The 72089-nt window shown below is 42.6% G+C and overlaps 1 protein-coding gene and 1 non-coding gene across 2 annotated transcripts; one reads left to right on the top strand and one right to left on the bottom strand.

Annotated features, from left to right (window-relative positions):
- The first annotated feature begins 13257 nt into the window (after positions 1 to 13257).
- LOC121999433 (vesicle-associated membrane protein 727-like) lies at positions 13258 to 57320 on the top strand. The gene is made up of 4 exons (XM_042554118.1): positions 13258 to 13500; positions 13575 to 13770; positions 13966 to 14086; positions 57213 to 57320. The coding sequence occupies exons 1-4, from the start codon at positions 13311 to 13313 to the stop codon at positions 57318 to 57320; spliced, it is 615 nt and encodes a 204-aa protein (XP_042410052.1). The 5' UTR covers positions 13258 to 13310.
- On the bottom strand, positions 21814 to 21919 carry LOC122003189. The gene has a single exon (XR_006117851.1). It is a non-coding gene; the product is annotated as a small nucleolar RNA R71 (small nucleolar RNA).
- Positions 57321 to 72089: the final 14769 nt, after the last annotated feature.

Below are 72089 nucleotides of genomic sequence, written 5' to 3' on the forward strand. Positions count from 1 at the left end.
GCGGCGTCGCGGAAGAAGGAAGAAGAACAGTGCTGGAAATCATGAACGTCGAGCTCGAGCTTGCACTGTAGCTTCTCAAAGCCTTTATACCCCTTTCAAATTTGATCGGACGGTCCAGATTAATTCGGGCTTGATCAACGGTGGAGATGTCTCAGATCGGAATAGAAAGCTCTAGATCTTCATCAATGGCTGAGATGTGCTTCTCATTAGGTTGGATTGACCAGATCTTCAACGGATGGCCCAGATATGCTTGATCTTCAATGGATGGTCCAAAACACTCCAAGGCTTGATCGCTTCGTTTAGCCCTAGATTTGAGCCCAAGTGTGGTCCAATCTGATCGAGTCCATAACCCTTTTGATGCCTATAAAATCATAATCAAATATCAAATACCATGAAAATAGGTTAATTTGCAATTAGGTCCAAGATAGAATGAAATTATTAAATATAGAGTAAATATGACTTTAGGCTATGAAAATATCATTAAAAACATGCATTTTGAATCAAGATAATATAGTCAAAATCATGATTATCATGGAGCTAGCTCTGCAGTCTCCACTTGGTGAACTGGAGGCATTCTCGACTCCTAATGGGGAGTCAGTTCTCTTGCCACTAGGAACCAAGGACGGAGCAATTGGTATCCTCCCCTTGGGTACCATCTCCTCCAAAGTCAATTCAATGATCTCTGTGCTATGCACCTCCAATTCAGCTTCGGTCATCTTGATCGCTTTGTTTATCAAAGCCTTTAGTAAGGTGATAGCTGCACATATTGATAAGCATTTAGTTAGATATCAAAGCTGGAACAAGTGAAAAGGCTTACTGAATGAAGCAATCAGTGAGGTCGGAACAAGGGACTCAACCCGAATTTGTGAAGTAACCCCTCCTCGAGTAAAAGGTTGTTGTCGAAGTTCAAATCTTAAAGCTTCTCCGATGCACTAAAGTAGGCCTACTCCAAATGATAATTTTTCAAGGTGGGAGCTGCAGGAAACTTGAGTTGCCATTAAATCGGTCAAGACACGTATTTCAGGGGTTTCATAGAAAAATTGGGTGTCCACCCCTTGGGTGAAAATGATAAGTTTTTAAGGAGACTGAGTCTGACTCTAGATGAAAAGAAGAATATCCCATCTTCCATTTTCTTTAGATAAAAGAAAAAATTAAAGATTTGGGGGATAGGAGAATTTGATACAGTCGAAAAAGGATAACTATACCAATCAGGATCTGGAATGAATTTAGAATAATTTGAAACAAAGGAATGTGAAAGTATCATAACACATTGGCGAAGAAGACCGAAATGGAAAAGCAAACCCCACTCAATAGATGACTCCTGAAAATGATCATGAAACCATGGAGGATGATCTGGGAGGTCGTTACCATTCAGAAGTATTATTCAATGATCTGTCGAGATTCCATAAGTGGCCTTATTCAACAAAGGCTCCGCTAGTGAAACTTAACTCGATAGACCTATACCATAAAGCAGAAGAAGACTTCCTAACCATTAAGATAGCCACTATAAGACTATATCAGCTATAACCGAAGGGTTGGTGATCACTAGGTGACCACAATAGAAGATGAGGATGACGAGTAGGGCAACTTATGACAAGTTGGGAACCGAAGTGTTGGTGCAATATCCCCTGAGTCAAGTTGACCAGGTTGACTAAGCTTGATTCGGCTCAAACTTGAGTCTTGATGTTTGAGTTTCAATATTTGACAATATATGGAGATTGCAGGTGCAATCGTTCGATTGAGAGATTGTTGGAGTAATTTTTCTCTAGTCAAGGTTTGACCAAGTTGATGTGAAGAAGAGTCAAATAGGTCAAGGTTGACCGGATACTTGATTGGGAAGTCTTAGTGAGTGAAGCCAAGCAGACTAGAAGTCCTAATGAGTGAAGCCAGACAGGTGGAAAATCCTAGTGAGTGAAGCCAGGTGAAAGTCTTGATGAGTGAAGCTAGATAGATGGAAAGTCCTAATGAGTGAAGCTAGACAGTTGAAAATCCTGGTGAGTGAAGCCAGGTGAAAGACCTAGTGAGTGAAGCTAGGCAGTTGGAAAATCTTGGTGAGTGAAGCCAGGTGAAAGACCTAGTAAGTGAAGCTAGATAGTTGAAAAATCTTGGTGAGTGAAGCCAAGTGAAAGTCCTGGTGAGTGAAGCCAGGAAGGTGAAATTCCTAGTGAGTGAAGCTAGGCAGGTGAAAGTCCCGATGAGTGAAGTCGGACAGTGGAAAGACCTGGTGAGTAAAACCAGGCACGTGGAAATCCAGGTGGGTCAAGGTTGACCGAACACCTAGTGTTGGAAAGTCCATATAAGTCAAAGGGTTGATCAGATACTTGGCATGAAGAAATCAAGGTGGGTCAAGGTTGATTGGACACCTGGTGTTGAAGTCCAAGTAGGTCAAAGGAGTAACAGGACACTTGGCACGAGAAGAAAAGTCCAAGTGGGTCAAAGGGTTGACCGGACACTTGATGAAGAAGCCCCAGCAGGTCAAGGTTGACTGGATGCTAGGCATGAGGAGTTTCAACAGGTCATGGTTGACCGGATATTGGAATTGGGGACCCTTGAGCTTGGGTTGAGCAAGTCAAGGGTGGTGAATCGATCAGCCGATCGATTGAACCGAATCTCAATCAATCATCCAATCCATTGAATGTGTGCTGCGAGTGAAGGTTGGCCCAATCGATCAGTCGATCAATTAGGAAGTAAAATCGTGAGCACAGAATGCTCCCCAATTGATCAATCGATCTATTGGGCACCTCCAATCGATCGGGCGATTGATTAGGGGCTGGAAATCATGTGTGACACGAGAGAGCTGAATCGATTGGCTGATTGATTCATGCCATTTTCCAAAGAGCACAAAAGAAGACTGAATCGATCAGTCGATTGATTCAGCCTCCCTAATCGATCAGCCGATCGATTGGAAGACAATCGTTGCGCAAGATAAAGCCGTTGGCGAGTGTCTTCCACTGCAGTCCTTCCTCTCCACTTCTTGAGATCTCTCTCACAGATTCACACCAGTTCTTGAAGCTTTCTTGGAGGAAAATGTTGTTGCACTTCTAAGGTCAAGAGGCGTTCCATAAGAAGAAGAAGCAAATTAGGGTTTCATATTGTAAATCTTGTAAGATTTCACTTGTATTTTGCTTTCCTTTCTTCTTATTGTATTGAAAGTTTGTACAAGGCTTCTCCACCTTCAGTAGTTACTGAGAAGGAGTGATGTTCATAGTGGAGAGTGGTCATGTGTGGATCCCTGGATTAGTCACCTCTTCTTAAGATGGATACCAAGTAAATCCTTTTGTTAGCGTTGTGAGTGTTTGCTTCGAGCCCTTTTCCACTGCACATCATCACAAAGCATCAAGACAACGAACGCGATGAGCTATTCATCCTTCCCCCCCCCCCCCCTCTAGCACCAATCGACCCTAACAAGTGGTATCAGAGTGAGGTCTCTCTTCACCGGAATCATCACCGGAAAGGGCAACGAGCTAGAGGGAGAAGAAGTTGAAGCAAAGTTCAACAAAGTCAAAGACTTCAAAAGAGTTCAACTTCAAGATGGAATTCCGAGATGTACTCAGATTAGACACAAGGGGTGTCTCTGCCATTCACATCAATGACAAGATTCGATTCTTGGAAATCAAGAATTGAAAATTTCTTCATGATGGAGATAGAGCAATTGTTTGCTCTAATGAAAGGCTTCAAAGCTCCAAGAGATTCAAAAGGCAAAATTCTCAAGAAAAGCAAATAGAGCCAAAAGCAAATTCAAAGAAGTGAGACCAATGATAAAGTGACCAAAGTATTGGTCAACATATTTCCGAGCAACATTTTGAAGCAAATAGGAGAATTTGAAAATGTCAAGGAGTTTTGGAGCAAATTAGTGAAGATTCATGAGGTCCCCTCCACTGCACCAAACCAAGAAGAATCCAAAGAGGGTCACTCATTGGAGAAAGAACAAGAGGAAGAGAACTCAGAAATTGAGAGATGCTCAACATCCGAAGAAGAATTCCAAGAAGCTTCATCTTCAAAAGAATGCAACGAAAAAGGCAAAGAGGGAGCATATTCTTTGTTCCATGTACAAGATGAAGATGAAGAAGTCTCCACCTCTAGGATTGAGGGGGAGCAACATTCATTGACATCGGATCAAGAAGAAGGAGAAGCTTCTACTTCCGGGTCAAGTGAAGAAGAAGAGGATGAGGCAACCTCCACAAGTCAAGCAAAATCAATTGGAGGATTGAGTGGCATCTCTACACATGAAGGTATAATTAGTTCAATTAAAAATAAAAATCATATTATATGTTTTGAGTGTAGGGAACATGAGCACTACAAGAGTAAGTGTCCTAAATTGGCCAAGAAGAAGGGTTAAGTGGGGCTAAAGGGCAAGGAGAAGCCCAAGGAGACCGCCCCCATAATAAAGAAGAGCAAGGAGTACATTGTGTGCTTTTCTTGCAACCAAAAAGGACATTACCGGAGCCAATGTGCAAAGAGGAAGAAATTGGTCAAGCCTAAAGGAGGAAGCTCAAGTCAAGGGAGAACTTGTAAGAGCAAACCTAAGGTATCATTTATTGAACCAACAACTTTAAGTAATGGTAACAAGCATGCTAGTTCTAACTTATATCATTTTAATGTTATTTACCATAAAAATAGAAAACACGATAGAATTAAAGAAAAATATGTAGCTCTTCATGCCAAGACTACCTCATCTAGGATTAGTAATGTAGATAATCATCTGGGTAAAAACACTAAGGACCATAGATATAAGCCCAAAAATAGAAATGCTCAAGGATTTAAAAAAAAAATCCAAAACTATGGATTTAATGATGGAAAATCAAGTCTTGAGGTCAAGACTTGATAAAATAGAAAAGACCCTAAAGAGAATGAAAAATATTATTAAGGGTCAAAATGAGCATAACCTATGGATAGGAGCACAAAGGTCATCCAATGATAGGAAGGGTTTGGGATACAAATCTCAAGCCAAGAAGGATGTTCATTCTTATCATAGGGTTCCATATAGCTATGGAACCAACCCTAGGTCTAGTGGTCAAGTCAAAAATACAAGGGAAGTTATCCCTAGAAGTGATTTTGCAAAGACAAATGTGGCTAAGACTTCTAAGAAGTCTAAGAAAGTTACTAAGGAGGTAACAAGGGATACTATCCCTAGAGTTGACCTAGAGAAAGTAACCAAGACTTCTAAGAAGCCTAGAAAGGTCATTAGGAAGGTATCTAGAGAAGTTATCCCTAGTGAATACCTTGAACATCCAAGGAGCACCAATAGATGTTGGGTTCCTAGGAGCATATTCTCTACGCCCTAGAGGGTTAGAGAGTGTCAAATCAAATTAAAAGGTGGTTAACCCAACCTTAATGAAGTTGGCACTTGGAGAGCATTTTCAAGATTAGTATTAACCTTTGAAAATGTGTTGGATAAAATGTTTAGCCTTTGGAAGAGTAAAATGTGCCAAAATTTGAGAAATTTAACTTAATTTAAATTGGCATACTTGGGAAAAGTATAAGAAATGACAAGTTAGGATTTTGGTATTTTCTTAAGGAGTTAAGGACAAATTTAAGTCTTAATTTAAGTAATTATTCATTGAAAGAGTAAAATGTGTCAAACCTTGAGAAATTACATATAATTTAAATTAGCACAATTAAGGAAAGGCAAAAGAAATGCCAAGTCGGATTTTGACATTTTCTTAAAGAAAAGTGGGCAATCTAGGATCAATCTTAGGTGTCACGCCCCAGAGGAGTCCCTACCGATAAAATTTCGACAACATCTCCCCTGTACCAGTGACAATATGAATCACATATACATACACAGCTATATACATCAACATATAAACATATTCAACAGCCCACAAGGCTGGATATAAGCACAACCACACAATTTATAAGTAGCCCACACGGCTGAAAGTAAACACAACGAAAATCACAAAGAAAATATACAAATGTAAAACCGACAACAATTACCCAAAATACCTGTAATCACCGGACTAGACTCCAAAATCTACATCAACTAGTTACAACGCAAACTCGCGAAAGCCCTATACCACTTAAACAGAAAATAAGACCGAAAAGAAAAACTATCCTCGAATGTGACACGGGACTAGCAGCCAGGACTCTCCCAAGCATCCTTGATTCATCTACCTGCTACTTGGCGAAAGAAAAATCATTTTGTGGGGTGGTGAGTGCTGGGACTCAACAGGTAAAGGAAAGATAGTGCATGAATATAATATACAAATAGAGAGTGAGCCAACAGTATACAGTCTCATAAGGGAAATAGCAGATACTACCGTAAAATCACAATAAATGTCCGTACCTGTAACCATATCCTAGGCTAGGTAATAGAAGATCAGGAGTAATACCAATAGACTATTGAACTGTTCATCACTACGAAAGTATCATATAAGGTAAAGACATTCTATCAATAAGTAAACCAGTGTCTAAACACATACAACAGATATATATATCTCAACATATGCAAGCATATCAGCATAAGTAAGCAATCGCAGCATAAGTAAGCAACAACATCAACAGATATAACAATAACAGCGTATGCACTGATGGTCACTCCCGCCCACCTCTGCACCATGACCCTTGTATAGTCAAGAGGTCGGGTCAGTGACAAATTGTACAACACTCCAGCTACCACTCTCTCGAGTGGTCGAGTGGATAGTTGCATAGTATCTAACTAGTTATATCTACGACGGGGATCCCTGCTGCTCGCAACTCTAGCTTCCTCTACTCATGAGTAAGCGAGTGCGGGAATAACAGGACAAGCGACATCTGCTCTAGCTACCACTCTCTTGAGTGGTCGAGCATACGGCCCTGGTTAACGACTCTCTTGACCACAAAGGAGAATTTGTTGTTAACACGCATGCAATGATATGATGTACAAAATACCACAATCATCATATACATATAAACAGGAATCAGGTATTCTACATGAAGCCAGCATGCTCAATACGGTACATAAATAAACAACAAATCAAAGCATACAAGGTTGGTATCTAATATCTACTAAATATCATAGATGACAACAAGAGCCTGTATAGATATATAAATGAATATCTCAAAGGTTTGAGTGGAAGTATCAAGCATAATAAAAATACGAGTGGAGTCAAGATAAACATAGAAACTATCTTGATAAATAGCTCATGCACTAAGATCAATATACTAAAGAGACAAAGCAGGAAGTACCTGCCTTTAATAGAAGATCGAATCAAAAATCCTACATTGAGATGCTCATCTCAAATCAAAGTCTTGCATAAATCAATATATATTTTATTTAGCTAAATTCATATGAATTTAAATAGCTAAATAAAATCCCCAAAAATAGTTAGGGAAAACTCTAATCAATATGATCATTAACCCTAACTACATATAACTCATTAGTCAACTAGGGTTAGTTTCCTTAACCCTAGACAACCCACTACACAATTTTGATTAAAGTCTAAACCTAACTCAATTCTAGAACAATTCATTCCTAACCTCCCCTAGCTTCAAATCCGAGTGCAAGCTACAACGAAAGAAACCAAATTCTCTACACCTTACCTAAATCCACAACCAGGGAGGGTGTTGCCGGGAGGAGTAGCTGGTGCTGCTGGATACACCTCTCTAATCGAATCAAGAAGAAGATCAAGAAATCAACACGCCAATCAATTAACAACCTAAACCAGAAACAATTTGTGCACTTTGCCTCTTCCTCTCCAACCGCCAGTAATGCTCACAACCAAAATCAGACCAGAACAAAGCACAAGATTAAGAACTAAGCCCTCACCTTTCAGTCACACCGCCAGATCCCTACTGCTCTGAGGAGGATATAGGGCATGGCAGAGATCAGCAAAAGATGGAATTCGAGGAGGAGCTCAAGCAACCTACCTCTATTGCCTTCTCACGTTTTTGACTTCTGGCGATCTAGGGCAGAGGGTCAGCGCTCCGGTGGATCTCGTCCGCCATCATCGGGGCATGGCGTCTGAGGGTCAGGCGACATTGAGGGTTGGCAATCAGGAGAAAGAGAAGGGGGGGTGGTGGTCGTCTTTGGCTTTTTGTGTAGATGAAATCTCGTGAGAAAGAGCACTGCAACCAACGTCGGTTAGAAATCACCGACAACTGCAGGGAAGGATGGCACCGGCTGTGGCCTCATAGATGGCTGGCATGGTAGAGGCACCGGAGCAAAAACGCGAGGGAGAGGGCACGGTACCGAGGCGACAATCGGCAGTTGGTGATTGGTGGCGCGGCGTGGCTTGGTCAGGTGACGGCGCAAGAGAGGAAGGCGGAGGTGTGCGGCGGAAAAAGAGGGGGAAATCGGGAGAGGGGAATTAGGGATCGGCGAATTAAACTTAGGTGTATATTTATAACCTTAGATTAATTAATCTCAATCATAGGTTAATTAAAATAAGCAAACTCCCAACTAAATGGGTATTCCAAACATGCTTCTTCTAAGATCAATTGATTTATCCCCTTAAAATATGTCATATGACTTTCGTTTAATTCTAGAAAAATTTTTAAAAATTTCTAAAAATTTTGATAAGACTATTTCTCAAATAACCTTATTATTTAATTATTATTTTGTTATCGTATTTTGCATTAGGTTTAGCATGTATTTAAGGAAACTTAGATAGATAATCTAGGTATATCATTTATGCTAAAACTTATCATGATTGATTGTTCATCATATGTCATGACATCATATTTTACACTCATGCTTATTATGAAAAAACACAACAAAAACATCATGTCATGTCATACATACATCATGTAATTATAGGATATTTTCTTTTGAAAATAACTCATCTTGATGTATACCATACAAAATCATGCATTATTTTAAATTCCTTGCAATTAAGGACAATGACATTTACTAATAAGTGACATCCTAGGTGGATGTTCACAATTCACAAATATGCCTAGATAGATATGCATGAACCCTTAGTTAGGGCAAAAACCAAACTCTACATCTCACAAAGACTATAAGATGACTTGCATATATTTTAGTATATATTAGATACAAGTGAGATGTTAGGATGATGAACAAGACTCAAGATATTAATTTAGTGCATCTTATTGAGTTTTGAATTCATCAAAACACATAGTTATATGACCTCCAATCATTAGGAAAGCTAATGTACAAATCATGTACATTGAGCCCAAAGAACATGGTTGGAAATTAGTTTTGAAAAACATTTTAAACATACTTTGGAAAACTTTGGTGAAGGCTATCTTTTGATAGCAATCATCATTGAAAAGTTAGACACAAACTTGGAAGAAACATTGAAGTTTTTATAAGTTTTCAAGTTTGTGTTAATCTTTGAAAATAATATGTATTTTATTAGAAAACTATTTTTTTTTTTTTGATAGTATATACCATAAACAATGTCTACAAGAAGTTTCATGATTTTTAAAATTTTATAGAATTTTTAGGGTATTTCTGAATTTCGCTAAAACTGAATTTCAAGAAATCAGATCTCCAATCGATCAGCTGATTGATTGGAGTGTTTCAATTGATCGGGCGATCAATTGAGATGGGGTTTAACACGAGCAGAAGCTCGCTAAATTAATCATCTGATCGATTCAACCATGCCTGGATCGATCAGTGGATTGATTCAAAGGCATTTCCCGCGAATAGAAGCTCGCGGAATCGATCAGTGGATCGATTGAATGATTTCAATCGATTGAGTCCCAACTTCAATCGATTGAGAAGGTTGTTTTCAACTGTAAATGTCTGATTTCAACACTTTAAATCATTTTTAGTCTAGGTAACTATTCCTAACCCCTTGAAACACATTTGTATATATTTAGGGGGAGTTTTCATGATGAAAATAATGATGGATTGGTTAAGGAACACTAAATTAAAGTTTAGGTTGAGGTTTAGTTTCAATATTGGATTTTTGAACCTCAAAATTTATAATTTTGGGTTTTCTAAAGTTTTAGGGATTCCAAGTCATTGTTGGTGCAATGACAGAAGTTTGAAGTATGTTTTTCGGGGGAGCTACTCTTTAAAAACATGGAAACATTTTTCTGAAACCATTGAAGGTAGTAAATCCTTTGTTTGGAAAAATGCTCAAGGTTGAGCATTGGGGAAGAATGGAAAGATTGGATATCTTCATTATAGAAAAGGAGTATGCTCAAGGATGAGCATTAGATACAATGAAGGGTATGAGACCTTCATTGGGATTGTAAAGTTGTTAATGCTCAAGTGTGAGCAAAGAAGACAATGAAGGGTATGAGACTTTCATTGTAGTGTTGTGAACAACATGTGAGGTTGTGATCAATATTAAGTAACTCTTCAGGGGGAGAGTTTTTGATATGTGCCAATAGGGGGAGAAAATGTAGGGTTTAAGTTAGGTCTTTGTCTCTCTAGGAATGTTTGGGGGAGAATGTAGAATCTAAATTACACCTTCATTATCCAAAGGGGGAGTTTGCCCTCTAGGAAGGGAAAAAATGAAGGAAACCCTCATTCATGCCTTGGAATGAAAAGAAGTTGAAGTTATGGAATTAGCCTAACTTAAAGGTATTGTCAAATATTAAAAAGGAGGAAATTATTTGTGCAATATCCCCTGGGTCAGGTTGACCAGGTTGACTAAGCTTGAGTTGACTCAAACTTGAGTCTTGATGTTTAGGTTTTGATGTTTGACAATATATGGAGATTGTAAGTGCAATCGTCCGATTGGGGAGATTATTGGAGCAATTTCCCTCTAGTCAATGTTTGACCAAGTTGATGTGAAGAAAAGTCAAGTAGGTCAAGGTTGATCGGATACTTGACTGGGAAATCCTGGTGAGTGAAGCCAGGAAGACTGGAAGTCCTAGTGACTGAAGCCAGGCAGGTGGAAAATCCTGGTGAGTGAAGCCAGGTGAAAGTTGATGTGCGTAAATATCATAATCGTTTATGCATATTTTAATGCACATTCACTTGCTTTATATGTATACATTCTTTGCATGATTATCTATTTTATCATATACTCATCATAAATACTCTTTTGTTCAGAGATCTGCTCTTTGTTTGATTTTGTGTTGACAGGGACAACTTTCGGAGTAAAAACAGCGATTGTCGACGTACCGGAACCAGGCGGAAAACACAGACATGCAACCTCGCACGACCATGTGGCCAAACAGAGGAAGAGCAGTTCACGGTCGTGCAACTCTTGCACGGCTGTGTGGCTAAACAGAGATGGTACTACAAGAAAAATCCTTACAGACATCGGTGGAACAACGATGGTTTTAAGCAAAAACCGATGTCTTTGAATATTTTACACAGTTTTTCCAAAAACCGATGTCTATGAGCGCAGATTTTCGCTCATAGACATCGGGTTTTTAGGCGATGTCTATGAGCGCCTTTTTTTCGTTAATAGACATCGATTTTAACAGCGGTTTTTAAAATCCGATGTCTATGAACTAAAATTCTAGCGGACTTTCTTAGCGCGATTTCTTTTGGGCTTCTCCTCGCCCACCATAAATCGAAACCCTAATCCTCAGGCGCCGATCACGCTCCTCAGGCGCTTTCTTTTACCTCCCGCTCCTCAGGCGCCGATCCCAGCTCCCCCCGCCAACTGCACTCCTCCCTAGCCCCCGGTGCCGTCCCACAAATCGAGTCCCTCCCGCTCTTCCGTGATGTGCCCGTACTCGAGCGCCAGGCGCTCTTTCTCCACAAACTCTCGATCTGCTCTTTGCTCTTCAACTTCTCTGACACGCTCAAGTCAGCCCGCAAGAAGGAGGTGAAGCGGCAGACGCTGTCGGAGCTCGTCGACTTTGTGCAATCCGGCTCCGGTTGGCTCAACGAGCAGGTATAGGAAGAGCTCGTCCGTACTGTGGACATCAATATCTTCCGCAGTCTCCCTCCGGCTTCCCATGAAAACACCAACGTTGAGCCCACTGACCCGAAGGAGGAGGACCCCTATAGGTGGGTGCGCCGAGATGAGTGCTTAATTTTTTTTTTCATTTTGTTTGCTGGGCATACGATTTGAAGGCGAAAGAGAGCGTCCTCCCTCACACGCTGTCGTTGCCTTCTCTTCCCGTAGTGCGCTGCTGCTACTGTTGCTATTTTTGAGCTTTTTGCCTGACTACCTGCATTGTTTTCACTCCCTACATCGTCGGATTTTGAACTTCTTGAACTTGGCTTCGGATTCAACCTCAGATTCTGGGTTGCTTTGCTTCAAGATCACGGTTTTAGATCCCATACCTTGTGAAGAAGGGTCAAAAGTCCCTTTCTTTTTTTCTTTGTCCTTCTCTCTTTCCTCTGATTTGGGTATCCGACTGTGTCTTCGATCTGTTGTATGTGCGAAGCTCGTGAGTAATGTAGCACATTAGGAATATTACATCACATCTGCTTGTTCTAGCCCATGCATAGCTTTGTCTTCTTTCTTCTTTCTTCTTTCTTCTTTCTTCTTTCTCCTTGCAAGTTAGTATTTCTTGACCCTCTTTCTTCCCTAGATCTCTTCAATAGACCTCTTTCTTCCCATGAGGTTCAGATTGCCTCAGGTCCTTGGGAGTGTTTGGCGAGCTAACTTACAGTCACTGCATGAAGGAGTGCTGCAACGATGAGGGATGATCCAAAGAAAAGCAAGGTTTTTTTTTGCAAGATAAAAAAAATAATATATTTCTCTTCTTTAGTTCTGTTTTCTTCATCTCTAAGATGGTTGATTTGGGCATGCTTTGTTCCCTCAGTTTCTTGGGAGCAGCTGTCTTGGTCCAAGGCCTTTGTTAAAAAATGGTTCAACATCAAGAGCAAAGGTTAGGATAACCATGTCGATGAGATTGCTAGCAAAGGTGTGCATGATCTCTTCTTCTTATTCAATTCCAGTTTATTTTAATTTTAATACAGTTAGAATATTTTTTCTAGATTGATTGTTTTTGTTGGTCGTCGTATTCTATTGTTGTTATGTGTTTGGTGCTTTATGATTTGTTTGTTTATGATTGTGAACTTGTTTTAATTGATTAAGGGTACAATTGTTATATATACGTATTGATATTAGTAATTCTTAATTTAATATTCTCCTCTATTGTAATATTATTTTAATGGTGATTGTCTTAGCCTTTGGCTAGGTGTTGGGTTGTGCTTCCTTGGAATTTTTGCCCTGGAAGACTATTTTGGACGATTTTAGCAAAATTATTATTATTAATGTATTTTCTTCATTCCTATTTCTGCTATGATGTTGTCATCTTCAGTTGATTTCCATAGACAGTGCGCAGATCTGTATGTCGCAAGTTCTTGAGAATTCACAATTGTTGCTCCCTAATTGTTGGTTTTATTGCTTGTGAAAGTTGAGATCTTGTCTTTTGTTTCTCATCTACATGTGCGAAGATAGATTTTTTTTGCCGATTAATTGGATAATTTTTCAAGAAACATGAGCCAGCCACCGTTAATTTATAGTTTTGTGGCTAAAGGGAGTGTTGTGCTTGCTGAATACACTCCCTTTTCAGGGAATTTCAGCACTATTGTTGTCCAATGCTTACAAAATTTGCCTCAAAATAATAAGAAATTCACCTTCTCATCTGATTGTCGCACATTTAACTTCCTGGTTGACAAAGAATTTGGTACAGTAAATGAAATTTTACTTCTGTACCGTGTTGGATATTTTTTTTCATATACCTGCTTTTCTTTTGTGTAGTGTTCCTCATGGTAGCTGATGAAGCAACTGAAAGAAGTGTTCCATTTGTGTTTCTAGAACGTGTCAAGGATGATTTCATGCACCACTATGGACAAAGTATCAGTGGTAACAACTCCCATCCACTCATTGATGAGGAAGATGATGATATGTTTGGGGACAGATTTAGCACTGCTTACAGTCTTGATAGGGAATTTGGGTATGTACACATTGTTGCACTTAAGCTTCCAATTTATCAATTTCTTTGCCCTTGGTATAACATGAGATGATCTTCACAGGGTTGATTGGAATTTTCAGTTAAAAACATTTGCAACTAGAAATAGTGGGATTTTACAGTTTGTTAGTTTAGTTGTAGTTGTTTGGTCATACTTTAACATGTGACTGCTTTTTATAGTCTAAGGTTGAAGGAGCATATGGAGTATTGCATAAATCATCCAGAGGAAATGAGCAAACTTTCAAAGTTGAAAGCTCATATAACTGAGGTTAAAGGAATAATGATGGACAATATAGAAAAGGTATGTTGTTGCTAGCCCCGTTACTAACAACTTAGCAAGTTGTAATAGCACTCTGTAAACATAAGTTTACTACTTTAAAATGTGGTCGTTTTATGGATTTAATGCTGAGTATTTGAGCATTACCATATGATGTGACTGATGCCAACATATGTTGCTTAATCATTTTCTGTTCTTTTAGGTGTCTTATTATATAGTAATTCCATGTTGTGCAAACAAAGATCTTGATTTTTTCGATCGTATGATTATGACATGTAGTTTGAATTATTGTACTCATCATATGTGGGAGAATATTGAACACGCATGAGAACTATATGAATATGAACAAGCTAGATAGTGGATATTATTAGATTGCATAGTTGGGCAGTAAGCCTTCTTTCTTGTGGGTCAATATCTGATTCTGGACATAGATGGTAAGCCTTCTTTCTTGTTGAAAATAATTATTATTAGGTTCAGATGATATCAAATTAAGGAAAATAGTAAAAAATTAAATTGTGGACACATGCCAAGTAATAAACACTAATCAGGTTGGACAATAGTAAGGAATCAAATTATTAATTCGTGTCAAAATGCATGTGTACCTAGCTGATCTTTTTGGACATAATTGTGGCATGGGTGGTGGCTATGATCTTCAATATGTTTAGTGTGTTCATAAACACTAGACTATTTATAATATAGATCATTATTTGATTGTCACTTGTCCACATCATCTTAGAGTTGTGTATGATTGCTCTATGCATCATCTTGTTTTTTTTTTCATGTTACCAAGTTGTCGCTTAGGAAAGTACCCATTTTATATAGCTTTCACTCTAACTAAGTGACAATTGATCTCTATATGATTTTTCCTCTTGTAGAAAAGAGATGGAGGTTGTTTATGGTAACTCTCTTGACATTATATAGCTTTGTTGGTCCTTTAGGAGCACATCTGAACTCGATCACTTTCTGCTTAACCTAGAGAAGCTTACATGCAGTATGTATTAATAGTGTTCTTTGCCTTTGCATTCAATCTGATTATAGTATCTCTTTTTGTTCGTTTATCAAATTAGATTGCCTCCCAAAAGGATGCAAGGGTGAGATGTAAACCTGCTATTCATAGGAGAACCTGCCCATAATTTGAACATTACATTGATTTCCAAACAAGATTTTTTTTATTAGAGCACTCTTTAGATACACACAATTCTTTGCCTTCAAATCATCATGACTTGAAGCCTTAAAGAATTGATGTCCCTGCTCTTGAAGAGTATAGTGTGAGGTAGTTCAATTTTCAGCAAGTCTTTTGCACCTTTCTATCAATCAATGGCTCCTTCTGTCTGTACATTAATTTAACATTTGAATCTGTAAGGATATCAATTGGCTTAACTTCCAATATCTCAGTTCCTTGAGCACATCATATACATATTTTTATAGGGAGAGGTAAATGTCTTCCTACCTATATGCTAAGAAAATATCTCAACCTGGGTTGGAAGTATAGATGAAAATAGGCTTTTAGCCTCGTGATCAATCATCACTAGTTTGATGAAAGCTTACACAACAATAAGGTGAATACCCTTTTCTAGCAAGAGAGATAAGATAAAATAGTGAATGATCGAAGACATTTCTGATCATTTTAAGATGAAGGAGAGCAAAGCTAAATTTATCAAATCATGCTCTAAAAGATTGCTTTAGACATCCAGAAATTATTTCAATTTGTATATCACACTACTCTCCTTTTAAGTATCAATTAGAAAGGGACTTTCTTTGGTTTAGATATTTTGCATTCCAAATTTAGTTTGTCGGTAGTTCTCATTGCAAAACCAGACTGAAAAGCTTTAAAATTGCTTGATTTGAAGTGTTAGAAGGATAGAGATCAGAAAAACTAGACTGGCCTCGTTAGAGCTAGAGCAGATATTTGGAAAAAAATAAATAAATCAAAATTACATCTTTACCATTTCCACTCTCATTGCATTACAAGTGCAATAGGAAACCAGGTTAATCTTTTAGCATGCCCACTATCTTATAAAAAAATTTAAAAATGCAATAGGAAACCAGGTTATGATTAACTTCATTGCAATAATTTCTGGTTTGGATTATATTAAGTTCCCAGGAATGATAGATCTATCACTATATGATGTGGTTGAGATAATTGATGAATGTTTATCTTTTTAAGCATTCCAATTAGTCATCTTGTTACCTGCTGCTCTTACTGCATTTTCAACTATGATTTTTGGTCTTGGTTTACTAATATATTATTTATGTGTTTTTACAGTTTACAAATCTCAAGTACTCCAGAGTTGAAATTGATGAAGTGTGGTTCAAGTGGGTTGAATGCATGCTAGATTACATTTGAGTAGGAAAGGTATTTGATTTTTGAAAACTTTGGATGATGCATGCATTTGCATGGAATGTAAATTGTGTATATTGTCCCATGTCAATTTCTTTCTGATGGTGATATTCTAGGACTTCTGCAGCATGTATAATTCTTCTGTTTTTGTTCTTTGCTATAGTTAAGCAGACCAAATGATACTTTTGTTTGATAGATTAGAACAGTGGATGTTTTAACTCAGAAAACTAGGCATTTGAAGGTGAAAAGCGGTGAGATTAGGGGAATGAAAGGCGCAAGAAGAATGGAGCAGTATAGCAAGTTGAACAGATTCTGATTCTCATAATTTAATGTAGCCTCAGCTTGATTTTTGACTCACGATGTTCTACCTCGATGTGTTGTTAAAAGAATGTTCTACCTTGATTCTGATATCTATTAGCTTTTGATGTAAAAAGAATGTTTGTGTATTTTATTGATATTGTTGTAAGAAGAATATTTATGTAATTTGTGAATATTTGTATATTTTATGGATACTGTTGAATGAAGAATATTTGTGTAATTTGTGAATATTTGTGTTTTTTTTTTGTTACTGTCGGTTTTTCACTGTTTCGGAAATCAAATTTGTGCTGTTAAAAAATATTGATATTACATCGGTTTTCCACCGTTGCAAAACTGGTGTCATTAACTAATATTACATCGGTCGTATACCGCTGCCAAAACTGGTGTTATTAACATATAATATTACATCGATTTTACACCGTTGATGAAACGGTGTCGTTAAGTGATACTACACTGGTTAATAACCGATTCAAACACCAGTGTCGTTAAGTGATACTACACCGGTTTTAACCCAATGTCTAAAATGGTAGACCTTTTACATCGCCTTCATAGACATCGATCGAAAATGTAATAGACACCGGTGGAAAATCGATGTCTATGAGGGTTTTTGTTGTAGTGTGGATCCGCGAATGGCCGTGCAAACCTGCACGGTCATACCCCCCCCCCCCAACAACCAGTAGCCAAGCAATGCATATAACGCCCGAAAATTCTCAAAGTAATTTTACAAATATTCTATGATTTTTCTGGAATTTTAGAATATTTTTATGGAATTTTTAGAGTAGCAGAAGTAGCAAAATTAAATAAAAACGTAAAATAGCCTAAGCGGGAATTGAACGCGAGACCTAGCGAATCCTACGACTTATAGATAACTCTAGTAACCAAGGGGCCCCAGTAGAGGTGTGCTGAAAGAAGAGGAGAACAATTCTATTTAAGATTTAGTTGGGTGGTAAAAATCACTTAATATAAATAGAAAAAAAATAAGTGATTTATTGTTATAATTTTTATCGGCAAAATCTCTTCTCCCTCACCCTCACCCGACGCCGCCTCCCTCTCCTCATCCTCTCGGCGCCCAAGTCCAAGAACACCTAGGGTTTCATCCCTAGGGTCGTAGGAGCACATTCCGGCGACGACTCCGGCACAAGGACGCTCCCCTCGGCGAGAGGAAAGCATAGAAGTAGGAGGATCATCGAGAAGACCTTCTTCTCCGGAAAACTAGCGATCAGATTCATAAGAAAATTAGCGCAGGATGTAAGTAACCCCTCACCTGCAGTATAAGTAGTTAATTGTAGGTTTTTCATGGCTTAGTTCGCATTTATGTTCTCAGTTTAGCCATATGCAGAATTAAAGTACACCAGGTGCTCGACAAAATGACTAGTTTAGTTAAATACTACAGTAGGCATTTTAACAGCTCAGATAAATGCCCTAGATGCATTTTTAAATAGCATACATAGCCTTGCTTCAGTTTATATGGGATTACGGTCCAATGGGTGGGCTCCCATAGTCGCCTCTAGGTTCAGATAACCTAGCTCTAGGTTCAGATAACCTAGATAAAAAGCAAGATATGATAAATCAGTATAAACAGTATTTTACTTTATTAGTGGCACTGTACTGGACCTCAGTTGTCCTTGGGTTGGGCTCCCATAGTCGTCCCTAGGTTCAGATAACCTAGTAACCCTACTAGTTTCGGGACTTGCTACCTCGGGCCTAGTTAGGGATGCGCGCACAGCAAGTACAGATGCTGGGCCCATCAGCAGCATGATTAGTATTTTTATCTATTTATAAAAATAGTTTTCAGACTTCACGAAACAAATATGTGAATACAGCTTAGTCTTTAGTTTAGTTCTTATTGTGATGATAATTAGCTTAGCTCATGTATCAGTTCAGTTCTTGTTGATACACAAATAGTCATGTTTCGAAGTTGACTATCATGTTCAGTATTTTAGTATGATTCTCATCATATTTATTAGCATAGCATGTTTTAAAAGAAAGCATGATTTCATTTAATGCACATTTTTGTGAGTTAGATGGTTTCTTACTAAGCTCCCAAGCTTATAGTTGCATTTTCCTTATACTGCAGATAAGGGTAAAGGAAAGATGGAGTAGCGGAGGCTGGAGGCAATGCGATGAAGATGTGTGTAAGCAGGAACTTGGAATGAAGATCTTTGGGAGAGAACTAGCAAATTAAGAACTTAGTACTCTTTTAGTATTACTTTTCTGCACTCTTAGATGTCTAAATATCTTGATTCATGAAAGTATGCACCAGGTTATGCTTAGATTGTTATTTGTCATGATAGTAGATAGCTAGCTATGAGTATTGGCATGCCCAGTAGTAGAGTTATGGTTGTAGTTGAATTCCTAAAAATTCTGTACGAGGTCGGGTCTGATTTCTGCGGAAATCAAAAACCCAATCGATCAGCCGATCGATTGAGCAGTCCTCAATCGATCAGCTGATCGATTGGAAGAAGTCCCCGCGTACAGAACGCTAGGGAGTCGATTAGCTGATCGATTGGGGAGCCCTCGATCGATCAGTCGATCGATCAAAACGCGATCTATCGCGTACAGAGAACTGATGAGTCGATCAGCTAATCGATCGGCCATGGATCAATCAGCCGATCGATCGAGAATTTAATTCCTGCAAACAGAGAGCCTCTGAATCGATCATCGGATCGATTGGCCAGGCTGGATCGATCAGTCAATCGATCCAGACCTGACTCCGTGCACAGTAGCGAGTTGAGTCGATCAGTGGATCGATCAGCCAACTCCAATCGATCAGCCGATCGATTGGAATGTCTTATTTCAACTAAAAATGTCTAAGTTCATTTTTTGATCAAATAGAAAGTTAGTCTCCCTTCTTAGCTTATGTATGACCCCAGAAGTGTACTCTGAATATGAGTCTCAGATTTTATAGCAAATAGTATATGTTTTAATTAGTTTAGTTTTTCTGCACCTTATAGTTCAATCTAGCATAGTGATTGTAACCCCCGGCCTCACAGTTTGGTCAGTAGGAGGTGGGGTGTTACAATGCACAACCGTGCAATCCTGCACGGTCGTGTCCCAGGACAAGTGCCCCAGATACACACGACCGTGCCAATTAGCACGGCCGTGCAGCACGACCAGAGACAAAAGAAGGCACGACCGTGTCAATTATGCACGGTCGTGTAGTGTAACCAGTGTAGAAGGAAGACACGACCGTGCAGATCTCGCATGGTCGAGCCACTTAACCCAAAGGGAGGAGGCAGTTGGTCGTACGGATCTCGCACGGCCGTGGCACGGGTCGTGCAGCGCCCGTGCCCTAGCTTATAAAAGGGTCAAGAACCCTATTCTCGAGATTATCTTTGGTTCGGGAATTCGTTCCTCTCCTTGGGAAAGGGCTCTCCCCTTCGGGGGAAACCCTAGAGCCTTCATTCATCACCATCCTTTGGCGTTCCATCCATCTCAAGAGTAAGGAGGCATCCCCAAGACATCGGAAACCTCGACAAGCATCTCTTCTTCCACTTTTTCTCACATCAAGGGTTGTAAGTATGCTTTACTTTATGTTTTGGGGTTGTTCTTCCCTCACAATGGAGTAGATATCCTCTTCTAGGATTAGGAAGTATTTGTAATATGATGGAGATGTAGAACTATGTAGATTCACTATATTTATATTCAATGACTTGTTAATGCCTTGTTCATGCTTGATGAATTTATATTTCTTTGCACACTTTGTTGATTGATGTGGAGGATCGTTAATCACATAAAGGGGATGCCCTAGAGCGTATTGATCAAGGTACCCTAGTGACAGGAGTAACCCTTTCCGGACGTCTTGGACGTTCCCTTAAAAGGAGAAACAATCCCTTAGGAATTACTGCTCTCATAGAAAGAGTGCTCTAGATCTTATACCCAAGGGGCCCTAGTGACAAGGGTAACCCGTTCACAGACGTCTAGGACATTCTCTTGAAAGGAGAGGCAATTCCTCCATAAGGAAGTAGGAAACCATACCAAATCTCTACCTTTATCCTTATTGTTATTTACTAGACATGTATTCCTGTGATCTACCGAGGCACCCTCTTGATAGGGGTTAACCGTTACAGGATTTCACAGGAATCGTCTCTATTCGATACTTAGGGATATTAACCAATTTAACTTCCTGCAAGAGCATGGACATAGTGAGTAGAAACTAAGCAATCTATGTAATATCTCCTAGCATTATAATGAAATCGAAATCCTGGAATCCATCTCCCAAAGCTCATTCCCTCCCAGATCAATTCTCTCTCTCTCCTCTCTCTTTATCTCAACCTTCTTTCCCTCTCTTTAATCACACTCGTTAGTTCATAAGTGTCAAAGCCAACTTTCGACCATCTAGCTAACTTACTTTGTGACATCTCTAATGCCTAATCAACAGTCCCTGTGGTTCGACAATCTTATATATTACTAACGACGAATCCATGCACTTGCAGAATCGTAACAAGTTTTTGGCGTCGTTGCTGGGGACTATTCACATTAACATTAGTAGATTAGCAATTTAGTCAATCTAGACTTGTGAATAGTTTTTGTTTTTCCATTTTCATAATTCAAAAAAAATATATTGCAATTTTTTTTCCATATACATAATCTTCTTGCTTGTCTTTAAATTCTACATTTATTTTTTTCCTAGCAATTTAAATTCTGCATTTTGTTTCTTGTTTTTCATATATCATTTTATTTCTTATCTTTAATTCTTCTTGAATATCGATGAGAACTAACATGTCAAGCTGGCCCTTAAGAGATTTCTTGGCACCTATTTCTGCAAGATTTATGTCTCCCATTGTGCAGTCTCATATTGAAGCAGAAAATTTTCAACTAGACCCAAAGTTATTTTTCATGATACAAGGTCACAAATTTAGAGAAGTATCAGAAAGTCCTTATCTACACCTTGAGACATTTCTAGAACTTTGTGATATGTTGAATTGTGAAGGAGTGTCAACAGATGCAGTTCGATTAATAACATTTCCTTTCAGTATCAAGGATAAAGTAAGGACTTGGTTATATTCCCTCCGTCCTCAAAGCATCACAAGTTGGAAACAATTGGAAAAGTAATTTCTAGATCATTTTTTTCCTCCAATTAGAACAATTTATATGAGGAATTGCATCACAAATTTTGCTTAGGCATATGGAGAATCATTATTTGAAGAATGTGACAAATTCAAGAGTCAATTTAGATAGTGCCCTCATCATGGTTTGGAAAAATGGTTGACCCTGTACATATTCTATAGGGGGATTTCTTTCTCAGATAAGTATTTGTTAGATTCATCAGTTGGAGGTTCTTTTATGGACAAGAGAGAGTGTAGGCGAAGCATATACATTGATTGATCAAGTAGCATTGAACCTCCATGAATGGTTAAGAAAAAGTTGGATGAAATCTCCCTCAGAAATTCAAGAAGTAAAAGCCATATATACAAGATAGTCTGTCAAACAAAATGTAGTTCAACCACCCAAGAATGTTGAAATTCACAAGTCACAGAATGAGGAGTTCAAACATTTGGGAGAAAAGATTAATAGCATAGTTTCAAAATGGTTCAAGGAAGACTTTCCTCCTACACAGACAAGATCTAATGTAAATGATAATAATTTTAAGTTAAGAAGTGACAAGAATCATGAAGAACTACTGAAGAAGGTATTGGAATCCCAAGGTTGTTTCGGTGTGATCAACAAGTTAAGTTAGGTCCTATGTGTTTTTAATCTTGTGTCTAAGTGTGCAGGAGCTTAGGAGCACAGGTAGTCGAGTGGAAGACGCAGCTAGCGAGAAGGATGGCATGCGGTACGTCCGAGGGATGAGGCGTTGTGGAAGAGTACACCGACGGATGAGAAGGAAGCGTGTAGTGGTTCTGAGGGACGAGAAGCCGGAGCGGAAGACTGCTCGAGGAGCAAGAGACGCAGCTAGCGAGAAGGTCGGCACGGGGTGCGACCGAGGGATGAGGACTGCGGATGAGTACATTGGCGGATGAGAAGGAACCACGCAGCGATTCCGAGGGACGAGAAGCCGGAGCGGAAGCCTGCTCAAGAAAACCAGAAGTTGTGTTCGGGTGAGCTCTATTCTGGATGGAAGAGATCACCCAAGCGAGCGGAAGACTCGATCTGAGGCAAACGGAGCCGGAGCAGAAGATCCGGGCTGGAAAAAGTCAACAGGATTGACTTTTCCCTTCGGGGCGCCCGGAGTTGACTTTTTTACTAGATCGCGTCAAACGCAATCTGAACGTTGGGGGATAAAGTTTTATCCCCCCCCCCCCCCAAGGCGTCCGGAATCCCTTCGGGGTGCTCCGACCAAGGCTATAAATACAGCCTTGGTCTAGAAGCTTTTCAACAACTCAAGCAATTCATTCTTTTTACACTTGTACACTTTCTCTGTAGTTAAGCTTCTGTTTTCTGCGCTTCATCGTTGTAAGAGGCTTCTCCGCCTGAAGGAGTTTTTAGTACGATCATTTTGCTTGGATTAACAACCTCCCCGGTTGTAACCAAGTCAAATCTGGTGCCTTGTCTTTTCTGATTTACTTTATATTTAGCTAATTTATGCAAGTGTTAGTTTAAGAGTTCGAGAAGGGTTTGTTTTTTATTTTCAGGCTATTCAACCCCATTCTAGCCGGCCGCCGTGATTCAACAAGTGGTATCAGAGCTAAGGCGCTTTAGGAGGACTAACCGTCGATTGAAGCAAAGATAATGGTCGGACCAAGCATCTACCTGCCGAAGTTTGAAGGGGAATTCGCTAGCTGGAAAAAGCGAATGCAGGTATTCTTTAAAATTGATTTTGATTTAATGTTAATTATGGAATTCGATTTTACAACACCAGAAGGTAAGGAGAAACACCACTGAACAAAAAAGGAGCAGGCTGACTACGTGGCAAATGGAAAAGCTGAGTATCATCTACTAACCGTTCTTCCGCCACAAGAAGTCAACCGGATCGGCAACTACAACTCCACGAAGGAACTTTGGGAGAAGTTCCTTGAGATGCATGAAAGAACGTCCGAAGCAAAGCTCGTAAAATGAGATCTACTCTGCAACTAGCTCACCAGCCTACGACTTAGGGAAGATGAGACAGTTGTGCATCTGCACTCAAGGATAAAGGAAATCATCACCGGACTTTTGAATCTCAGAGAGACGGTAAGTAACCGAGATTCGCTAAGGTACGCATTAAATTCTTTTCCGAGAAATTCAAAATGGGCGTCACTAGTAGATGCCTTTTACATTTTGAAAGATTTAGAAAAAATTTCATTAGAAGAATTCTTTTCGACATTTGAAGTGCATGAGTCAAGATGTGCAGGTACGAAGGAGCCTAAGCACAACGTCGCCCTCAAAGCATCGAGAGACGAACCTGAGTCGGAGTCTTCTCTCGACGACGAGGAAATGGTAATGATGGTAAGACGGTTTAAGAATTTTTGTAAATCTAGAAAATCTAACCATCCGCAGGGGAAAAAGAAAAGGACCATCCGCTGCTACCACTATGATGAAGAAGGGCACGTCAAGGACAACTGCCCCAAGCTAAAGAACAAGGACAACAAGCCTATCCAAAAGCGCAAAGCCCTTAAGGCGACGTGGGACGATACATCGTCCGAATCGGAAGTCGAGGTTGATAGATCGATGCGAGCGATAGGGGGGAGGGTGAATATCACACTCTTTTTAAAACTTTTCTTTTCATATTTCAAAATAATTCGAGTAAGCAGCAGAAAATATAAAGATACAAGTTTGTTTACTTCGTTCGGAGCCTAGCTTGACTCCTACTCGAAAGCCCGCGATCCTTGATCGCACCGATGGGCAAATCACTATAGCCTTTCTTTCCGAGATCCTCGGAAAGAAGCAGATCGTACAAATGAGTAAGATAGTAACAACCCTACTATCTTGCTTAAGTGAATTACAATGAAAGCTTATATAAAAATATACCGACAAGTAAATGTAGTTGAAGCTTTGGTCGGCACTTCCAGATAGTGTGGCTTGTTGAGCTGATGAAGGCTTGTAGCACGGTTTGCTTGCAGAACAGAGCTTGAGTCGATCAGAAAGAGTTGTATAGCCGCAGACTTTGAGCCTCCTTTTATAGGTGTACTGAACATTCGGTCGACTGATCCTCCTGTTCGGTCGACTGAACACACTCCCCTCCTTTCTGGCTGGAGTTTGACGTTGGCTCGATCTCCAGCAATCAATGCTCTTTAAGGGTTTGGTCGATCGATCTCATTTTTCGGTCGACCGAACAAGTTCCTTCCCTGTTCGTCGTGATTTGCCGAGATCAATAGTTAATGCACCTTTAATGTTGATTGGTTCGGTCGACCGATCCATGGGTTAGGTCGACCGATCAGTGTGCTTTCCTTCTGCTCTAATTCGTTGTTGTCTGTGCTGAGTCATCTGGGTTTGGTCGACTGATCATCAGGTTCAATCTACCGATCAGTATTTGATCGGACTTGGACTCTGTTCTGGTCTGGTCTGAATACTGCACTGATTTTGCCTTGTTCAGTCGACCGGTATAGTGGTTCGGTCGACCGATCCAGTTGTACCTACAAAATAGTGTTAAACAAAAATCTCCTGCAAAACAGATATTAGAACAATAATATTATAATGCAGGAGTAATATGAAAGGCAGTAGAACTATCTTGATCTCAACTTTGAAACCTTCCCGGTTTCTTCAGTTGGATCAGCGACCTTAGGTTGTTCCCTTCAAGAACACGACCTCACTGTCACTCCTCTAGTTTGTTTACCTCAACCTACCTGCCAAAATTTGATCCTCCAGATCTAGTTTAGACTTTTCACTCAGCCTTGATCGGCTCCCTAAGACTTTTCTCTTGATCTTCGGTCTTCCAGACCTCTTGATCACATTGCCAAGCTTCGAGTCCCCTTAACCTACTTGGACTTTCTGGGTTCTACGATCTACTAAGATTTCTCCTACCTAGCCTCCAACTAGGTCTTTCCCGATTGAGTAAACATCCTGCACACTTAGTCAACTTGTTATATCATAACAAGACTTAACTTGAACCTTTGACAACTTCAAAACTTAGATTTGATTCTGGTGCAACTTACACCAAATCTCCCTCTTTCTGATATTTGGCAACAAAGGTTCAAAGTTAAGGCAAAATATGCAATAATTAAATAAACAAGCAATTTTAAATTTTAACTCTCCCCCTGAGTTAAACAACTCCCCCTGAATTCACTATCTCTCCCCCTTTGACACACATCAAAAATAGGGGAAGACTCAAAAACCAAGTATAAGTAAGATTTAAACCTTAAAGTTTGAAAATTTTAACACTTTAAAAAGTTTAGCTAGGTTTATAAAGAGAGTTGCCCTTTTATTTGTAAAAGAACACTAACAATCCAGTATAATTAAAATTCTCAAGGTATAGTAACTTTGAAAGGTTGACCAAGTTGTAAAAAGATCTTACTAAGTTTTAAAGTTTTGCTAAGTTTTAGAAAAATATTTCACCTGAATTTTTCAAAGATAATAAATTTAACAATTGTAAAAGTCGAAAAATATGAAATCCAAGTGTAAAATAAGAATTTTACTAAGTGTAAAAGGTTTTTGAAAAATAGAAATCTAAAAGTTAAATTATAAAAAGTTTTTGAAAAAGTTTTTCAAAAATAATTTTGAATACTTTTAAAAGTCTAAAAATATGAAAGAATTGTACTAAGTGTAAAAAATTTAAATAATTTTTGAAAAGGTTTTCAAGAATAATTTTGAACACTTTTATAAATCTAGAAATAAAAGGTTCCACTAAGTGAAAAATTATAGAAATATTTTGAAAAATAATTTTTTGAAAATTTTTGAAAAATTTTGATTAAGATAAAAATGTGAAAATTTTAACAGAGTTGAAAAAGTTTTTCAAAAAGAGAAGAAAAAAATAATAGTTCAAGGCTCCCCCTATAATTGATGACAACCTAAAAGTCCAAGCATGGGCAAAAAGACTAAGGAAAAATGTCCTTATGAAATGTCCAACCTTTGTACAAAGTTAACTACCATAAGATAGTAGTAATTAGTGTTTAGGACTAACCAGGTTTTCACTTGCTAGTCAACTCAAATTGATCTATGTATGTTGTTTAAATAATTTTTAAATTAAGTTTAAATAAGATTAAGTTTAAATAATTTTTAAATTAAGTTTAAATAATTTTTAATAAAGTTTAAATAATTTTTAATTAAGTTTAAATAAGACTAAGTTTAAATAATTTTTAAATTAAGTAAAAAAATTATTAATTAAGTTTAAAAAGATTAAGTTTAAATAATTTTTAAATTAAGTTTAAATAATTTTTAATTAATTTAAATAAGACTAAGTTTAAATAATTTTTAAATTAAGTTTTTTAAAAAGATTAAGTTTAAATAATTTATAAATTAAGTGTAAAAATTTTTTAATTAAGTTTAAATAATTTTTAATTAAGTTTAAATAATTTTTAAATTATGTTTTTTAAAAAGATTAAGTTTAAATCATTTTTAAATTAAGTTTAAAAAAAATTTAATTAAGTTTAAATAATTTTTAAATTAAGTTTAAATAATTTTTAATTAAGTTTAAATAAGATTAAGTTTAAATAATTTTTAAATTAAGTTTAAAAAAATTTTAATTAAGTTTAAAAAGATTATGTTAAATAATTTTTAAATTAAGTTTAAATAATTTTTAATTAAGTTTAAATAAGATTAAGTTTAAATAATTTTTAAATTAAGTTTTTAAAAAAATATTAAGTTTAAATAATTTTTAAATTAAGTTTAAAAAATTTTTAATTAAGTTTAAAAAGATTAAGTTTAACTAATTTTTAAACTAAGTTTTAAAAAAAAATAATTAAGTTTAAAAAGATTAAGTTTAAATAATTTTTAAATTAAGTTTAAATAATTTTTAATTAAGTTTAAATAAAATTAAGTTTAAATAATTTTTAAATTAAGTTTAAAAAATTTTTAATTAAGTTTAAAATGATTAAGTTTAAATAATTTTTAAATTAAGTTTAAATAATTTTTAAATTAAGTTTAAATAATTTTTAAATTAAGTTTAAATAATTTTTAATTAAGTTTAAATAATATTAAGTTTAAATAATTTTTAAATTAAGTTTTTTAAAAAGGTTAAGTTTAAATAATTTTTAAATTAAGTTTAAAAATTTTTTTATTAAGTTTAAAAAGATTAAGTTTAAATAATTTTTAAATTAAGTTTAAATAATTTTTAATTAATTTTAAATAAGATTAAGTTTAAATAATTTTTAAATTAAGTTTTTTAAAAAAGATTTAGTTTAAATAATTTTTAAATTTAGTTTTAAAATTTATGTTAATTATTTATTAATTATTGCATTATTGAAAAAGGTTGTTGAACTCATGTTAGATTCAAACTTAGCTTTAGGTTAATCAAGCAGACTTCCTAAGGATAAGCTTTCAGTTCAGTGGCGAGACTTATGGTCTTCTTGTGTATCAACGGTGGACCACTGCTGAAGACTTTCCAAGCTGTTCCTGTCCAAAAAACTTAATACTAAATTCTGGTCTAACTAGCCCATGTTTGACTGGGGTAGCTTCGGTTAGATCCACTAAGTCTAGTGCACCAGGTAGAATTCCATATTCAGCCTAGACATGCCTTCGACAAAGTTTCCTTGATGTACTATCATTCCAATCCATTCCGATGCTATGTTGTAGGGTTTGGTAAACATTTTTCATCTAATCATTCTAAGCAGAAAATAAACCTAATCCTAAGTGTTGAGTTTGGTTAATCAAGTTGGTTGTATTATTTTTCTACTTGATCCCCCTGAGTCATAGCTTAGATAAGGTTTATCTAAGTAATGAATCTGACTCTTAGGGATTAAGTATAGGTTTGGTTCAATTTGGTTGGTTAAAAGTTTTGTTTGAACCCATGCTTGGACTTGACTTCTACCATTTTGACTGATTAAAGATAAATATGATTTGTTTGTTTTATTCGGTCTATAGCCAAGTCCCGATTTATTGTACACAGCTCATTGTGATCCAAGTACCATATTTAGGCATTTGGATCCCAGTTCGAACCTATCCAACGTTTTCTTGAGTCGCTTAACTTGACCTTTCAAGTTGAAATTTTCTTCCTCAAGTTTTTTAACTTGAGTTGAAGTTCCAACTTGAACTTGGTTAGTTGAGTCACTCAAGCTAACACATTGCTTAAGGTGGTCTATTTCCTTAAGTAACAAGTTGTTTTGTTTTTCTGATTTTAATAATTTTTTAAACAAACACTTAATTACTTTAAGCATATTTGACTAAGAATAAATTGTTACCATATTTGGATCTTCCCATCCGTGGCTTTTGTCGGAATTGAGGTCGATCTCGGACTTGTACTCTTCGTCGGAGTCGGAAACTTCATTTTTTGCCATAAATGCAAGATAGCTCGAATGCTTTGTGATCCTGTCCGAGTGATGAGTGGATGGACGCTGGGAACGTGGCGCTCTCCGCTGTCTACTGCTGGTGATGTGGATCTCCGCCGCTACCTGCAAAGAAGTCAGGCCGGGAGGAGTTTCCCGACGACGACCCTCCGACGCTCAAGTCAGGCAAGAGGAAAACGATGAAGTGGCTCCAAAGATGAGGGATTGCGTACCTCCGGTGAAGTCTGAGGGCTCTTATATAGAGCTGTGGGGAGGCTTATGCACACCTACCGAGGCGTACACGTGTCCTTTACCATACCTTAGTATGGGCTTACCAGAGGAGCATGCCTGACACCATACTGCTACAGTCCGAGCACCTCTCTGATGGGACGGCAGAACCTTCCGTCGTAGGATTCTGCGTATGACTTGGTCGTCGAACATGCCTGTTGTTAGAAGATGTTCCCTAATGTCCCTTTGTCCTTGTCTCCTTTTTCCCCGCGCTGAGCGTCTAGTCGCTCGACAGGCACATCACTTCTGACCTGGCGTAGGTGTTGGCCCGACCGGGGAGATTCCCGGTCGCGTGCTCGGTTGATATTGTTCCTGCCCGTGTTGCTCTATGCCTCCGCCAAGCGGACTACCCGCTCGGCCCGGCGACCCTTTTCACTACGAACGTCGGAAACCTGACTCCCCGTCGGGTTGTCTTTGATTCCGCTCAGACCCGTTCGGCCGGTCGACCCAACCCTTATCCGATTGACCGGACCTCATGCTGACCCTTTTGACTTTTGACCTCTACGTGTCATTGGGTCCCCTCAAAGGGGGTCCCCCATCCTTACCGTCGGATCACTTGCCTCCCCTTCAAGTCTAGTCGAAGGAGGCGATTAGTCCGACTGACTGGACCGCTAGTTACGCCGAGCGACGTCTCTGTGAAACTATCCTCCGCTCGACCCTCACGGGGTAGCTATGACGTCAATCAACGCCAACATTCCTCGGATCTCTTCGAAATTTGTGCCAATATTCGACATTAAGGCCGGGCATGCGCTCTGTGCCTTGTGAAGGTGCTCATTAAATGCACTCCAGTGGATGAATGTCACGTGGCACTGCTACCGTCATCGTACGATGGCGGCGTCACGGGCGACGAGACCGAGGCGGTTTGAAATGGACAGCCCGATAGAGTCCTTGGTTTTTGCGACCTGCATCCGACGACTGATGTCGTTCGGGCCCAACCCTATAAAGCTCTCGCCTTCTTCCGCCGCCGCATTCCTGCTTTCGCGTGCCCAGAAGTTTTCCCTATTGTTCTTGCTCCGGTGATCCTGCTGTTGCTTCTTCCGGCGACCTCTCGCATTCTTCCTTCGATCTTCTTCTGCTTCTGTAAGGTCCTTCTACCATCTTCTTTTCATTTCTTGTTTTTCCTCGTGCTTTCTTCTTCTCTTCGTGTTCTCATCTCCTGGTTACGATTGGGTCCCCTCTCTTAAGCTTTTTTCCCTTTCATCCATCTCTTGCTCCTTTTCCCACTCAGCTTATGGCCAGCTCTTCTCAACCTCAAGACCCAGCCCTCAGCCTATGGTATACCACCATGGAGTCGCGCTTCGATCGGAGCGACGCCGAGATTCTGATGGACAATTTTGACATCCCCTCTGACTTTAAACTATCTTACCCTCCCCCTCCGCTCGGCCACACAAACCGCCGCGCAGAGCTATCTGTTTTTTCCGCGACCAGTTCATAGCCGGTCTGCGCTTTCCACTCCATCCCTTTATCGTAGAAGTCTGTAATTTTTTTGGCATTCCGCTCAAAAGCTTAGTCCCTAACACCTTCCACCTTCTATGTGGCGTTGTTATCTTGTTCAGAATCCACAACATTCCCCTCCGACCGGAGGTCTTCTACTATTTTTATTATCCTAAATAGTCCGAGCTGGGTACTTACATGTTCCAGGCTCGGCCCGGTTTAGTCTTCTTTAATAAACTGCCCTCTTCCAATAAACATTGGAAAGAGTACTACTTCTATCTTCGTCTTCCCGAACGGGCCCTTTTCCGAACCCAGTGGCAGGTCGGACCGCCAACCTCCCCTGAGCTAAAGAGGTTCAAGACCCGACCGGACTATCTTCACACTGCCAACATGCTAGCCGGTCTGAAGTTCGACATCAATAAGTTCTTACCTTAAGGGGTGATGTACATATTTGGTCTGAGTCCGATCCGGACTCCCCTCCCGAGCAGCTTCGGTAAAAATTTTACTTGTGCATTCGCCTTGATTGCTAACTGATTTTCTCCTTTTTCCTTTGCAGCGGACATTGTCATGGAGTCCGTGATGGCAGGGATTTTGAAGAAGAAAGCGGCAGCGCTCGAGGCCGCAACTCCCAAGGAGATGGAGTTGCTTAGCGTTGAGCCGGTCGGCTCACACGAAGGGGAGAGCGAGACCCACAAGGAGTCGGCCGCTCAAGCCTCTCCCCGGGATGTGGCAAGAGGCGCCACCCCCAGCAGGGGACCAACCGTCCAGGAGGAAGGCTCCGCTCAGGAGGAAGAGCGCCCTCTCTGACAAAAGAGGCGCCGAAGGAAGACACAACTTCGATCGGCCACTTCCGCAGTCCAGCCGTCCGAACGGACCACCGCCGATTCTTGCGGCAAAGCCCCAGTGGTTGAGGCGATCTCGTCCGATCGGACCCCTTCCCAACTGGACGCGTCCGCGGACCCCCTCGAGGCCATACCTGTCAGTGCCCTTCCGCCCTCTCCCCGCCGAGTCCAACGCTCGCCTATTTTGTCCCAGTTTTCTGCACCGGCCTCTGATCCTTCCCCAACTTCCGCTCAGATTACTCCCGGTCGGCGTCGTACCATCAGGGTCGTCCTGCATCTCCCCACCGAAGAGTTGATGCCCGAGTCTGATCGGCCAACCGCGTCTGAGCACATGATCACCATGAAGGGGCCCCTAGCCGAGATATGGGTCGACGCTCGGGCACGTGTCACCATGATTCCACTCGGCAATCTGGCCAACAGTCATATGCAGCAGGCCATTGGGGTAACTATGTTTTCTTTGGTGTCTTCTACGCGCTTTCTCCGATCGGCTATTAATGATTTTATTTATGTCAGAGATGGGTAGAGGAGATTGTTGTCTCCAATCGTCTGGCCATGGTGGACGAAGAGTTAAAGAGGTTAAGGAGTTCGGGCGGCGCGCCCTCCCAGGGTCCTTCATACGCTAAGCTGCAGAAAGAGCTCAAGAAGACCCAAGATCTGTTGGCGGTTGAGCAAAAGAAGACGGCCGCCCAGGCCCATACTATGGCCGAACTCGAATGACAGGTCAAGTCACTTGACCGGAAAATAAGCCTAGCCACCGATCGGCAAAAGACGGCCATCGCCGATCTGGAGAAGAAAAACGTCGAGGTGCGGGGCCTGGAGCAACGGGTCAAAGAGCTGATGGAGCAGCTAGATGGCGAGAAGGCGAGCCGCTCGGGTGAAGCCATCAAACATAAGGACGAGATGAAGAAATTACAGGAGGCTCTTGAAGCTTCCCAAGCTACCTTCAAGGAGTACCAGGAGGCTGAGCCAGGCCGAGTCGCAGCCCTGAGGCTGAAGCACATCCGCTCGACCGAATTTTCAGAAAAAGTGTGCGAGCGGATGTATACTGCCTTTGAGCTTGCCATCACCGCCACGACGGACTATCTGAAGTTCAAAGGTCAGCTCCCTGACTCCGCCAGCATCCCGTCCCAAGATTATGTGGCGCTCCTTAGCACCATCCCTAAGGACCTTTATGATTTTCTGGAATAGAAGTCTTTATGTAACTCGGCCGTTCGGCCACAAACTTCCCTTTTTGTAATTCGGCCGCTCGGCCTTGATTCCTCTGATTTCAATGAAAAATTTATCTGTGTTGTGTAACTTCGTTTTTACTTTGCATGCTTGTGGGTGATTGGTCGGGGCCTATGATACACAACCCGGCCAACTAGGCCTCCCGAGCGGGCGTAGGTGGCATATGACTTGTCACTACTTTCCCTTGTCGCTCCTCTTCAAGCGTCTTTCGTTCCGGTCGGGGGGTTTATAGTCGCCGGTCCGACTCTCGGGTTTAACGTAGGAGCTCAACGGTCTTCCGATCAGGGGGTTTATAGTCGCCAGACCGACTCTCGGGTTTAACGTCGGAACTCGACGGTCTTCCAGCCGGGGGGTTTATAGTCGCCGGTCCGACTCTCGATATTTAACGTCGGAGCTCAACGGTCTTCCGGCCGGAGGGTTTATAGTCGCCGGTCTAACTCTCGGGTTTAACTTCGGAGCTCGACGGTCTTCCGGCCGGGGGGTTTATAGTCGCCGGTTCGACTCTTGATATTTAACGTCGGAGCTCGACGGTCTTCCGGTCGGAGGGTTTATAGTCGCCGGTCCGACTCTCGATATTTAACGTCGGAGCTCGACGGTCTTCCGGCCGGAGGGTTTATAGTCGCCGGTCCGACTCTCGATATTTAACGTCGGAGCTCGACGGTCTTCCGGCCGGAGGGTTTATAGTCGCCGGTCCGACTCTCAATATTTAACGTCGGAGCTCGACGGTCTTCTGGCCAGAGGGTTTATAGTCGCCGGTCTGACTCTCGATATTTAACGTCGGAGCTCGACGGTCTTCCGGCCAGAGGGTTTATAGTCCCCGGTCCGACTCTCGATATTTAACATCGGAGCTCGACGGCTTTCAAGGCTAATTTCAACACGGATGATATACGCCCTGCCGAGCAGCACGGGGTCTTTGTGTAGTCGATCGTTCGGCGAATAATGCCAAATGTGTTTTATCACTTTGCTTCCTACATTAAAAGGACACAGGAGACCAAGACATACATAAAATGAATTACATCGGCGCACCTCTCACCCAGCTCGGTACGGCTGGAGATGATTTGCGCTCCATGGTCGATCCAGCTTCCATCTTCATCCTCCAAATAATAGGCACCCGAGCGGAGCTTTTCGATGACTTTGAAGGGGCCCGCCCAAGGAGCCTCCATCTTGCCAACGTCCCCGACCGGCTTTACTTTCTTCCACACTAGGTCGCCGACCTGGAATGCTCTAGGGATCACACCCCGGTTGTAGTTCTGCTTCATTCTCTGCCGGTATTCCATCAGCCGGACGGACGCCTTGGCTCGCTCCTCGTCGATCAAGTCCAACTCCGTCTTCCTCCGCTCGGCATTGTCATCATCATAGTTTTGGATCCGGACGGACTCTACGCCGACTTCAACCGGGATAACTGCTTCGCCTCCGTACACTAAATGGAATGGTGTGACGCTTGTTCCCTCCTTTGGGGTCGTGCGGATTGCCCATAGGACGCCCGGCAGCTCATCCACCCAGCTTCCTCCTATGTGGTTAAGTCGAGCCCGAAGAATTCTGAGGATTTCTCGATTGGTTACTTCAGCTTGGCCGTTGCTCTGGGGATACGCCACGGAAGTAAAGTGTTGTTCGATGTCGCCCGTTATCAGATATAAGCCGGCAAGGAATGCCGAACTGACAGATTATATGCTGCCAAATAAACCTTTTGACCATCTGCTCGGTGATCTTAGCCAGTGGCTCGGCTTCCACCCATTTGGAAAAGTAGTCAACAGCCACTAGTAGAAACTTCCGCTGACCGGTCGCCATAGGAAACGGACCTACGATATCCATTCCCTACTGATCGAAAGGACAGGACACTGTAGATGCTTTCATCTCCTCCGCCGGTCGGTGGGAGACGTTGTGGTACTTCTGGTAGGAGAGGCACGTCGGCCAGAAGTACCCGGCCAACAGGATCTTCCTAGCCAGCGATCGTCCGCCCGGATGTCCTCTGCATGATCCTTGGTGCACTTCCTGTAGGATGTACTCGGCGTCCTCCGAGCTCACACATTTCAAAAGTGGGCGGGAGAAAGCCTTCTTGTAGAGTTAGTCTCCAACGAGTGTGAACCGGCTGGCTCTCCTCCTCAATAGCTGGGCTTCCTCCCGATCGGACGGTGTCGCACCTAAGCGCAGAAACTCCATGATAGTTGTCCTCCAATCGCTCGGGAATACGATGCCCTCCATCCGGTCAATGTGCGCCACCAAGGATACTTGCTCAATTGGCTGCTGGATGACGACCGGTGATATTGAAGTTGCGAGCTTGGCTTAACTCATCTGCCGCCTGGTTCTCTGCTCGGGGTATCTTCTGGATAATGACTTCTCTGAAGTAGGTCTTGAGCTTTTCGAAGGCCTCAGCGTAGAGCTTGAGCCGAGTGTTGTTAATCTCAAAAGTGCCCGAGAGCTGCTGGGCGGCCAGCTGAGAATCTGAATGGAGTGTCACCCGACCGGCTCCTACATGCCGGGCTGCCTGCAAGCCGGCTATGAGGGTCTCATACTCCGCTTCATTATTTGTGGCTCTGTAGTCCAGCGGGACGGATAGGTGCATCCATTCTTCTTGGGGAGAGAGTAATAGCACACCAATCCCGCTCCCAAGCAAAGTGGATGATCCATCCATAAATATTTTCCACATAGCTTCGGGCTCGGGATTTTGCACTTCGGTAACAAAATCTGCTAAGGACTGCACCTTTATCGCCGAACGGGGTTGATACTGAATGTCAAATTCACTTAACTCCGTTATCCATTTGATGAGCCGTCCGAACGCTTCTAGGTTCAGCAGCACTCTTCTAAATGGGCTATTTGTCCGGACGATGATTGTATGTGCTAGAAAATAAGGACGAAGTCTCCGAGCAGCGAGGACCAAAGCAAAAGCCAGCTTCTCGAGCCCAGTGTAGCGAGATTCAGCATCTTTTAGAATATGGCTCAAGAAGTACACGGGTTGTTCTTCACCGCTCGTCCTCACTAATGCCGAGCCTACTGCCTGCTCGGTTGAAGATAAATAAATACAAAGCGGCTCACCTAGAGCTGGCTTGGCTAGCATGGGCAAGGAGTTCAAGTATGTCTTCAGCTCCTCAAACGCCCGATCGCATTCCTCGTCCCAATGAAACTTAGTAGCTTTGCGTAGGATCTTGAAAAAAGGGAGACTCCGGTTGGCAGTCTTAGAGATGAATCTTGACAATGCAGTTATCCGCCCGGTCAAGCGTTGTACTTCCCTCAGATTTTTTGGGGGCGACATATCTTGCAACGCTTTTACCTTGCTGGGATTTGCCTCTATGCCCCGTTCGGTCACTATATAGCCCAAGAAACGCCCACCTTTTGCTCCGAACAAACATTTCTGAGGGTTCAGCTTGACTCCATACTTCCTCAGTGTTTAGAAGGTCTCCTCCATGTCCGTAAAAAGATCAGCCGCTCGGACGGACTTGATGAGAATATCATCCACGTACACTTCTAAATTGCGTCTGATCTGCTCCTTGAATACTTTGTTCATCAAGCGCTGATAGGTTGCTCCCGCGTTCTTCAGTCCGAACGACATTACATTGTAACAGTAAGTGTCGTCGGCTGTGAAGAAGCTGACCTTCTCTTGATCTTCTCGGGCGAGCGATACCTGATGGTAGCCCTGACAGGTGTCTAGCATGCATATCAGCTCGCACCCGGCTGTGGAGTCCACCAGTTGATCAATCCGAGGTAGAGGGTAGAAATCCTTTGGGCATGCTTTGTTGAGATCCCGGAAATCAATGCAAACCCTCCACTTGTTGCCCGGTGATCCTGTCCGAATCGCCGAATCAAAGGACGCTGGGCACGTGGCGCACTCCTAGTCGAGGATGTAGGCCTCCGTCTGGTCGCACGAATCTCCGGCGAACCTGCACAGAAGTCGGGCCGGGAAGGGGTTCCCGGCGGCGACCCTCCGACGCTCAAGTCAAGTAAGCGGACAGCAAAAGGTGGCTCCAAAGCTTGTAGAATGCGTACCTCCGGCGAAGTAAGAGGCTCTTTATATAGAGCGGTGAAAGAACTAATGCACGTCCACCGAGGCGCATACGTGTCCGCAGAGCTTACCTGACACCATACTGCTACAGTTCAATCACCTCTTCGATGGGACAACAGAACACCTTGTTGTCAGACCTAGAGTATGGCCTAGCCATAAGACTTGACGGCTGTCAGAAGATGTTCCTATCCTTCATCCACCGCCCGGCCGGGATGTCTGTCCGGACAGCCGACGCGAAGAGCGTCGTCCGGACGGCTTTAATTCCCTGCGCCGGCCGGCCGGAGCGCCCATTATGTCCTGCCTTCTCTTAGGCCTTCCGCTCGGTCATTATTTACTATTTCATTGAGCATCGGAACCCCGACCCCTGTCAGGGCGTCTTTCACTATCAGACGTTTACGGGCAGGCCGATCGGCCTGCCTTTTTTCATGTGTCCGGTCGGCTCACCCTTCTTCGACGGACCACCTGGCCCTCTGACCCCTCGTTAGGGGGTCCCGGGCTCTTACCACCGGATCACTTGCCTCCCCCTCGAGTCTAGTCGAAGGAGGCGAAGTCCGACTAACTGGACTGCCGATCTGATTGAGCAATGATTGCTGCATTGGGCCGCTCGGCCAGGCGTAAGGATGCTCATCCGTTCGGCGGTATCTTGTCCATGCCTTGTGTTTTCTTGGCATCCATGTCCGATGCTCTCCCCTATTACCCATCACGTGCGCTGTGCACGGTAAGGGGAGTTCATTAAATGCGGCCAATATCCTGCTGACATGTGGCGATCGTGCGTTTGTCAGCGTATGGCGGTGGCGTCACTTCCGATGGGACAGCCGCCGTTTGAAATGAACGGCTGGATGATGACCTCGTTATCAACGACCTGGATCGGACGGTGTAGGTTGCTCCCGGGCGGCGATATAAAGCCCACGACTCCGTTTCCGCCGCATTGTTGCTTCCTCCTCCTCCGGCGCTCCTCTGCTCGTTTTTTTCTCCGGCGACCTCGCCCCTCAACTCTTCGGCAACCCCAGGCCCCCGTGATCATCTTTCTTGCTCGTAAGACCCTCTTTCTCGTTCCCAACGTTTTCTTCTTGCTGTTAATCGTCTTCTTCAGTCGGTTTTCCTCCATTCCTTGCTTGAACCTTCCCCTTTTATCCCGCATTCATGTCTTTCGATCATGACTAGTACTTCGCAGTCAACCGGCGGTGCTCCGGGTCTTTGGTATTCGACCATGGAAAGTCGTTTTGACGAGGAGGACGCGTTGCGTCTCACTCGGACTTATGACATTCCTTCCGACCACCAAATAGTATTAGCCACACCAGCCGATCGGCCTCATGAACTGCCGATCGGCACAGTTCTTTTTTTCCGAGACCAATTTCTGGCCGGACTACGCTTCCCACCCCATGAATTTTTCCTGTAAGTCTGCAATTACTTCCGCATTCCGCTCGGCCAGGTAGTTCCCAACTCTATCAGGCTGCTGAGCGGAGCAATAGTTTTGTTCAAACTGAACGGCATCCCCTTAGATCCAAAAATTTTCCACTACTTCTACTATCCCAAGCAGGCCGAGTGGGGAACTTTTGTTTTTCAATCTAGGATAGGTTTCGTCCTCTTCGACGGCATAACGAGCTCCAACAAACATTGGAAGGAGCACTTTTTCTATATACGTTTTCCCGAACGGCCGACTTTTCGTACCAAGTGGCAGACGGCGATGCCGGCGCAACCGGAGCTCGGCAAATTTAGAGGTGACGCGGCCTACCTGCTCCTTCCGGAGTAATGCACATATTTGGCTTGTCCTCTACCCCACCGATCTGCCCTGCAGATGAGTAAGTTCCCTTATCTTCCCGCTTGTTTTGTTCTAACCGATTTATTTTTTGCTTCTGCAGCTGAGGCGGTGACGAACAAAGAGGTCGCCGAGCGGGGCCTTGGTATAGCTGATCCGACCGGCGAAGCAAGTGCGGGGACTCAGAACGCCCCTAAAGACGTGGTAGCTACTACCTCCCACGAGGAGGCAGCGGGCGACACAGAACCTCCTACCCAAACTGAGGTGGAGGGCCGCTCGGCCGACGATGTTCCGCTAGTCACTCGAAAGCGCCGCCTCTACTCCACTTGATGAGCCACCGCCCGAGCGGGGCGCGGATGCTCCGATGTTGTCCGGGACGGTTTCCCTCGAGAGTACTCCGACCCCACATGGCTCTCTGAGGTGCCGCCATCCAGCCCTTCTAGAACCCTGCGCCGTATCAGGCGTTTGGGCGACCTTCCCTCCTCGTCCACCGGTAAGGTTGATGCCTCTCAGAGCGAGCCGAGCGGCTCGAATTTAATTAAGACCGTTCTGTGCCTCCCCTCAGAGGCATACATGGCTGCTGCTGATCGGCCAGTGGTCCCCGAGCAGCAGATCACCTTGACGGGCCCATAAAAGCGATGACTCCCGGGCAGCTCGGCGACAGCAACCTCCAACAGGCTACCGGGGTATGCTCTTCTTCTTTATTCGTGTAATTGAATTAAGTTGTTAACCTATTCCCCTTTGCTCATAGAACTAGGTGGAGCAGATTGCCATTAGCAATCGGTTGGCCGAGCTGGAGGATGAACTGAGAAAACTTAAAGCCGCCGGGGACAATCAACAATCGACGGCCGCTCTGGAGAAGGCCAAAAAATCACTTGAAGCCGAACGGAAATCCGGCTGCGAGCAAAGTCGCTCGCTCGAGGCGATGATCAAGCAACGAGATAAGGAGATCAAGACAGCGACCACCCGGAAGCTCCAAGCCATCGAGGATATGGACCGGATGAAGGTGGAGATCCGGGGACCGGAGCACACGTCAAGGAGCTGGATGCCTCGCTGACTGCCGAAAGATTTGAAGGATCTCCAAGCTGCCAGCGACGCTGCCCACGCCGAGCTCAAAGAGTATCAAGAGGGGGAGTTGGCCCGTTCTGACGAAGTGAGGAAGGCGTATCTCCGCTCGGAAGATTTCGGAGAGAAGTTTACCGACAAGATATCCCTCACTTTCGAAGAAGCGATCAAGGCGGCGGTGGATCACTTGAAGGCCAAAGGTCATCTTCCCGCCGAGCTGACCATTCCTCCCGAGGACCTCGCGACCGTGATGGGCGCCATCCCTGATGCTATTTTTGATTTCGACGCATGAGGAGTGTTTCTTATGAACTTTTTTGTATTCAGGCCGTTCGGCCCAACTTTTTTCTGTAGTAACTTTTTTTGTTAGCCTTGTGCTTAATAGATAATCTTTTCCTTTCCTTCAGTTTTTGTTTTGGCAAGAAATTTTCCTCTCGTCACGACTGAAGTGTTCTTTAAAACCCTTCCGCTCGGCACTACACTCCGTCAGACCAGTCGATTGTCTTTAATGTCTCATTATGCGACTGAGCAGCCGCTCGGCGCGTGAACGTTACTCGTTCACTTGCTAGCATTTTTAATTCCGATTAACCATCTTTTGCTTCGAGCCTTACCTCAAAGGGGTTTTCGCTAGGTTTTCGCATGCGAGCCGCTCTGACTTTTATAGATGCCGGCTCATCCCTCGATATTTAACGTCGGAGCTCGACGGTCTTCCGCTCGGACGTTTATAGACGTCGGCTCGTCTCTCGATTTTTAACGTCGGAGCTCGACGGCCTTCAGCTTGGACGTTTATAGACGCCGGCTCGTCTCTCGATTTTTAACGTCGGAGCTCGACGGCCTTCCGCTCGGACGTTTATAGACGTCGGCTCGTCTCTCGATATTTAACGTCGGAGCTCGACGGCCTTCGCGTTTATAAACGCCGCTCGTCTCAATTTTTAACGGGCTCGACGGCCTTCGAGCGTTTATAAGCGCGGCAGTCTCGATATTTAACGCCGGGCTCGACGGCCTCCGCCGGACGCTTTATAGACGCCGGCTCGTCTCTCAATTTTAACGTCGGAGCTCGACGGCCTTCCACTCGGACGTTTATAGACGCCGGCTAGTCTCTCGATATTTAACGTCGGAGCTCGACGGCCTTCCGCTCGGACGTTTATAGACGTCGGCTCGTCTCTCAATTTTTAACGTCGGAGCTTGACGGCCTCCCGCTCGGACGTTTATAGACGCCGGCTCGTCTCTCGATCTTTAACGTCGGAGCTCGACGGCCTTCCGCTCGGACGTTTATAGACGCCGGCTCGTCTCTCGATTTTTAACGTCGGAGCTCGACGGCCTTCCGCTCGGACGTTTATAGACGTCGGCTCGTCTCTCGATCTTTAACTTTGGAGCTCGACGGCCTTCCGCTCGGACGTTTATAGACGTCGGCTCGTCTCTCGATTTTTAACGTCGGAGCTCGACGGTCTTCCGCTCGGACGTTTATAAACGCCGGCTCGTCTCTCGATTTTTAACGTCGGAGCTCGACGGTCTTCCGCTCGGACGTTTATAGACGCCGGCTCGTCTCTCGATTTTTAACGTCGGAGCTCGACGACCTTCAAGGCTAATTTTAACGCTGCCGATCGGCGGATCCATGGGCCATCCTTTGAATTAATTTTAATTCCTGCATTACAAGGACACGGGCGACTAACATATACAGAAATGATTTACATTCGTGCACCTTTCACCCCGCTCGATAAGGTTGGAGATGATTTGCACTCCACGGTCGATCCAGCTGCTGCCCGTCTTCATCCTCCAAGTAGTAAGCGCCCGAGCGGAGTTTTTCAATAACCTTGAAAGGACCCGCCCAAGGAGCTTCTAGTTTGCCGACATCGCCGACCGGCTTGACTTTCTTCCAGACAAGATCGCCGACCTGGAATGATCTGGGGATTACACGACGGTTGTAATTTTGCTTCATCCGCTGCCGGTACGCCATCAGCCGAACGGACGCCTTGGCTCGCTCCTCGTCGACCAAATCCAGCTCCATGTTCCTCCGTTCAGCGTTGCCATCATCATAACTTTGAATCCGGTCGGACTCGACGCCGACTTCAACCGGAATAACTGCCTCGCCACCATACACCAAATGGAATGGTGTAACGCCCGTCCCTTCCTTCGGAGTCGTCCGGATGGCCCACAAGACGCCCGGCACTTCGTCCGGCCAACTTCCTCCCAAATGGTCGAGCCGAGTGCGCAGAATACAAAGAATTTCCCGATTGGCTACTTCAGCTTGACCGTTGCTTTGGGGATAAGCCACGGACGTGAAGTGTTGCTCGATGCCGTAGCTCTTGCACCAATCCTCTAGCACCTTCCCTGTGAATTGTCGTCCGTTGTCGAAAATCAGTCGGCGAGGGATGCCGAACCGACAAATGATGTGTTGCCATATGAACTTTTTGACCATTTGTTCGGTGATCCTGGCTAGCGGCTCGGCCTCCACCCACTTGGAAAAATAATCTACCGCCACTAGTAGAAATTTCCGCTGTCCGGTCGCCATAGGAAATGGACCAACGATATACATTCCCCACTGGTCGAACGGACACGAGACTGTAGATGGCTTCATTTCCTCTGTCGGTCGGTGGTTGAAGTTATGGTACTTTTGGCATGAAAGGCACGTCGACACGGTCCGAGCGGCGTCTGCTTGTAAAGTCGGCCAAAAGTATCCGGCTAGCAGGATCTTCTTAGCTAGTGATCGTCCGCCCAGATGTCCTCCGCACGATCCTTGATGTACCTCTTGGAGGATGTAAGCCGAGTCTTCCGAGCTCACGCATTTCAACAGCGAGCGTGAGAAAGCCTTTTTGTAAAGCTGATCGCCGATGAGTGTGAACCGACCGGCTCTTCTCCTTAGCAGCTGGGCTTCATTCCGGTCGGACGGTGTGGCTCCCGATCGGAGGAACTCTATGATGGGTGTCCGCCAGTCGCTTGGAAATGTGAGGCCTTCCATCCGGTCGACGTGCGCCACTAACAGTACTTTTTCAATTGATTGCTGAATGGCGACCGGCGTTATTGAGCTCGCGAGTTTGGCTAACTCATCGGATGCTTGATTTTCTGCTCTGGGTATCTTCTGGATAATAACTTCTCTAAAGTCAGCTTTGAGCTTCTCGAAGGCTTCAGCGTAGAGCTTGAGCCGAGCACTAAGAGCTGCTGAGCGGCCAACTGCGAATCCGAGTGAAGCATTACCCGACCAGCTCCCACATGTCGAGCTGCCTGCAAGCCGGCTATCAGGGCCTCATACTCTGCTCCATTGTTGGTAGCTTTATAATCCAGCCGGACGGATAAGTGCATCTTCTCTTCTTAAGGGGAGAGTAACAATATCCCAATCCCGCTTCCGAGCCGAGTGGACGACCCATCCACATATATTCTCCACATAGCTTCCGGCTCTGGCCTTTGCACCTCAGTCACAAAATCGGCCAAGGATTGCGCTTTGATCGTCGAGCGGGGCTGGTATTGGATATCAAATTCACTTAACTCCGTCGTCCATTTGATGAGCCGTTCGGATGCCTCTGGGTTTAGCAATACGCGCCCGAGCGGACTATTGGTTTTGACAATGATGGTATGCGCCAGAAAATATGGACGAAGGCGCCGAGCGGCGAGGACCAGAGCGAAGGCTAGCTTTTCGAGCCCAGTGTAGCGAGATTCAGCATCTTTTAAAATGTGACTAAGGAAATACACAGGCTCTTCTCCGCTCGACCTCACTAAAGCTGAGCCTATTGCATGCTCGGTTGAAGATAAGTACATATGAAGTGGCTCACCCACAGTCGGCTTGGCTAATACCAGGAGAGAGTTCAAATATGCCTTTAAATCTTCGAACGCCCGGTCGCATTCTTCGTCCCAGTGAAATTTTGTAGCCTTGCGCAAGATCTTGAAAAACGGGAGGTTCCGGTCGGCGGTTTTGGAGATGAACCTGGACAGAGCGGTGATCCGACCGGTCAAACGCTGCACTTCCCTTATATTTCTTGGAGGCGGCATATCTTGTAGAGCTTTCACCTTGCTGGGATTTGCTTCGATTCCCCGCTCGGTCACTATGTACCCCAGAAAGCGCCCTCCTTTTGCTCCGAACATGCACTTTTGGGGATTTAGCTTGACTCCATATTTGCGCAACGTTCGGAAGGTTTCCTCCATGTCTTTGAAGAGATCGACCGCTCGGCCGGACTTAATGAGAATGTCGTCCACATAAACTTCTAGATTCCGTCCGATTTGCTCTCTAAACACTTTATTCATCAAGCGCTGATATGTGGCCCCCGCATTCTTCAATCCGAACGGCATTACATTATAGCAATAAGTGTCGTCGGCCGTCACGAAGCTAACCTTTTCCTGATCTTCACGGGCGAGCGGCACTTGGTGATAGCCCTGGTAGGCGTCGAGCATACAAATTAATTCGCAGCCGGCCGTAGAGTCCACCAGCTGATCTATCCGAGGCAGAGGATAAAAATCTTTCGGGCAAGCTTTGTTGAGATCCCGAAAATCTATGCACACTCTCCACTTGTTACCTGGCTTGGAGACTAATACAACGTTAGCCAACCAGCTCGGGAACTGCACCTCGCGTATATGGCCGGCTTCCAGAAGCTTTTCCACCTCCGCCCGGATGATGACATTCTGCTCGGCGCTGAAATCTAATTCCGAGCAGCTCATGTGTCGACCAGACGAAGACATCATGATTTCTTCGGAGACATTGGATCAATTCTTCTTTCTGCTTCTCTTCCAGATCGGATGCTATGAAGGTTGTGGCCTCCGATCGGGTTGGGTGAATCTGCACTTCCTCTTTTTCTTCATAAATTAAAGAGGGTGGCTTTTCGGTGATGGCGTTTACCTCGATACAGGGCGCCTTCCGAGCGGAATTGGCCTCTGCTCGGACCATCTCGATGTAGCATCGCCGAGCTGCTAGTTGATCTCCCCGCACTTCCCCCACTTTGTCCTCCACGGGGAACTTGATCTTCCGCTCGGAATTCGCTGAGCGCCGGTCGTCCCAAAATGACATTGTAGGAAGAGGGAGAGTCGACCACCACGAAGTTTGTTGTTCTTGTCCTCCTGAGCGGCTCTTCTCCCAGCGAGGTAGCCAGTCGAATCTGTCCGACCGGCTGAACTTCATTTCCCGTAAACCCGTAGAGTGGGGTTGTCATGGGCAACAGCTCGGCTCGATCAATTTGCAGCTGATCGAACGCCTTCTTGAATATGATGTTAACTGAGCTTCCTGTGTCAACAAATACGCGGTGAATAGTGTAATTGGCTATTACCGCTTTGATGAGCAGAGCATCGTCGTGGGGTACTTCAACTCCTTCCAAGTCCTTGGGCCTGAAACTAATTTCGGGCCCTTCTGCTTGTTCTCGGCTACAGCCGACCGCATGAATTTGGAGCTATCGGACGCTCGCCTTTCTGGCTCGATTGGAGTCTCCTCCGGTCGGCCCACCAGCAATAATGTTGATCTCGCCTCGGGAAGTATTGCTTCTATTTTCCTCCTCCCGAGCGGACGGTCGGGACCGTTCTCTGGACGCTCGGCGATTCTCCGGCCTTTGAGAACGACGCCGATCGGGAGTATGTTGTTGTGACCTACCAGCCTGTGTCCGATCGGCTTCATGAGTTCTCTGTCGCCTGTCGACTGAGGGAGACCGTCGTCCTGCATTCCGGGGCACAGGATGAGCCACGAAGGGAAGACTTCGGCAATCCCTTGTGTTGTGCGTATCTGTCCGGTGGAAGGAGCAAAACATCGGGGTCCATTTCTTCTTTGGCTTGGGCCGGGCGGCGGCTACCTCTTGTACGTGGGGCCTGGTATGGGGGGATCGGATTGCTTCGGCTCTTGGTCCTCTGGGCGACTGATGTGTGGCGTGTGGTTTCCGCTCGGCCGGAGGTGCTTCTTCCACATTGATGTATTCGTTCGCCCGGTGTAGCATGTGATCATAGTCTCGGGGCGACTTTCGGATGAGCGATCGGAAGAAATCCCCATCCACTAGGCCTTGTGTAAAGGCATTCATCATGGTTTCCGAGGTGGCCGTTGGAATGTCCATCGCCACTTGGTTGAACCGCTGGATGTAAGCTCGAAGCGATTCACGGGCTTCTTGCTTGATGGCGAACAGGCTCACGCTCGTTTTTTGATAGCGTCGACTGCTTGCAAAATGATGGAGGAAGGTCGTTCGGAAGTCCTTGAAGCTTGTAATGGATCCGTCCGACAGCCTCCGGAACCACCGTTGAGCCGATCCCGAGAGAGTGGTAAGAAAAACTCGGCACTTTACTCCATCTGTGTATTGATGGATCATCCGGGTCGGTTGTCCCATTGTACTCGCCGATCGTCGGAGGCACGTAGTGCTTGGGCAGAGGGTCTTCTAGAATAGCCTCCGAAAATTGGCGATTGATTCGCTCGGGAGAGGCGTCCGCTCGGGGGGCTTTCCCTTTCCTGTTGTCTCGTCTCGGTATTTCATCCGAAGATGATCCCCGTTCTCGATTAGTCGCTACGGCTTCAGGAGTGCGGAAGAGAGCCCGATGGAATGGTACTGTCACTGGTGGTGCTTCTGCTCGGCCACCAGACGCTGATGTTGCTTGTTGCTCCGGCAGCTCGGCTGTGGCTTTCTGTTTTTGCTCCACGAGCTTGGCAGCCCTCATCTCGATCAGAGCGTCAAGTTCCTCGTTAGAAAGCGTCACCATGTGTTGTCATCCAGCCTCGTCCATTGTTCCCGTTCGGATGCAGGAGCGTTCCCACAGACGGCGCCAAATTGATCCTGTCCGAATCGCCGAATCAAAGGACGCTGGGCACGTGGCGCACTCCTAGTCGAGGATGTAGGCCTCCGTCTGGTCGCACGAATCTCCGGCGAACCTGCACAGAAGTCGGGCCGGGAAGGGGTTCTCGGCTGCGACCCTCCGACGCTCAAGTCAGGTAAGCGGACAGCAAAAGGTGGCTCCAAAGCTTGTAGAATGCGTACCTCCGGCGAAGTAAGAGGCTCCTTATATAGAGCGGTGAAAGAACTAATGCACGTCCACCGAGGCGCATACGAGTCCGCAGCCCATACCTCGGTATGTACCTATCAGAGAGTTTACCTGACACCATACTGCTACAGTTCAATCACGTCTTCGATGGGACAACAGAACACCTTGTTGTCAGACCTAGAGTATGGCCTAGCCATAAGACTTGACGGCTGTCAGAAGATGTTCCTATCCTTCATCCACCGCCCGGCCGGGATGTCCGTCCGGCCGGCCGGAGCGCCCATTATGTCCTGCCTTCTCTTAGGCCTTCCACTCGGTCATTATTTACTATTTCATTGAGCGTCGGAACCCCGACCCCTGTCAGGGCGTCTTTCACTATCAGACGTTTACGTGCAGGCCGATCGGCCTGCCTTTTTTCATGTGTCCGGTCAGCTCACCCTTCTTCGACGGACCACCTGGCCCTCTGACCTCCACGTGGCATTGACCGCTCGTTAGGGGGTCCCGGGCTCTTACCACCGGATCACCCGGCTTGGAGACTAGCACTACATTTGCGAGCCAGCTCGGGAACTGGACCTCCCTTATATGGTCGGCCTCCAGGAGCTTCTCGACCTCCGCTCGGATGATGGCGTTTTGTTCGGCGCTAAAGTCCCTCTTCCTTTGCTTCACCAGCCGAGCGTCCGGTCGGACGTGAAGCTTATGCTGTGCTATACTTGGCGAAATTCCCAGCAGCTCATGCGTCGACCAAACGAAGACGTCGCAATTTCTCTGGAGACATTCGATCACCTCCTTTTTCTGACTTGCCTCCAGATCGGCCGTAATGAATGTGGTGGCCTCCGATCGGGTTGGGTGGATCTGCACCTCCTCTTTTTCTTCATAAACCAAAGAGGGTGGTTTTTCGGTTATGGCGTTCACCTCGATCCATGGCATCTTCCGCGCGGAATTAGCTTCGGCTCGGACCATTTCGACGTAGCATCGCCGAGCCGCTAGCTGGTCTCCTCGCACTTCTCCAACTTTATCTTCAACCGGGAACTTAATTTTCTGGTAGAAGGTGGAGACGGCCGCTCGGAACTCACTGAGCGCTGGTCTCCCCAGGATAACATTGTATGATAAGGGAGAGTCGACCACGACGAAGTTGGCAGTCCACGTCCTTCTGAGCAGCTCTTCTCCCAGCGAAATAGCCAGTCGGACCTGTCCGACCGGTAGAACTTCATTGCCCGTAAACCCGTAGAGGGGGGTTGTCATGGGCAGCAACTCAGCTTGATCAATTTGCAGTTGGTCGAAAGCCTTTTTAAATATAATGTTGACCGAGCTGCCTGTATCGATGAAAATAAGGTGAATAGTATAGTTAGCTATTACCGCTTTGATGATGAGGGCGTCGTCATGTGGCACTTCGACTCCCTCAAGGTCCTTGGGCCCGAAGCTGATTTCAGGCCCGCTCGCCCGTTCTTGACTGCAGCCGACCGCATGGATCTTGAGCTGCCTGACACTCGCCTTCCTCGCTATGTTGGAGTCACCTCCGGTTGGTCCGCTAGCGATGATGTTGATTTCGCCCCGGGACGTGTTGCTTCTATTTTCTTCCTCCCGTGCGGACGGCCTAGGCCGCTCCTTAGATACCCGGGGATTGTCCTCGTGCCTCTGAGGATGATACCGCTCGGGAGACTTTCTAGATATCCGCCGACCGGCTTCATGGTGCCGCTGTCGCCCGTCGGGCGATGTCGATCGACGACTGCCACTCCGGGGAGCGGGGTGGGCGATCAGGGGAAGGCTTCGGCAATCTCGTGTGTTATGCGTGTCGGTCCGGTGGAACGAGCAAAACATGGGGGTCCATACCTTCTTTTTTGGTTTGGGCCGCTCGGTGGCTACCTCTTGGATGGCGTGGGACCTTGCGTGGTGAGGGTGGACTGCTTCGGCTAGTGGTCCTCTGGGCGGCTGGTGGCCAGTGAGCGGCTTCCGCTCGGCAGGGGCTAGCTGCTCAGTTGGAGCTTCTTTTCTTCGGGTCGCCTGGGCTTCCTCCACATTAATGTACTCATTGGCCCGGTGTAACATATGATCATAGTCTCAGGGCAACTTTCGAATAAGTGAACAGAAGAAGTCACCGTCCACAAGGGCTTACGTGAATACATTCATCATTGTTTCTGAGGTGGTTGTTGGAATATCCATGGCCACCCGGTTGAATCGTTGGATGTAAGCTCGGAGCGACTCCCTGGGCTCTTGCTTGATGGCAAATAGACTAACACTGGTCTTCTGGTAATGCCGACTGCTCGCAAAATGATGGAGAAAAGCGATGCGGAACTCTTTAAAGCTGGTAATGGATCCGTCCGGCAGCCTCCGGAACCATCGTTGCGCCGATCCCGAGAGGGTGGTAAGGAACACCCAGCATTTCACTCCATCTGTGTATTGATGTAGTGTAGCTGTGTTGTCGAACTTACCTAGATGGTCGTCCGGGTCGATGGTTTCGTTGTATTCCCCGATCGCCGGGGGCACATAATGCTTTGGCAGAGGGTCCCTCAGGATGACCTCTAAAAACTGCCTGTTGATCCGCTTAGGGGAGGCGTCCGTTCGGGGAGCATTGCCTTTTCTGTAGTCTCGCCTGGGCACCTCGTCAGATGAAGATCCTCGATCAAGGTTAGCTGGTGCGACTTCAGGAGGCGTACGGAATAGGGCCTGATGAAATGGAATCGGGGCAGGCGGTGCCTCTCCTTGGATGCCGATCGGATCCTTATCTCGGCCCCATGCTGAGATGTTCTCCGGTCGGAACTTTGCTGCCGCTCGGCCTCCTGACGCTGACATCGCTTGTTGCTCTAGTCGCTCGGCTTGCGCCTTCTGTTTCTGTTGCTCCACGAGCTTAGTTGCTCTTGCCTCGATTAGAGCATCAAGCTCCTCCTGGGAGAGCATCACGGTGGGAGGTCGTCCAGCTTCGTCCATCTCTTCCGCTCGGATGCAGGTGCTTTCCCACAGACGGCGCCAATTTGATCCTGTCCGAGTGATGAGTGGATGGACGCTAGGAACGTGGCACTCTCCGCTGTCTACTGCTGGTGATGTGGATCTCCGCCACTACCTGCAAAGAAGTCAGGCCGGGAGGAGTTTCCCGACGACGACCCTCCGACGCTCAAGTCAGGCAAGAGGAAAACGATGAAGTGGCTCCAAAGATGAGGGATTGCGTACCTCTGGTGAAGTCTGAGGGCTCTTATATAGAGCTGTGGGGAGGCTTATGCACACCTACCGAGGCGTACACGTGTCCTTTACCATACCTTAGTATGGGCTTACCAGAGGAGCATGCCTAACACCATACTGCTACAGTCCGAGCACCTCTCTGATGGGACGGCAGAACCTTCCGTCGTAGGATTCTGCGTATGACTTAGTCGTCGAACATGTCTGTTGTCAGAAGATATTCCCTAATGTCCCCTTGTCCTTGTCTCCTTTTTCCACGCGCTGAGCGTCCAGCCGCTCGACAGGCACATCACTTCCAACCTGGCGTAGGTGTTGGCCCGACCGGGGAGATTCCCGGTCGCATGCTCGGCTGATATTGTTCCTACCCGTGTTGCTCTATGCCTCGACCAAGCGGACTACCCGCTCGGCCCGGCGACCCTTTTCACTACGAACGTCGGAAACCCGACTCCCCGTCGGGTTGTCTTTGATTCCGCTCGGACCCGTTCGGCCGGTCGACCCAACCCTTATCCGATCGGTCGGACCTCATGCTAACCCTTTTGACTTTTGACCTCTACGTGTCATTGGGTCCCTGATAACCATGATTTTACTATACTATTTTGATTCATATATGCATGGTTTGATGTTGATTTTATAGGTTTAAATCATGGTTACATCATATTTTGTGCATTGTATCTATTTTGGACCTAATTGCAAATTATTGTATTTTTGTGTTATTTGATGCTAATATTTGATTCTTATTTTGTAGGCATCAAAGGATCTTGGATTTGGATTTGGACCAAAATTGGGTTCGAATCGGAGTTCAAACAAGAAGATCAAGCTTTGGAGCATTATGGGCCGTTCATCAAAAATAGGACAGATCTGGACCATCCGTTGAAGATCTGGCCGATCCAACTTAATGGGGAGCAGGTCTAAGCCATTGATGAAGATCCAGAAGTTTTGATGCAGATCTGAGTTCATCCAGCCATTGATCCAGTTTAATTAATCTGGGCCGTTCATTGAAGACTGTGTAGATCCGGGCCATCCAGTGGTGATCTGATCGATCCAACCTACGGGAGGGTAGATCCAAACCCTAGATCAACATCAGTACCTTCGGATCAGATTTTGGGCAAGCTTTCACCGTTGATTTAGCTCCAAATCAATCTCAGCCGTCGGTTCAAATCAGAGATCTGTTTAAATGAGAAGCTACAGTGCTTCGTGTTCTTCGTCGATCTCCTCCATTGTTCTTGGCATCGCGCGTTCTTCTTCTGGTGGATTTCGATCCCGATTCCTTCTCCAATCAACCTCTCGAGCTTCAACTTCATTGTAGAGCTTCACGGCAGCACATCCCGATCATCTGGAGCCATTGGAGGGTGTTCTCTCCGGTGGAATTTGGCTCGCGGCATCTCCCTGTTTCACCTCAGATTTGGAGGTGGTCCTCCAAATCCGAGCTCCGATTCTCATCAGAAGCGTTCGGCGGTGGTCCTCCGGCGTTGCAGAACTCCATCCGACGTCCATCCGCGTTCCACTGCTTCCCATCAGATCCAGAGACCAGATTTCAGATTTTGGCCATTCTTGGGGTTTTGGGATGTTCTTAGCTCGCCGGGGGTGGTCCGTCGGCGTTCTTGAACAATCCTGGAACTGATACGCCACTGAGATGCTCCACTGAGGTCCAAAGTTGGGTGGTCTCGACTTTGGCACTCTTGTGTGACGGCTTGAGTGTGAAGCTTGTATAGATTGGTTGTGAGTTGGATCAGTTAGGGTTTATTTAGTTTTGCTACTGTTTTATAGCTTAGAACATATTCCTTTTATGTTTGTTAAGTTCTTATCATTGCAATTTAGCATTTCTTTGTTTTGTTGAAGTTTAATTCATGTTTGGTAGTTGTAATTTCATTGATACAATTTAGTTTAATTCTTGTTTGATGCTTAGTTAATTGTTAAGTGTTTAATTTCTAAGTTAGGGGTTTGATTATGCTTTAGATCAGATTTAATTGCGTCTCGTTATTTCATATTTAGTCTAAGTGTGTTGATGGTTTAATTATGATGTAGGGTGACAATGCATTATGGTTTGATCATTGGCACATAGTTAGGTTTCACTATTGCTTTAGATTAATTTCTTATTTGTTATGCTTTCATTTGTTAGATTTAGATTCAAAGCATTAAACCCCCACTTACATATTAAAACCCCAAAAATAGGAATAAAAGACAATCCTAGATTACATCCTACCGTTGGTTCCTCGAGAGATCGATCCTGGGCTCGTTACTACAACATTATTGTTTAATTAAGGGGTTCAGTGGAAAATACATTTGTACAATTTGATTAGCGGATGTGACAGATTTGCTGTATCAAATTTTATTCCATTAGCTAATGTGAGTTTTTTTTTGTTTCAAATTGCTAGAATTGAAGTGGAAAATCAGTAAAATCAGTGGCAAAACAAAGGAGTGTATCAAAGGTGAAGATAGAGTATCAAGATTCTATGTTTGCATTCAAATTGAAGGAGAGGTTAGCTTGATACTTTGAAGTGGTAATAACAAATGGTATTCATCTCTTTTCACATTAAAATGGTCAACTCATCAAGTATATTCTCTCCAATACTCTTATCTTCTCATTTCCTTCATTAAATACTTTTCTGTTGCCTATTTCACTTACTTTCATTGTTCTTCTTGCTTTCATTTCAATTCTTCATGATTAAATCCTTTTGATTCATGTATGCTATGTCTATAGTGGTGGAGAAATAGAAAATAAGCAAGTTTATGATAGTGAAATGTTGTGAGTTGCATTGAGTGAGCTCCACTTTATACACATACTTGAGTGTGAGAGCTAGAATAGGTAAATTCTTGTGAGATTGCAACTTGCTTAATTTTTCAATTGGATTGAAACTACCATACCTACTGATTATTGTTTGGATTGTATTCATGATTGTTTGTGATCTTTAAGATGATCTTAGTTAAATTCTTTTTACTATCTTTTAGATATTGCTAGGGAATTTTCTATGGAGATGATTTTTAGTTTTCTTTACTTGTACGGGGCGTTCAAGACTAAGTGTGGGGGATTTGATAACCATGATTTTACTGCATTATTTTGATTCATTTATGCATGGTTTTGATGTTGGTTTCATAATTTAAATCATGGTTACATCACATTTTGTGCATTGTGTGTATTTTTGGACTTAATTACAAATTACTTTATTTTTATGTTATTTGATGCTAATATTTGATTCTTATTTTGTAGGCATCAAAGGATCTTAGATTTGGATCTATTTGGACCGGAATTGGGCTCGAATCGGAGTTCAAAAGACAAGATCAAGCTTGGGTCGATTTGGGCCGTTTATCAAGAATAGGACAGATCTGGACCATCCGTTGAAGATCTAGCCGATCCAACTAAATGGGGAGGAGATCTAAGCCATTGATGAAGATCCAGAAGTTTTGATCCAGATCTGAGTTCATCTAGCCATTCATCAAGCCGAATTAATCTGGGTCGTTCATTGAAGACTAGGCGGATCTGGGCCATCCAGTAATGATCTGATCGATCCAACCTACAGGAGGGTAGATCCAGACCCTAGATCAACATCAGTACCTTCGGATCAGATTTTGGATGACTTTTCACCGTTGATTTAGCCCGGAATCACCTCAGCCGTCCGTTCAGATCCAGATCTGATTTAAATCTGAGAAGCTACAGTAGCATTCCTCTTCGTCGACTCCATAGCGCGCAGCAACCTCGTCCTCGCGGCAATCTTCCAGATTTCAACCCCTTTCCTTCTCCAATCACTCTCCCGAGCTTCAATCTCGGTGGAGAGCTTCTCGGCGGTATCATCCCGATCTTCTGGAGCCATTGGAGGGTGTTCTCTCCGGTGGAATTTGGCTCGCGACATCTCCCTGTTTCACCTCAGATTTGGCGGTGGTCCTCCAAATCTGAGCTCCGATTCCCATCTGCAACATTTGGAGGTGGTCTTCCGGCGTTGCTGAACTCCATTAGATGTCCATCCGCATTCCACAGCTTCCCATCAGATCCAGAGACAAGATTTCCAGCATTTTCGGCATTTTCTTGGGTTCGAGTTGTTTCCAACTTGTCGGGGGTGGTCCGTCGGCACTTGTGAGCATTCCTCGAACTGATTTGCAGCTTAGAATCTCCACTGAGGTCCGAAATTGGGTGGTCTCGATTTTGGCCTCTTGTGTGACGGCTTGAGTGTGAAGTTTTGTGGAATTGGTTGAGGGATTGGATTGGTTAGGGTTTATTTCTTTTTGCTACTATTTTATAGCTTAGAACTTGTTTCTTTTAATGGTTGTTATGTTTTTATGCAAGTAATTTAGTATTTCATTACCTTGTTGTAGTTTAATTTGAGTTTAAGTTGTGCTTGATTAATTGTTTAGAGTTTAAGTTCTAAGTTAGGGTTTACATCTTGTTTTAGATCAGATTTACTTGAGTCTTCTTATTTCAATCTTCGTTTGATGTGTGTTGATGATTTAATTATAATGTAGGATGACAATGCATTATGGTTTGATTGTTGGCACACAAGTAGATTTCATTTGTTTAGGTTTCACTCTTATGCTTTAGATTAATTTCTTTACTGCTATGTTTTCCTTTGTAGATTTATATTCAAAGCTTTAAAACCCCCAACTCCATTTTTATATCGAAAACCCCAAAAATAGAAATAAAAAGACAATCCTATATTACATCATACTGTTGATTCCTCGAGAGCGATCCTGGGCTAGTTACTACAACGTTATTGTGAAATTAAGGGGTTCAGTCGAAAATACATTTGTACAATTTGATTAACGGATGTGACGGATTCGCTATATCAAATTTAATACAGCGAATCTGTCACATCCGCTAATCAAATTGTACAAATGTATTTTCCACTGAACCCCTTAATTAAACAATAATGTTGTAGTAACGAGCCCAGGATCGATCTCTCGAGGAACCAACGGTAGGATGTAATCTAGGATTATCTTTTATTCCTATTTTTGGGGTTTTAATATGTAAGTGGGGGTTTAATGCTTTGAATCTAAATCTAACAAATGAAAGCACAACAAATAAGAAATTAATCTAAAGCAATAGTGAAACCTAACTATGTGCCAATGATCAAACCATAATGCATTGTCACCCTACATCATAATTAAACCATCAACACACTTAGACTAAATATGAAATAACGAGATGCAATTAAATCTGATCTAAAGCATAATCAAAACCCTAACTTAGAAATTAAACACTTAACAATTAACTAAGCATCAAACAAGAATTAAACTAAATTGTATCAATGAAATTACAACTACCAAACATGAATTAAACTTCAACAAAACAAAGAAATGCTAAATTGCAATGATAAGAATTTAACAAACATAAAAGGAATTTGTTCTAAGCTATAAAACAGTAGCAAAACTAAATAAACCCTAACCGATCCAACTCACAACCAATCTATACAAGCTTCACACTCAAGCCGTCACACAAGAGTGTCAAAGTCGAGACCACCCAACTTTGGACCTCAGTGGAGCATCTCAGTGGCGTATCAGTTCCAGGATTGTTCAAGAACGCCGACGGACCACCCCCGGCGAGCTAAGAACATCCCAAAACCCCAAGAATGGCCGAAATCTGAAATTTGGTCTCTGGATCTGATGGGAAGCAGTGGAACGCGGATGGACGTCGGATGGAGTTCTGCAACGCCGGAGGACCACCGTCGAACGCTTCTGATGAGAATCGAAGCTCGGATTTGGAGGACCACCTCCAAATCTGAGGTGAAACAGGGAGATGCCGCGAGCCAAATTCCACCGGAGAGAACACCCTCCAATGGCTCCAGATGATCGGGATGTGCTGCCGTGAAGCTCTACAATGAAGTTGAAGCTCGAGAGGTTGATTGGAGAAGGAATCGGGATCGAAATCCACCGGAAGAAGAACGCGCGACGCCAAGAACAGCGGAGGAGATCGACGAAGAACATGAAGCACTGTAGCTTCTCATTTAAACAGATCTCAGATTTGAACCGATGGCTGAGATTGATTTAGAGATAAATCAACGGTGAAAGCTTGCCCAAAATCTGATCCGAAGGTACTGATGTTGATCTAGGGTCTGGATCTACCCTCCCGTAGGTCGGATCGATCAGATCATCACTGGATGGCCCGGATCTGCACAGTCTTCAATGAACGGCCCAGATTAATTAAACTGGATCAATGGCTGGATGAACTCAGATCTGCATCAAAACTTCTGGATCATCATCAATGGCTTAGACCTGCACCCCATTAAGTTGGATCGGCCAGATCTTCAACGGATGGTCCAGATCTGTCCTATTTTTGATGAACGGCCCATAATGCTCCAAAGCTTGATCTTCTTGTTTGAACTCCGATTCGAACCCAATTTTGGTCCAAATAGATCCAAATCCAAGATTATTTGATGCCTACAAAATAAGAATCAAATATTAGCATCAAATAACATAAAAATACAATAATTTGTAATTAGGTCCAAAATAGATACAATGCACAAAATATGATGTAACCATGATTTAAACCTATAAAATCAACATCAAACCATGCATATATGAATCAAAATAGTACAGTAAAATCATGGTTATCAAATCCCCCACACTTAGTCTTGAACGTCTCGTGAAAGTAAAGAAAACTAAAAATCATCTCCATAAAAATTCCCTAGCAATACATAAAAGATAGTAAAAAGAGTTTAATTAAGATCATCTTAAAGATCACAAACAATCATGAATACAATCCAAACAATAATCAGTAGGTATGGTAGTTTCAATCCATTCGAAAAATTAAGCAAGTTGCAATCTCACAAGGAATTTACCTATTCTAGCTCTCACACTCAAACTTGTGTATAAGTGGAGCTCACTCAATGCAACTCACAACATTTCACTACCATAAGCTTGCTTATATTCTACTTCTCAACCACTATAAAACATAGCATACATGAATCAAAAGGAATTTATCATCAAGAATTAAAATAGAAGCAAAAAGAACAAGGAAAGTGGATGAAATAGGCAAAAGAAAAGTATTTAATGAAGAAAATGAGAAGATGAGAGTATTGGAGGAGTATACTTGATGAGTTGACCATTTTGATGTTAAAAGAGATGAATACCATTTGTCATTACCACTTCAAAGTATCAAGCTAACCTCCCCTTCAATTTGATGGCAAACCAAGAATCTTGATACTCTATCTTCCACTCTTGATACTCTTTTGCCACTGTTTTGTTATTCACTGTTTTTTTTTCTTTTTTTTTTTTTTTCAATTTCAGCATTTTGAAACTCAACAATAATCTCAAATCATGAAGAAAAATCCCCTCCCCCACACTTAAAGTATTGGTCGTCTCGGACAATGAAACACATAATAGAAACAAACAAAACAATCAAATTTGTAAAGTGCTGCTGCTTCAGTAAATGGAATCTGAATTCTAACATCTGCTGCAACAAATTCAGAAAAGAAGATCTTATAAGACTGCAAAGGCAGTGCCAAATCCAAACTCCATTGATACTTCAATTTCAGAAACAATGTTTGCAGTAATTTAGTTGCAGTTCTGCAACTACAGCTTCAAAACCTCACTGATCAGATTCTGAATTCTGGAAATCAGCAATCTAGAATTCAATACCAGCAAAATTCAGTTGCAATAAGAAAGCTCCAGCAACTCCAAGCATAGCAGCAGTTGTGCAGTACCACAACATCAAAATTACCCATCTAATTGAGACTTGGATCAAATGTTCTCATTTCAATCTGAACATTTCCAGCAGTTAACTTCCCTCTCTCTACATTCATGAACCGTAACACTGTTTCAAAAGAGTTCTCCAGCACTTGTCTCTGAAACTCTCTATGTTCTGCAGATTTTTCTTCAGTTATAGAATTCTCACAATTGCAGCAGAGAAGTTCACGATTTCAGAAGTTAAGCCGCATAGATTTCAAATAAATCTTTATTAGGTTATCAGTAATCACAATACAACCTCAGTAATCCTATTAAATAAGTGCAGAATTTCAGCTCTCTTAAAATGTTCTCAGCAATACACAGTTTCAAAAATCAGAAATTACAATTAGTTTCTGCAACTCCCTAGATTTTTTTATTCTCCTTACAAACCACTTGAAAGATGCATTCATGTTGCACTACTAGAAAGCAAAAGAAGAAATTATTGAACACCACAGCAGCCTATCCGAATTCTGCATTCACAATATTAGAGCTAACATCAATTGATTGACAAAGTTTCAAGATCTGTAAGTTAAGGTAATTTCAGTGTATAACATGAAGATTTCAGCTTCACAAAGAGTTGCATTTAGCATAGAATCCTCACAAAGTTGAGTTTCAATTCCTGCTCTTCAAAATCAGCAAATAAGCTTGGCACTAAACAGGTTTTGGAGAAATAACTGCTGCAACTAATTCTAGAATCATCTCTTGACCTCATACCAACTTGTTGATTCCTACATTTCAGATTACAGCAGATTTACTTCAATTCCAGGTGATGTATGGTTCTAGTATCCTGCTGCTCCAAAATTTCAGCAGTTTTTCAACTCAAACAGTTTTTCAGAGCGCATATTTTCAGATGTGCAGCTGAACATTAAATTCAGCTCAGCATCTTCAAAAGTCAGCTTCAATTTAATTCTGAAATTACAGAGGTTATAATCTGTTGAAATACAACTTAATTTCCACTTTAGAGCTTCTTAAAACACAACAATCAGTAGGGGAACAACCAAATTCAATAGCTTTGTTCAACCTTGATACATCAGAGTCAAATTAAAGCAGCCACATCACTTCAAATAGCTTTTGAAATTACTGCTAAACAACAATCTTCAGAATTATCACATCAATTTCTAGCCAAACAGAACCCTTTGATGCATCTCTGTGCAGGTTTATTTCAGCCTCTAATTTCTCTCAAAGAATTAGCTGAAAGATGTCTTCTAATGCTGTATATAGTTAAGAAACCAACTGACTTTTCCACTATCAAAACTGCATATCACTTCTGAATTCTTGCAACTGAATTGTTAAAGCTTCTATTCTTGAAGTTCGTTTGTGCATCTAATTACTAAAGCATTTTGCATCAATCCCTGATTATGTTCACAGCAATACCCAAATAGACAATGCAATCCGGTACAGCTCCATAAATCCAAAACCTGCATAGCAGCAATCTCCATTTCTGCACATTCTGGTCTTTGTACCAACTTGCCACTGTTTAGCCTCAATAAATTTTAATACTTTTTATTTTGCCTCTTAAGACTCTTTATAATGCATCACTGAGAAGCCTACAGGTTTCAGAATCTCTTAATAGTTACAATCCATATCTCAATTTGGCACAAAACTGTCATATTTCTGCAAAATTCTGCAATTCTGAATTTCTGCACTCTGCTCATTCCTTTCATTCCAGCATTCTGTACAGTTCAAGCAATTTCTAGACAATAGCAACTTGAGTTTAACCCTTGTTAATTCAGTGATCAATAAGAAGCCCTCAGTTACTTAGACAAAAGAAGAATGCAAAAAATGAAAGAAGTTACTGATAGTTACTGGAAAACAGATTGAATTAGTGTAGAAGCTGGAAATTCAGAAATCAGCTCCTATTCTGTGCAATTTGAGGTTGATATCAGATTTGAGGTTGAGTATGAATGTACATCAGAATTTTAAATTCTGAAATTGACTTCTGAAATCTATTGCTTTAAATTCTAATCACAGAAATTGTGAACCAACACACAGATTTGAATACTGCAATTCCCAGTACTGCATTGGTGAAGATCCTAATCTTATTCGTGCAGAAATTAAAATTTGCAATTCCAGGACACCTTAATTCAAGTTCCTGTATTTCAGCAATTCAGAAATTAAAATTTGCAAGAATTCCAATCCAATTTGTAGTTGCACAAAGTTCCAAAATTCCCAACATCAGATTCGAATAGACTGTATTCTGGATTCTAAAATTCAGCTACAATCAGCAAGCAAATTCTCATTCAAATTCTTAATGATCAATAACTTGTAACAAACAAAATGCACACAACAATAAGGGAGCTAATCCGCAATTCAGCTCCTCAATTAATTCCAAAATCAGTATCAATCTCTGTGCTCTTTCAAAAACTGTCCAAATTTTGTATCAGGTCTGGTTTTCAGTACACACAATAGTGCCCAGAACAAAAATCTAATTCTGAACAACTTTTCTTTTTGAATTCTAAATTCTGAACCTTAGTTCCAGAACCTTGTTCTGATCTTTAGTTTCAGAATGGCTTCAGGCTTGGTACACACAAATCAGCAAGTTGCAGGAAACCCATATCTGCAGATTTCACAAAACTGCAGCCATTTCAGCAATTTACAGCTTATTGCAAAAACAGAATCAGTTCAAAACCCAAACTGCGGAATTGGTTTCCGGTTTCAGTTCCCAGCTAATTCCTTCAACTGGACAGCTCTCAGCTTTTACAAATCTGCACAGTTTCTGCATTTCCTCTAATAAACCTGCACATTTCAGCCAAAATTTTCTAGCTAGTAAGCCTTAAAAGATAGCTCATTTGAACACTGCATCAAAATGGCTTAACTTCCATTCATACTTAACCTCTTATCTTTCAATAACACACAATTTCAGCTCTAATTTTGACTTTCTTTTGCTGCAATAACATTTCAAAACCCAAGCTACAGATTCTTCAATTTCAATTTTTAGCTTGTTTCCTTGACCAGATTTCCAGATTTTTTAACTCAGTGGAAGCTTGGAAGGAATGACACACCATTTGTCATTGAGCATACAATACATTTGCTTGAATTTCTCAATGATTTGAGAGTTTAAAGAGAAAGTTGGCACACAAGTGGCACAAACCAGTGTACCCAAATTTCAGCTTCAATTCATGTTATTCCTCTAGCTTTTAAACTATTTCCCACTGCACATATCTGATACTGCACATCTGAACAGAATCTTCAAATTCCAGCTTTTATTCTTAACTCTGCAAATTGTACAAAATTCCAGCAGATTACAAAATTACCTTAACTACTCTGCTTGAACTCTTCTCTTCTCAATCTCCATTCTGCAATGTCTCTCCTTAATTTCTGTTCTTGCAGACTCGAATTAAAATTGCAAGAATTTAATTCAGAATCAAAATCAAGCTAGCTTTTGCTCCTTAATATCCCATTGTCAAGGTACTCTCTTCACTTCTTCCATCAAATTGTAAATCCAGAATTTCAGCATCTTGATACTATCAGAATTTTTCCAACAGATTTGTAAAGAATGCTATCAGGATTTACACAACAGTTGTCAAAGTAACTCAGTTCTCAGTTTCAGTGCCCTTCAATTCTAATCTCACTTATCCCATTTCCATTTCCTCATCACTTGGCAGCTCTCAGCCATTTACAGATCTGCAGGCTGCTTTCAAGTTTCTGAATTCTCAGCAAGCTGCTTTCAAGGTTCTTCTGTAATTTCAGTTTTAAGCATCACAATTTCAGTATGGAATTGAAATAGTAAAAACTTTGGCAAAAACTTGCATCAAGCATGTCACTGCAGCTTGCACAGAATTCCAGCAATTCATGGCATTTTGTTTCAAAGACAGAAATTCAAGTCTTGAAGATTCAGTTATTATTACTGTCCAGATTTCTTATCAGCATTCTGATGTCTCGACTACTTCTCAACACATCCAAAAGCTCAACTTCAGAACTAACTCTAATTTCTGAATTATGAGCTCAAGAATTCCCGGTTTAGCAACTTCCTTTTATGTATTTCTGTTAAAAGACATCAGTAACTCTTTTCCTTTTCTTCTCTTGTTTCAAACTTTTCTTGCATTTCTTCTTGAAAGCAAATGGATTTGCGAGAACAAGAACTTCACTTAAACTTCTTCTGATTAAAGATTTGCAAGAAAACTTGGCACAAAATCCTGCATTTAGCACTGCAAACTAAATTTCAGTATTCAAAAACTTCTTAAGATGTTGAGTGTATCTCCATAGTATCAACTTCCAAAATTCCAAACTATTGAAACTTGCTCTTTCCAAGAATAGACTCAAAGAACAATTAGATTTAGCATTCAATGCAAAGAACCATCCAAACCTTCAACATCTTCAAATGTATACTAATTCTCCCCACACTTAAACCTTTACCCATCTTGTAAGATCAAACTCATCAAGAATTCAACCAAAACTCTAAATACAATAGAGCAAGCAAAGGTAATAAAAGGATAAAATGCAAGAGGAGAATGTTTCAAGAAAATTGTGGAGAAAGAATTGGGAAATAAGGGAACAAGAAAAATATCCTTCATTTCCATGCACACAAATGCTATTGTGACTTTGAAAAGAAATTAAGCAAGTTCTAGAGTTCAATTGTTGTAAGTGCATGCCACACAAAAGAAAATAATGTTTAGGCTTAAAGTGGTCCTCTCTAGGCAATTTTATGCAATCAAGCTCAATTAATCAAATTGGAATCCACCACCAAATTAACCAATATCATGCAAGAAAAGCATCCAATCATGTCAAATGACCTAAAATTGATGATCAAATTTAAAACAACTTTTACCATCTTACAAATATTACTTAGAAAATTCCCATGGTGAATTTTATTCAAATGAAATGCTATGCACTAACTAAATGCAAAGTATGAAAATAAAATGCAAAATGTAAAAACAAAGTGCAAATGCAAAGTATAGAACCAAAGAAATGTATAACTAATTTATTAGAGAAAAACTAAATACAAAGCATGAATTAAAATGCAAGGGAAAACAAAATTGAAACCAACTCCCCTTTCATTCCCGGTGGTTGAAGAAGGTTTAGAAGTAGAATCCACCCCGGAAGTGGAGTATTTGTGGTTCCATTCAAATTCTTCTTATTACTCATTTTTCCTTTCAAAATTCTTTCTGGAGGTCTAAGTCGGTTCAATTTAAGCACCCACTCCGAAAGCTTATGTTCTCCTGCAACATCAATAAAAGAAAACACCTCCCACACGCATGTGGGATAAAAAGAAAATAGGAGAATTTTAGTGTGGGTAGAAGATATTTCAAGAAATACATCACAACTAATAAAATCAACAATTGGTACCTCAATAAAATTCTCTGAAAAATTACACAAAATACTCACCTTGTCATCTTGAGAGGTACCTAGAGTGGTGTTTGTTACCTCTTTCTCCTCAAATAAATGCTCAGACTCCAGTTCTGGCGAATGTTCAACTTCATGTAGTGATTCTTGGGTGCTTGGCTCCATAGCACAAGTCCCTACACTTACATCCTCCATTCTTGGTGATTCTTGAGGTAATGCTTCCAGTAAACATTCCCCTACACATAAATTATCTTCAACATCAAAACCTGCATCTTCAACAACATCTAAAGCAACAGCATTAGAAGTATCAGAAATTTGAACAACTACATCATCATCACAAATAAAATTAGATAAATCTTGTGAATAAATGGGAATAGGGTCAGGCCTGACAAAATCACTACTCTCCATCTCTCCACTGGAGTTCTATGCTTGTAACTGATTAATAGATGATGCTATCTGATCTAACTGACTCTGTATATTCTATATCCTTGCAAATTGTTGCTCTTGATGTTCTCTCATTTGTTGCATAACTTCATTAAGTTTCCACATTGATTCTTCAATTTGTTCTTGTGCATCCTCACACTGATATTCAGGCGCAAAAATCCCAGTCTGAGGCTGATAATAATAATTCTCCATCCCATCTCCAAAATACTGATGATATGGATCCATGGTCACATGAATTTCCTATTCTTACACTGAAACACTAGCAAATAAAATCAGAAGACTCAGGAACAAATAAAATCAACACATGGATATATAAACATGAAAGCAATCAAAACAATCCTAAAATTATTAAACATTGCATATGTCCCCGGCAACGGCACCAAAATTTGATACAGCGAATCTGTCACATCCGCTAATCAAATTGTACAAATGTATTTTCCACTGAACCCCTTAATTAAACAATAATGTTGTAGTAACGAGCCCAGGATCGATCTCTCGAGGAACCAACGGTAGGATGTAATCTAGGATTGTCTTTTATTCCTATTTTTGGGGTTTTAATATGTAAGTGGGGGTTTAATGCTTTGAATCTAAATCTAACAAATGAAAGCACAACAAATAAGAAATTAATCTAAAGCAATAGTGAAACCTAACTATGTGCCAATGATCAAACCATAATGCATTGTCACCCTACATCATAATTAAACCATCAACACACTTAGACTAAATATGAAATAACGAGACGCAATTAAATCTGATCTAAAGCATAATCAAAACCCTAACTTAGAAATTAAACACTTAACAATTAACTAAGCATCAAACAAGAATTAAACTAAATTGTATCAATGAAATTACAACTACCAAACATGAATTAAACTTCAACAAAACAAAGAAATGCTAAATTGCAATGATAAGAACTTAACAAACATAAAAGGAATCTGTTCTAAGCTATAAAACAGTAGCAAAACTAAAGAAACCCTAACTGATCCAACTCACAACCAATCTATACAAGCTTCACACTCAAGCCGTCACACAAGAGTGTCAAAGTCGAGACCACCCAACTTTGGACCTCAGTGGAGCATCTCAGTGGCGTATCAGTTCTAGGATTGTTCAAGAACGCCGACGGACCACCCCCGGCGAGCTAAGAACATCCCAAAACCCCAAGAATGGCCGAAATCTGAAATCTGGTCTCTGGATCTGATGGGAAGCAGTGGAACGCGGATGGACGTCGGATGGAGTTCTGCAACGCCGGAGGACCACCGCCGAACGCTTCTGATGAGAATCGGAGCTCGGATTTGGAGGACCACCTCCAAATCTGAGGTGAAATAGGGAGATGCCGCGAGCCAAATTCCACCGGAGAGAACACCCTCCAATGGCTCCAGATGATCGGGATGTGCTGTCGTGAAGCCCTACAATGAAGTTGAAGCTCGAGAGGTTGATTGGAGAAGGAATCGGGATCGAAATCCACCGGAAGAAGAACGCGAGACGCCAAGAACAGCGGAGGAGATCGACGAAGAACACGAAGCACTGTAGCTTCTCATTTAAGCAGATCTCAGATTTGAACCGACGGCTGAGATTGATTTGGAGCTAAATCAACGGTGAAAGCTTGCCCAAAATCTGATCCGAAGGTACTGATGTTGATCTAGGGTCTGGATCTACCCTCCCGTAGGTCGGATCGATCAGATCATCGCTGGATGGCCCGGATCTGCACAGTCTTCAATGAACGGCCCAGATTAATTAAACTGAATCAATGGCTGGATGAACTCAGATCTGCATCAAAACTTCTGGATCTTCATCAATGGCTTAGACCTGCTCCCCATTAAGTTGGATCGGCCAGATCTTCAACGGATGGTCCAGATCTGTCCTATTTTTGATGAACGGTCCATAATGCTCCAAAGCTTGATCTTCTTGTTTGAACTCCGATTCGAACCCAATTTCGGTCCAAATAGATCCAAATCCAAGATCCTTTGATGCCTACAAAATAAGAATCAAATATTAGCATCAAATAACACAAAAATGCAATAATTTGTAATTAGGTCCAAAATAGATACAATGGACAAAATATGATGTAACCATGATTTAAACCTATAAAATCAACATCAAACCATGCATATATGAATCAAAATAGTACAGTAAAATCATGGTTATCAGTCCCCTCAAAGGGGGTCCCCCGTCCTTACCGCCGGATCACTTTGTTTGTTCAGTATCGGATTCGTCGGATGAAGTCTCGTCCCATGTCGCTTGAAGAGCCTTCTTTCGTCTTGTCAATTTAGGTCTTTCTTCCTTCCGATTCGAGCAATCGATTTTGAAATGTCCCTTTTTGTTGCACCCGTAACAGATCACTTCTGATTTGTTCTGGGTCTGGTTGAGTAGTGTCTTCTTGCCATTTCTTCTGAACTTCTTTTTCGTCAAAAATCTCCGGACCATGTTGTCTAACTCTTCTTCGTTTGTTGAGTCAGAGTCAGACTCACTTTCTGACTCGATCTTCGTTTTTGACTTTGTTTCCTTGCTTGGACCTGCATACAAAGCAACTCCTTTCTCGACATGGCTTATGTTAGATTGTTCATGTAATTCCAACTCGCAAAATAATTCATCTAACTTAAGTATTGAAAGGTCCTTAGAAACTTTGTACGCATCTACAATTGATGCCCACAAAACATTCCTTAGAAAAGCGTTCAGAGCATACCTTATTGTGTCGCGGTTTTCAAGATTATGCCCGATCAGGTGGAGGTCGTTTAGGATGTCCTTCAGTCGAGCGTGTAGTTGCGAGGCCGTCTCTCTAGGAAACATTTTTATATTAAATAAATTGTTTAAAAGTAAATCTCGTTTGTTTACCTTGGACTCATTAGTCCCTTCGTGTAGTTTGACTAGTGGGTCCCACAATTCTTTGGCGTTGTCGTAGGGGCCGACTCGGTTCAATTCCTCCATTGTGAGCCAGCACTGAATGGTGTTGATCACCTTGTAGTTCAGTTGTGCCTTCTTGATCATTCGGGGAGTCCATTCTTCTGGTTCTAATGTTGTTCCGTCTTTCATTGGTAGAGTGTAGCCTTTCAAGATCGTGAACCAGAGTTCGATGTCGGACTTCAAGTAACACTCCATTCTATTCTTCTAATAACTGAAATTTTCTCCTTTGAATAGTGGAGGTCGGACTGTACTATAACCTTCTTGATATATATGAGGTCGACATCCTTGCAAGGAAAAAATTAAAAGAGAAAATATTTCCAAGACTTTCGTCTTGGGATTAGTAGTGCTTGAAAAATAGAAATGAGAAAAGAATTATTCTACAAGAAAAGAAAAAGAAAATAGTTTTAAAAAGTGCTTTGAAAATTGGTTAAAAACTTTCAGAGCTAACGAGGCTCTGATACCAATTGATAGATCGGATGCGAGCGATAGAGGGGGTGAATATCGCGCTCTTTTTAAAACTTTTCTTTTCGTATTTCAAAACAATTCGAGTAAGCAGCGGAAAATGTAACGCCCCGGCCCGGGCGAGCCCCACCTGGACCGAACCAGGAACGACACCAGAATTGCCTATCGGTTTGATGACTAGTTCCACAGACCACCGGAGATCCTTTCAGCGTGTTTTGTCCTCACTCGCACGCATCCTGAAAAACTTCCCAGGAGGTCACCCATCCTCAGATTTCTCCAAGCCAAGCACGCTTAACTTTGGAGTTCTTAAGTTTGAGCTTCCGAAAAGGAAGGTGCACCTTGGTGATATGGATAGTAGCATTTAACCTTTTAAGTCATACTTAACCAGAATCTCAGAACCGGGGTATTACAATCACCCCCACTTAAAGACACAACGTCCTCGTTGTGTAACCACAAATCACACCACAAACAAATCCTAGAATCTCCCTCGCTAGGTGGTGCCCTGGGTGCTCCTACCACAGGCGCACTCACGGTCGCAAGGTCGCTCTGATACCATCTGTAACGCCCCAGCCCGGGCGGGCCCCACCCGGACCGAACCAGGAACGACACCAGAATTACCTATCAGTTTGATGACTAGTTCCACAGACCACCGGAGGTTCTTTCAGCGTGTTTTGTCCTCACTCGCACGCACCCTGGAAAACTTCCCAGGAGGTCACCCATCCTCAGATTTCTCCAAGCCAAGCACGCTTAACTTTGGAGTTCTTAAGTTTGGGCTTCCGAAAAGGAAGGTGCACCTTGGTGATATGGATAGTAGCATTTAACCTTTTAAGTCATACTTAACCAGAATCTCAGAACCGGGGTATTACAGAAAATATAAAGAGAAAAGTTCGTTTACTTCGTTCGGAGCCTAGTTCGACTCCTACTCGAAGGTTCGCGATCCTTGATCGCACCGATGGGCAAATCACTATAGCCCTTCTTTCTGGCATCCTCAGAAAGAAGCAGATCGTACAAATGAACAAGATAGTAACAACCCTACTATCTTGCTTAAGTGAATTACAATGCAAGCTTATATAAAAATATACCAACAAGTAAATGCAGTTGAAGCTTTGGTCAGCACTTCCAGATAGTGTGGCTTGCTGAGCTGATGAAGGCTTGTAGCATGGTTTGCTTACAGAATAGAGCTTGAGTCGATCAGAAAGAGTTGTATAGCCCAGACTTTGAGCCTCCTTTTATAAGTGTACTGAACGTTCGGTCGACCGATCCTCCTGTTCGGTCGACTGAACACTCTCCCCTCCTTTCTGGCTGGAGTTTGACGCTGGCTGGATCTGCGGCAATCAATGCTCTTTAAGGGTTCGGTCGACCGATCCCATTTTTCGATCGACCAAACAGGTTCCTTCCCTGTTCGTCGTGATTTACCGAGATCAACAGTTAATGCACCTTTAATGTTGATTGGTTCGGTCGACTGATCCATGGGTTAGGTCGACCAGTCAATGTGCTTTCCTTCTGCTTTGCTTCGTTGTTGTCTGTGCTGAGTCATCTGGGTTTAGTCGACCGTTCATAAGGTTCGATCGACCGATCAGTATTTGATCAGACTTGGACTCTGTTCTGGTCTGGTCTGAATACTGCACTGATTTTGCCTTGTTCGGTCAACCGGTATAGTGGTTCGGTCGACCGATCCAGTTGTACCTACAAAATAGTGTTAAACAAAAATCTCCTGCAAAACTGATGTTAGAACAATAATATTATAATGCAGGAGTAATATGAAAGACAGTAGAACTGTCTTGATCTCAACTTTGAAACCTTCCCGGTTTCTTCAGTTGGATCAGTGACCTTAAGTTGTTCCCTTCGGGAACACGACCTCACTGTCGCTCCTCCAGTTTGTTTACCTCAACCTACCTGTCAAACTTTGATCCTCCAGATCTAGTTTGGACTTTTCACTCAGCCTTGATCGGCTCCCCAGGACTTTTCTCTTGATCTTTGGTCCTCTAGACCTCTTGATCACATTGCCAAGCTTCGGGTCTCCTCGACCTACTTGGACTTGCACCTGGGTTCCACGATCTGCTAAGATTTCTCCTGCCTAACCTCCAACTAGGTCTTTCCCGGTTGAGTAAACATCCTGCACACTTAGTCAACTTGTTAGATCATAACAAGACTTAACTTGAACCTTTGACAACATCAAAACTTAGGTTTGATTCTGGTGCAACTTGCACCAACAGAGGCGTTCTCCGGGCTTGCACTAATGGCAAGTCATCAAGACGACGACTGCGATTCAAGCTCTTCCGAAATGAGCATCGAGAGCATCGATGAAGGGGGAGCTATGTCGGAAGAAAGCATCACTTCAGGGGAAGACACGGACAACGAGATCGACAAGGTAAGTCAGGTACGATCTCTTCCTCCTGATAAATTGTTTAAATTCATTAAACTATTAACAAAAGATTGCTGCAAATTAGAAAAAGAAAATAAAAATTTAAAAGTAATATTAGCTAAATCTTGCCCTCTAGAAGATTTAGACAAATCAAAATTAGAAAATGAAAAGTTGAAATCAGAAAATAATAATTTGAAAATGCAAATAGACATTATAAAAAATCATGCATGTTCAAATAAAACATATTTTAAAAAATACAACAATTTAAATTGGTATTTTCGATATCATAAGGGACAGATTAGAAATATTTCAAAGAAAAATGTCCCTAAGAAATTCCTAGCTAATCCAGTAGGTCGGAACCTATATTAGGTTCCTAAGTCTTGTTTAACTTGAATTTTTAATCGGATTTAGAGCTTTCAGCGAGAAAATTAGACATCAAAATTTCTTTATGAGGCTTTGTCTAAGGAAGTGGTTGTTTCTCCAATAACCAAAAAGACCTAGTGCCTCGCCACGATCTGGAAGCCAAAATATTGAAATAAAAATGTTTAATTAACTTTCTGATAAAATCATTAAGGTGGAAACTTAATAATGCTTTAAAAAGGTTTTTTAAAACATTTTTTTAAATTTTTTTACTTAAGATTTTTTTTGCGTAAAACTTACTTAAAAGTTAAAAGTTCCTTTTATTAGACATTTCTGCTTAAAATCGTTACTTAGAAAAATCCTTCAAAAATATTTTTTTCAAAATTTACTAAGTCAGCACTTTTTTAAATTTTTTTACTTACCTAAAAATTTTTTACTTAAAAATTATTTAACTTAGAATATTTTTTTGCTGAAAATTATTGTAAATTCTATAACTTAGAGTTTATTCAACTTAGAATTTTTTTTAAGAAAGTTTAGAAATTTTTTTTAACCCTTAGATTTTTTTGGAACCCCGTTTTTTATGTGATCAAAGGGGGAGAAGGAAAAGTATAAGTCTAGGGGAAGGTAGACCAAAATTTAAATTTTCAATTTTTTTGCACTTAATTGCAAATTTAGTTAGTTTATTTTCATGTCTATTTTTACCATAACTTAATTTGGGTTGCTCACATCAAAAAGGGAGAGATTGTTGGAACTCCAAGGTTGTTTTAGTATGATCAACAAGTTAAGTTAGGTCCTGTATGTGTTTTAACCTTGTGTCTAAGTGTGCAGGATCTTAGGAGCACAGGTAGTCGAGCGGAAGACGCAGCTAGCGAGAAGGATGGCACGTGGTGCGTCCGAGGGACGAGGCGCTGTGGAAGAGTACACCGACGGACGAGAAGGAAGCGTGCGGTGGTTCCGAGGGACGAGAAGCCGGAGCGGAAGACTACTCGAGGAGCAAGAGACGTAGCTAGCGAGAAGGTTGGCACGGGGTGCGACCGAGGGATGAAGACTGCGGATGAGTACGCTGGCGGACGAGAAGGAACCACGCGGCGATTCCGAGGGATGAGAAGCCGGAACGGAAGCCTGCTCGAGAAGATCGGAAGTTGAGTTTAGGTGAACCATATTCCAGATGGCAAAGATCACCCAAGCGAGCGAAAGACTCGGTCTGAGGCAAATGGAGCCGGAGCAGAAGACCCGGGCTGGAAAAAGTCAACAGGGTTGACTTTTCCCTCCCGGCCGCCCGGAACGGTCCGGGGCACCAGAAACCCTTCCGGGCAGCTCGAGGAGTTGACTTTTTGACCAGATCACGTCAAACGCGATCTAAACGTTGGGAGATAAAGTTGTATCCCCCTAGGGCGTTCGGAATCCCTTTGGGGCGCCCCGACCAAGGCTATAAATACAGCCTTGGTCCAGAAGCTTTTCAACAACTCAAGTAATTCATTCTTTTTACACTTGTATGCTTTCTCTGTAGTTAAGCTTCTATTTTCTGCGCTTCATCATTGTAAGAGGCTTCTCCTCCTGAAGGAGTTTTTAGTACGATCATTTTCCTTGGATTAACAACCTCCCCGATTGTAACCAAGTCAAATCTGGTGCCTCGTCTTTTCTGATTTACTTTCTGTTTAGCTAATTTATGCAAGTGTTAGTTTAAGAGTTCGAGAAGGGTTTGTTTTTTATTTCAGGCTATTCAACCCCCCTTCTAGTCGGTCGTCGCGATCCAACAGAAGGATTTGTTTAGAATTGAGGAGAAGAACAATAGAAGACATTAAGAACTCAGTTTCATTGCTCCAGGAAGTTCCCAAAGGCCACAAGTACCTTTCCCTCAATGATTGATCACACCTACACTAGATAAGCAAGTTGGACCTCCTCCACAAGCTCAAAGGGAATATGGGAAAAAGGAAGTACCTTTCCCAAGACCTTCACTAAAGGTTCCTTTTCCACAAAGGCTAGTAAAGGTCAATGAAAACGAAGACTTTGGCAAATTATGTGACACTAATATTGTTGAGTGTAGATTTCTGGATGTATATGAAGATGAGGACTCTTCAGATGAGGATTATGATGATAATGCAGTGGATAACAAGTTTTTAGATTTACCTTCTAGGTTTACAGGGTGTTATGATGAAATTGAATTTTCAGATGATGAATGTGATGTGGTAGATCAACTTAAAACTGCAAATGAAGTTAGTGATCCTCCTATAGATGATTCTCCCACTGAGGATATTAATGTTGGTTTTTTTTTATGCTTGTGTTGATGATGATGTTATGAAAGGAAGTGTAGGGAGCTGTGTTGTGGAAGCAGCATCTCAAGAATCACCTCCTTTATCCACACAACCTTTTGAGATTATGAGAGTTGCAAGGATTGAACATGTTGTGGACTAATGTGTAGGGACTTGTGCAATAGAAGCCAAGCCCCAAGAATCGCCACTTTTAGAGGCACCACTACTTGAGCTAGAGCTAGAGCCAATACAAGATTCAGAAGTCACATCCAAATATTTAGAACTTTTAGGTATCTCTCAGCAAAGCAAGGTTAGTATCCTTTGTGATTTTTTGAAAAATTTCATAGATGTACCAATAGTAGATTCTGATGGATGTGATTCAATTTGTGATACATACTTAGTTCATCTTAATAAGGTTCTAGTTCTATCTAATATAGCATGCTTGGGAGAGGTATGTTTTTCTTTTGGGTGTGCATATTTTCATGGGGCCTATAATTGGAAGCTTGATCTGAACCGTCTTCGACCTCCTGAAAGAATTTCCAAGAAGACGAAGATGGAGAGAGTGATTCTTCACTTTTTGATGAAAGCTCCCTCCATAATAAGAGCCCTTGGTAAGAGGGTGATGAAATATCTTACCCCTTCAAGAGTGAGATTTCGATGAAT

The sequence above is a fragment of the Zingiber officinale genome, chromosome 7A (assembly GCF_018446385.1).
Source record: "Zingiber officinale cultivar Zhangliang chromosome 7A, Zo_v1.1, whole genome shotgun sequence".
Lineage (NCBI taxonomy): Eukaryota > Viridiplantae > Streptophyta > Magnoliopsida > Zingiberales > Zingiberaceae > Zingiber > Zingiber officinale.

Excerpts from the sequence above, each read along its gene's own strand:
- LOC121999433 (XM_042554118.1), top strand. The coding sequence starts at position 13,311 with ATGAGCCAGCCACCGTTAATTTATAGTTTTGTGGCTAAAGGGAGTGTT. Across the intron at positions 13,501-13,574 it reads CCTGGTTGACAAAGAATTTG|TGTTCCTCATGGTAGCTGAT; the intron begins GTACAGTAAATG and ends TCTTTTGTGTAG. Across the intron at positions 14,087-57,212 it reads TGATGGACAATATAGAAAAG|CTTCAAAACCTCACTGATCA; the intron begins GTATGTTGTTGC and ends CTGCAACTACAG.